The sequence below is a fragment of the Centrocercus urophasianus genome, unplaced genomic scaffold (assembly GCF_019232065.1).
Source record: "Centrocercus urophasianus isolate 14NV4802_14NV808 unplaced genomic scaffold, USGS_Curo_1.0 seq_14, whole genome shotgun sequence".
Taxonomy (NCBI): Eukaryota; Metazoa; Chordata; class Aves; order Galliformes; family Phasianidae; genus Centrocercus; species Centrocercus urophasianus.
Window position 1 is genome coordinate 39,456,545 of NW_024884586.1, and position 62,696 is coordinate 39,519,240.

The 62,696-nt window shown below is 39.4% G+C and overlaps 1 protein-coding gene across 1 annotated transcript; it reads left to right on the forward strand.

The window, feature by feature from the left end:
* The first annotated feature begins 15,564 nt into the window (after positions 1-15,564).
* CUNH14orf132 (chromosome unknown C14orf132 homolog) lies at positions 15,565-53,061 on the forward strand. The gene is made up of 2 exons (XM_042813676.1): positions 15,565-15,640; positions 45,076-53,061. Exons 1-2 carry the CDS (start codon positions 15,614-15,616, stop codon positions 45,298-45,300), a joined length of 252 nt encoding a protein of 83 aa, XP_042669610.1. The 5' UTR covers positions 15,565-15,613; the 3' UTR covers positions 45,301-53,061.
* Positions 53,062-62,696: the final 9,635 nt, after the last annotated feature.

The following is a 62,696-nucleotide window of genomic DNA, read 5'->3' on the forward strand; positions in this document are numbered from 1 at the left end:
AGTCTTTTAATACCCAGATGTACACTATTTGTGTATTGTGATTGTAGTCATCTAAAGAGCACTTCGAGGAAAGATAGCAAATAGAACAGGTTCTGACAGTGTGCACCTACACATCTGCTAAATCATGTGACATTTCCAAATGGCCTTCCCTACAGCAGTATTTGACAACTGATGAAACCTGGGTTGTTAAATCTGACAATATCTCTGTCTGTATCTCCAGGACACTTGTAGTTAGAAGGTCCTCAGCTTTGTGTCTTCCTGAACAGAACTTCTGCAGTAATAACTGCACCAACATGTTGAAGTACACTTGTTTATAATAACTTATTTTTTAGAGGAGTCTTGCATTGAAAGATGTTTTTTTGAGGCACCCAAATAAAGTTGGAGAAAATGTTCCATCCCCTCTATTCTGGAGTTGTGAGATCATCTCTAGATGGACTTGAAGGTCATCCCCAGGCTATTCGGTGTATAAAGAATTGGTTGGATGGTCACAACCACAGGGTTGTTGTCAGTGAATTTATATCCAGGTGGAGGCCAGTAGTGTACCCCAGGGGTCCATCTTGGGGCAAGTGTTCCTCATCATCATTATCAGTGACATAGACATTGGGAATGAATGTACCCTCATCAAATTTGCTGATGACACAAAGTTGAGTGGTGCAGTTGATATAATAGAAGGGAGGGATGCCCTTCTAGAGGGACATGTACAGGCTGGAAAGTTGGCCCACACAAACCAAATGGTTCTGTATGGCAAGTTTAGGGTGTTGAACTTGGGTCAGAGCAATCTCAGATAAACATACAGTCTGAGAGAAGAACTCATTGAGAGTAGCCCTATGGAGAAGGAATTTGGGGTTCTGGTGCGCAAAAAGCTGGACATGAGCCAGCAATGTGCATTTGCAGACTGGAAAGCCAACAGTATCCTGGGGTGCACCAAATGAAGGGTGACCAGCGAGGAGAGGGAGATGATTGTATCTCTCTTCTCATTAGGCCTCATCTGTAGCTTCAGGCCTAGGGCCTGGAAAGATGAGGATGCTGGAAAGAAAGATGAGAAGATGCTGGAGCAGGTTCAGAGAAGAGCCTTGAAGATCAAAAGTTTGTAGCACCTCTTCTGTGGAGAATGGTTGAGCTGATTTAGATCGGAGAAAAGAACACTCTAGGGAGACGTCACTGTGGCCTTCCAGTACTTGAGAGCTTGTAAGTCTGAGTCAGACTGATATTCTATGCAGTCTGGTAGTGAAAGGAAAAGGTGAAATGGTTTTAAACTAAAGAAAGGGAGATTTAGGTTAGATATTAGGCAGAAGTTTTAACTTTTTACTCAGAAGGTAGTGAGGCACTAGCACAGGCTGTCCAGAGAAGCTGTGTGTGCCCCATCCCTGGGGCAGATTGGATGGGGCTCTGAGCAGCCTGATCTGGGGAGTGGAAACCAACCCACAGTGGGAGGTAGAACTAGACGATCTTTAAGGTATCTTCCATCTTAGGCCCTTCTATGATCTCTGAAGTTCTGCATTCAAAATAGGGCTTCGTAGTGCTAGAGACATGGATGCAATGAAGCAGAACAAGATCAACAAAGAGCTTCAGTGTGTTTTGAGATCATACAGTCATCAAGGTTGGAAAAGACTTCTAGGATCATCTAGTCCAACCACCCACCTACCACTAATGTTGCCTCATTGTATTTGGATATATGAGGACAGGCTGAGAGACCCAGGGTTGTTCAGCTTGGAGAAGGCAGGCTGACAACAACTACGTATGGGAAAACAATGCCTTTCTTCTCAATCACCATCTTCCATCTCCAGACCTGCCTGGATGCTTACCTATGCAACCTGGTATATGGAACCTGCTTTGGCAGGGGGGTTGGACTCGATGATCTCTGGATGTCCCTTCCGACCCCTACAATTCTGTGATTCTGTGATCTTTCTTACGGGTGATATTTTCAAATGGAATGAAAAGCTCTTATCACTATGCACCAATGTAAATAAGTTTTGCTTAAGATTATAGCAAAATACTAAATCTTGCAACAGGACAGCAAAGAAATTTAGTCCCTCATGGAGGTATCTTAAAACTCATTCAGTGTCTGATTTGATAGGCTATTTCTTTCGCTACACAGTCAGGGCATCTGATTTGATTAGGTCATGGTTTATTTGACATGATAGGTGCTATGTATTGGTCCATAAAAGATGCATCAGTTATGACAGGTGAGGTCTATGAAAAACATTGATACTTCCACGAGCTGTTCACATTTCACTTGGCAATGTACAGTTCAGGACAGCTTGTTAATGGGCCAAGCTCTTTAATAAAGAAAAGATGTATTTGCAGTATTTAACCAAACATACTTTTGCCTAAATACTGATTATGAAGTCTCAAAACATTTTCCTTCTTTTTTTCTTTTCTTTTTTTTTTTTTTTGTTTTGGTCAGTAGAGGAATACATAACATCCAGCAACAATGTCTGTTCTGTGTTGCTATTTTGCTTTTTAAAAACTTTCCTAATCCTGTTTGTTGTGGAAGTCATTCTGCCATTTATTTGTAAGCTCAGTAGGAGAAACCTTCAATCACTTAATGCTGAGCAGGCTCAGATGACATATTCTCTTTTTGGATTTAAAAAAAAACAAAAAACTTCATTACCTTAAGGGTTAAAATAAAGTTTAGTACTTGTAAGTCTGTAATTGAGGTATAATATCCCATTTTAATCCTCATTATCACAAGCGATGCAGACTAATTAGAGGAAGTACAAAGTAGAGGAACAAGAAGTCAAGAAAATCTCATATGGCCTAGAGAGCATGAGGTGGGTAGAAAGATTGAAGTATCTGGGGTTTAGCTGCAGGAAGAGGAGAAATGAAAGCAAAATTATAGTAGTCTTTATATTTCTGAATGTTTGCATTTGAAAAAGAAGGCACTGAACTGTTTTCCATGTCAACTGAGAATGAGAGAAAGGGTTTTAGCAGTACAAGGAGAGATTGTAGTAGTTAGTAGGGGAGTTAGCAGTTCTCTACCATGTGACCTCTTTACTGGATGTTTATAGGAGCCAATAATAGATTCCGCTTCAATGTGGGAAAATGGGCTTCATGGCCTCTTCAGGTCCTATTTAGTCTTATTTTCTGTGACTCTGTATTAATTCAAAAACAGCCACAGGAGATATTTTTGAGACTCCTGGTGCATTGTAGCTTGTTGCTGCCACAGTGGCTGAGCTGGCACAAAAGTGAGCTAGAAATGATTTCTTCTTTCTCTGAAGGGTGAAGAACTAATTAGTGATATCTGTGAGTGTTTTGCATCTCAAAGCAAAGAGTGCTGTACGTTTTCAATTATTCTTTTTAATTATATGACTAACAGAGTTAGAGGCAGACTGAGCTATCCACAGATTTTCAAAACCATGGGAAATCAGACCAAACAGATTGGTGTAGGAATACATCCTATGGGTTAGTGCTCCATCTATCAGGTCTTTAAGATTTTCCTTGTTTCTCTTCTCTGCTGCAAGCTTCAGTTTAGTTCTAAGATGTATAATTTTAAGACAGAGCCTCTCCTTCCCACAGAAAACAGAAGAACCTGGGATGCTCTTGGCATAATCAAAGTTAAAAGGAGCACTACTTTGAACATAGAGCCCTGAAAACTGAGTATGGTCAAAAGACGCCTGACCACATTCTCTGCTGTTGGCTCCTTGCTCAATAAATTCATCTTCAGTGTGTATATCAAATACTACTGCTTTAACAGTGATTAATGTTAATAGTTATGACCGTTCTGCTTTAATTCTGTTGCAACTAGAGAGACAGCTTCATTTTCATAGATGTTTGTCAAGACTGGATTTATCACAGCACTTCTTAATAATTGGTGGATACGTACTCCTGATAAGAGGGCGTGCAGTAGAGAGACTCCAACTTAGTTTCCAGCATGGGATCATGTTTGTTAGCAGCAAAATTGCAAACATAAATTACTGTAAAAGAAAATTTAAAAACACATTTCTTTATGTTCAGAGTATAACTATATGAGATTTCAACTTGTTTGTCACCATTGTGCTCTTTTTTTCTTTTCCTTGACAAATAAAAAATTTCTGCAGATGTACAAGAAAGGAAAGGGCACTTATCAGTGGTCACATCAGTGGTTTACATGCTATTCTGTGATGAATGAATACTTCACAAGTAGCATGGAAACAATCCAAGATCATCATTTATGTGCGCATGCACCTTAGGAGCTGTTGTTATGGTGTAATAGCAATTCCATATGTGTTTAAAAAGTCTGAGCAGATGGCCATATAGTGTTCCTGTAAACAGGCAAGGATGTGAAGAATAGAGAGCACCAGAGTCCAGGGTTTTGTGCTGGTGGGGCCTCACCTGGATTACTGCATCCAGATGTGGAATCCTCAGTCCAGGAGAGACATAGAACTGTTGGAGCGTATCCAGGAAAGGGCCACAGAAATGATCCGTGGAATGGAACAGCTCTCCTACTAGTACAGGTTGAGAGAGCTGGGGCTCTTCAGCCTGGAGAAGAGAAGGCTGTGAGGTGACCTGATAACTGCCTTTCAGTATCTATAGGGGAGCTACAGGAAAGAAGGGGACAACCCACTCTAGCAGAGTCGGTGATGATAGGACAAGAGGAAAAGATTTCAAGCTCAAAGTGGGTAGATTTAGGTCAGAAACAAGGAAAACTTCTTTTGCAGTAAGGGTGGTGAGGCATTGGAACAGCTCACCCAGAGATGTGGTGTATGCCCTGCCCATCCCTGGAAAATTTCGAGGCAAGGCTGGATCAGGCCCTGGGTAACCTGATCTAACTATGGATGTCCCTGTTCATTGCAGAGGAATTGGACTAGCTGACCTTTAAAGGTCCCTTCCGGCTCTAAGGATTCTAAGATTCTATAAAGTAAATGGTAAGAGGTAATATCACAGTGAGCTCTGGACAGTAAACCTCCTTAGTTACCTAAGTCTTGAGAAAACAGAATCTCTACCATGAGCAAAAATGTAATAATAGTTTTATTGATAGTTTTTAATAGAGCAGAAAATGCATTTTAAGATACTAAACAGCATGAACGATTATTGCCATACTTATTAAAACAGGCACAGACTAGAAAAATAAGAACTATGGGCTATGCTGTAATTATGTCTCCGAATGACAGTTATAGAATGTGACACTCATGCAATATTTTAGATTCAGAAGATACTTGTAATGAGCCAGGGCACTTCTTGTAACACCAGTCAAAATCTAATTGTTCACATTAAATCCATCACATTATTAAAGAAAAAACACAGCAAGAAAAAAAAAAAAAAGATAAAATATATTAAAATCTTTTATAAAACAGAAAACTCTGAGATATGCCATCAGAAAGGGATTTGCCTCTGTTGTTCTCCATCTGGTAACATCTATGCTCTATCTCACTATGTCTTTGAAATTGTAGGAGTGGCACAGCTCAGGCTCAGAACATTTGCTATTGATTGCTGTCCCCAAAACCACGTGTCAGTATATAGCCTATCTCTTCGTACAGATGGGATGAGGGACAACTCATCCAGAAGCAGACATGGCCTCTGCTTGTGTTCTGCAGTTGACCGCAGCCAGAAAAGCGCCACTCTGGTCCATTTGTTTTGGTCGGTGTCTTCAGAATGATTTGGCTTTTTCACATTCATCCCTGTCAACTCTTCCATGTTGTAAGGAAGATATTTGTTGCACTGCTGCAGAAATGTATTGCCAGTGTTTCTAGCTGGTTAGCATTAATTTTGTCATATCCAAGAGAACAGAGAAAGGGGAACCCATTAACAAATTCTCCTATTCATCAAACAAAGTATAATCCTTATCATATTAGTAGCTTTCCTCATCAGCAAGGAAGAGAAAATCTTGACACCCACTCTAGAAGCATCTGTTGTGGATTCCACTATAGGATCCTGCAGGTCGCTTGCATTTCCCTATATTGCTTTTGCAGTCCTTTAATTAAAATAAATGAAGTTGGACAAAAGCACTGACAGTTGGGAAGGAGGAAAAAGTGATGTCTGCTTTGAGAGCAGGTTACTTTGTATTACTTAGACGTAATAGTACTGAAGTGTCTCACTCATAAAATGCAGTGGGAGGTATTGACCTGTCAGGAATACTAATTGGATCTTCAGTAAAAGAGGCATTTGTCACATTTTACACATGAGAAGGTCTCATTTTCTTTATTTTCCTTTTAAAACAAGGAAAAAAAGTGACTAACATTTCTGTTTCTAAAACTCCTACAGTGCTGAGACCCTTTCAGCATTACTGTGGCAGAGCTTTCCCTATCTCTCAATCTTGTCTGGCACCTTAGCTGTGGTCCATCAAAGCCTCTGCATGGAGACATCAGGTTGTTATTTTGCTTTGCATTATTATTTCTGATGTAGAGTGGCCATGACAGTCAGATGACTTCTTTCTGATATAATTTTTATTTTGTGGAATGTTTTAAGATAAGGAGAAGACAAAAAAATGCAGAATCCGCAGAAATGTAATAAACACCTCACAGTATCTAGACAAAAATAAATCAGAGATATAAAATAAATTACACATGAATTTGGACCTCCAGGTGTCTTCTTTTACCCATGTTTTTTATCCTCATTATCATACTAACTAAAGATAAAAGGAGCAGATTTTTTGAAGCAGCTTTTTTTTGTCATTCAGTGTTTGGCAAGGTGAAACTTCCTTATTTTCTAATGTAAGAGTCACAGAACCTGTAAATAATTTACAATCCTGAAGTTTCTTTATCAGCTTTACTTCTGCAATATACATACATAAATCAAAAGCAAGATCTTCTTGTGATAGCCTTTGATTGTAGAGAATGTAGATCATGCCAGAGTGGAATGCACAGTGAATGTTTCAGTAGTAGCAGTAGTGCACCATGCTAATGTCCACTTAGTAATGTTCTCTCCTGCATTTAAAAGCTCCTTGCAAATTTTAAAGAGAGAAATTTGATTTTTCAGGTGCTGTCACATTAAACACACGGTACGTTACTTGGGAAGACATCTTCATTTGCTTTGACTCACTAATAAGCAAAGTTAAATGGTTGCTGATCACCCAAATTCAGCTCAGTTCTGAGTATCAGGGACTACCTGGTGCATTAGAAAACTACCAGGTGACAGAAACAGTGAAATTCAATTTGAGTGTTTCATCAGTGTGTTCTTTCAAGTAACGAGAGACAGTGGGGTTGCTCTGTATGAGATGAATGAGTAGCTTTTTTCTATTTCTCTACAAGCCTTCCCAAGATGAAGTTGTCAGAAGGCAGACTGTACCTCTTAGCTGCTGGTTTTTGATTCCTGCCTCTGTGGCAATCATTTGCAGTCCTGCCATGAGTCTGCCTTGGCACTGGCTCCAGCATTTCCCCAAGGAAATGTTGTAAGTAAGAGCAAGAGAAAAAAAACAGCAAATTAGGCAGGGCTTATTGCCAGCTAATATTTCCCACTCCAAAGCCATCAAATTGTGTGGTTATTGTTTTGGTTGCTTTTTGGTGTTGTTTTTTTTTTCCTGATCCAGTGACAGAGGCTGAATTCCACCCCACCATGGGAGAGATTGATGTATCAGCTAACAAGATAAGCATGGCTGCATCGAGACTTGCACACTAAGCCTTTGAAATGTGGATAAGTTTACATAGACCACCCCAAAAGATGCTTGTCTAACCCATATACAAAAACCTTTCAAGAGGCCAATCCTACATCCTCTCTGTTTAATTTGTCAGTATAGCCTTACTGGGCAGTTAGAAAGCTGATCCTAATTTCTGTTGCTATGTGTTCAAACTTTGATTGCCTTCTTCAGTTTTTTTATGTATCTTACCACTTTCTACCACTGCCTGAGAAGAGACTGTGGCAAAGTGAGATCACCTCCTTCTCCCTGATAACAATGGTAGGATGAGAGGTGGCCTCTATTTGCACCACGGGAGGTTCAGGTTGGATATTAGGAAAAATTTTGTCTTAGAAAGAGCAGTGTTTTTCAAACAGGTTGCCCAGGGAGATGGTGGAATCACCCTTCCTGGAAGTGTTCAAGAATAGAGTAGATGTGGCACTGGGGGATTTTTGCCACTTTGTCTTCTTCTGGATCTTGAATTATCATCTAAAATGAAAGCTGATAGGTTAACAGGTTCAGAGGAGTATCTCTTTTGCAAGCTATTCCCTACAGAGTCTGGCTACAACCAAGAAATTCTTGTTCTCAAGGCCATATACCCCCTTCCAACACTTTTACCAGTATCCTAGTATTATGTCAACAAATTTGCAGTCAGTAGGTTTTTCAGGAAGGTGATTGTGGTTCTCTATATGTGCTTACTTTTCATGCTCAGAACAGAATTCACGTTATGATAATTCTCTTTGTAAGCTTTTAATAATGCACAAGTATGTATCATTTTCTTGTTTTTCCTTCTTCTTAAATTACTGCCAGATCCGTAACAAATGACTTTGTTCTCTAACATGAAATAAATTAATTTTTAGCCATTACCTGAACAGAAAATCTCTAAGAAAAATGATTCCACACCAAAATACTGTAATTAGGAAGAGAGGCTACATTATCTCTCCTGTGTTCTAACCTACCCATTAGTACAACAAATAGTCAGAGCTGGGGCTGTAAGAGAGAGATTTGAATCCCTTAAAATATGTGTATCTCCATTGAGGCTAAGTAACTCCCCCTCCCCCTACCAATTGATTTCCCACTTCTTCCTCCCAGCTCTTCTATCTATTTCTTTCAAGGTTGAGAGTGCCTTCTGCCAACGATGCTGCTCCATCCTTCTTATGGGAGGTCACACATGAGACTCAGGGGAGAGAATAGATGGATAAAGATGGTATGACCAGTTGGATTTCTTAGTTTCTTAGTTAGATTTCTTAGCTGCTTCAGTTGCATTTTCAGATCACATAAATGAGACAACAAGAGAACTGTCAATACCTTTAAGACTTACATTAGCCAAGGGTATAGCAGGGATTCCTTGGGAGTGCTGATTCCTGCAGGGCTGAGAGCCTGTTTGTCCCACAGTGGAGACCAGGAGCTAGAATGTAATTGAAGGCTTTCTTTTTTGTTTTCTCTCTCTACATTCAGTTTCCTCTGCATTGCTCCCCTGTGCCATCATGATGTGGACTGTTAGCTTGTAATGCTGCAACACCAGCAGTACAAGAGCAAATCTCTTAGATCTTAGGAGTATTCTTGCCCATTAGAGCTAAATTTTACATGAAGCTTGAATTGTTGAGAATTTGAGCACTATTACAGCTCATATCTCTGTTAATGGTACTGTTTTCAGGAGTGTTTTAAATCTAAAACTCTTTTGGGAGGAATATTGTGCCCACAAGTAATTTGAGAGTAACAGCTGACTATTATTATTCTTGAGTGGGCAACTGTTGGGATTTGGGACTCACACACAAAGTTACAATTTTTTTGTTAAATTATTTGACTGTAATTTATTTCATCAGACAATTAAGTATGAGTAAGGCCTTCAGTATATAACAGCTAAAGTGGAAATTCAGATGCACAAAAAGGGGCGCATCCCACACCAAATATAATGGGCAATGTTGCCTATACTCTTATGATTACTGAGATACTTTGAGAAATTACAGGGGTTGCTTCAGCCTTAAAAAAATAAAGATATTAAAAATAAATACGTGGTTTTTTTATTTGTCAGGTCAGACATCTTGCCAGTAGGATCTGGGACTCTGCTTTTCTCGCATAGGATTGACTTAAACATTGATCTACAAGAAGATTCTAAGTTCTTTCTTCCTCACTCATCGATTTACACATCCTTCTGCAGAGATAACTGCCTTTAGGCTGGTTTGAAGAGCAGGTCTTCTCCCTGCTCACAGGCTAGAATACATTACTCTAGCAAACACGGCCTGTTTGGTCCATCTTGGTCTTGGTAAGTTCACTTGATAGTTAGTTTCCCTCTCCTGTCTTTATCCTTCATCCTATTATTTTAAATAGGGAACTTCTTCCAGCAGATTATAAAATGGACCAGTACTCACACATTATCTTCATGAAAGAAAAGTTGTGGTTATCCTCTCTAGTCACAGGCAACTGGATGTGGAGACAGAGGATCTGCAACATGGATTCATGGCCTTGTGTTTTAGAAAGAAGTATTTCTTTAAGCACATAATCTGTGCTTACTCTTTATTAATGGCCAGTTCTAACCAGCTTTATGCTTAGTTTGACATTTTGAAGAGTATTACTGTCTTCCAGCAGTTCTCTATAGACCTGGGAAGGTTCTTGGGTTCCACTCAGGGAAAGTAGCAGCTTGAAAGACAAGGGCTGCGTGGTGTTAATTTACAGTTGATGCTGTTGGTGGTGGTGGTTGTTGTTGAAGGACATAACACTGTTAGAAAAATTAATCTATTTTCTGATTAATCATTTGATTTCTGAATGAACAGAGAGAAATAAGTCAAATGGTTCTGGAGGGATTTCAAGCAGCCTATGTATGAAAAATTCAGCATCCTTGGCCTCCTTTATGTTAACTTGAACAGCTGGGGTCTGCCAGAGATAATGTGCGCTGTCTCCAGATGGGATACCACGTGTCACTGGCTGACTCTTCATTAAGAGAATTAATTGCCTTGTGTGACTGTAACCTGCTGCAATAAGGCAGCAGTAGGTTAATATTGTAGTTCAGTAAAAATAGCATTTATGTACACTGAAAATTCACCAAGAAGCCAACATAATACTCTTTCCCATAGTGGAAGTTAATCCTCTCTATATACATTTCAGATTTAAATAATATAAACCTAAAAATTGGTATTGTGTTGTCTTAGGTAGCGAAATACAACATATGGTAAATAGGGTTGTACAGATACAAATCTTTAAAACCCTCTTCAGCTGCAAGATTCAATTGTCATGTTTTGTTAAGTTTGTTTTGCGAAGCAAAGGCAGAGCTTATGCACACATTCAGAGCAACAGAGGATTTCCTACTATGCCCCAGGAAAACTGAAAAACCAAGCTATTCTCTAATGGAGTCATGTTCTGCTGTAATGAAAATGTGGTCTTTTTAGAAAACAGCTTTAAAGCTAATTAAATAGGATATCAGGCAACCTTAGCTTGTTTTTAAGAGTAATGTTATACAACTGTATTTGCAGTTTTAGCTGTCAGCTACTGTGTTTGTCCACAACAACAGCAAATCATGACATAATCTATTTAATTGATCTAGATAGCTTTAACGGGAAAGCTGTAACAAAAGGTTGACAACACAGCTGCCAGATCTCAATTTAAATTCTCCATCAGCACTACTGGAAGAGAGATGGTCTAAAATACTTGCTTTATAGAAGAACTTACTAGTGGCATCTAGATGAATCCAGCATTGGACATTATGGATGCTCATGGTTAGATCACAAGCAGAGCAGCTGATGTATGCAGTAAGCCTTAGCATGACTTTATTATCTGTCACTTTAACTGAAGTCTTTGGGTGCTTCACAGATATCATCGCCTTCTATATATATTATCAATAAAAGTATAAAGAAATGATGATGGGTACCACTTTCCAGTGTTGCTGTATAATAAATGCCTCTTTCTCTAACCTAATAGGAATTTCTCTGTATCCACAACAACCAGAGATTTTCCATATTCATAGAATCATAGAATCACCAAGGTTGGAAAAGACCTAAAAGATCACCCAGTCCAACCGTTCACCTATTCCCAATAGCTCCCACTAAACCATGTCCCTCAACACAACATCCAGTCTTTCCTTGAACACCCCCAGGCTCGGTGATTCCACCACCTCCCTGGGCAGTCCGTTCCAGTGCCTGACCACCCTTTCTGAAAAGTAATACTTCCTAATGTCCAGCCTGAATCTCCCCTGCCGTAGCTTGAAGCCATTCCCCCTGGTCCTATCACTAATGACACGAGAGAAGAGGCCGACCCCCAGCTCACTACAACCTCCCTTCAGGAAGTTATAGAGAGCAATGAGGTCTCCCCTGAGCCTCCTCTTCTCCAGGCTGAACATTCCCAGCTCCTTCAGCCTCTCCTCATATGGCCTGTGTTCCAGACCCCTCACCAGCTTTGTTGCCCTCCTTTGAACACGTTCCAGGGCCTCAATATCTTTCTTGCAGTGAGGGGCCCAAAACTGGACACAGTACTCGAGGTGCGGCCTCACCAGTGCTGAATACAAGGGAACAATCACCTCTCTGCTCCTGCTTGCAACACTGTTTCTGATGCAAGCCAGGATGCCATTGGCCTTCTTGGCCACCTGGGCACACTGTCGGCTCATGTTCAGCCGAGCATCAATCAATACCCCCAGGTCCATTTCCTCTATGCAGTCCTCCAGCCACACCGCCCCAAGCCTGTAGCGTCGCCTGGGGTTGTTGTGGCCGAAGTGCAGGACCCGGCATTTGGCCTTGTTGAAACTCATCCCATTGGCTTCAGCCCAGCTCTCCAGCCTGTCCAGATCCCTCTGTAGGGCCTCGCTACCCCCAGGCAGATCCACACTTCCAGCCAATTTGGTGTCATCTGCAAACTTACTGAGGGTGCACTCGATGCCCTCATCGAGGTCATCAATAAAGATATTGAAGAGGACAGGCCCCAGCACCGACCCCTGGGGAACACCACTCACAACCGGTCGCCAGCTGGATTTGACTCCATTTACCACCACTCTCTGTGCCCGGCCCTCCAACCAGCTCCTTACCCAGCCAAGAGTGTATCCATCCAAGCCTCTGGATGCCAGCTTCTGCAGGAGAATGCTGTGGGAGACAGTGTCAAAGGCTTTGCTGAAGTCTAGGTAGACCACATCAACAGCCTTTCCCTCATCCACCAGATGGGTCACTAGATCATAGAAGGAGATCAGGTTGGTCAAGCAGGACCTGCCCTTCATGAACCCATGCTGGCTAGGCCTGATCCCCCGGTCACCCCGCACATGCCACATGATCTCCCTCAAGACGATCTGCTCCATAACCTTCCCTGGCACCGAGGTCAGGCTAACAGGCCTGTAGTTCCCCGGATCCTCCTTACGACCTTTCTTATAAATGGGAGTCACATTGGCAAGCCTCCAGTCATCTGGGACCTCACCGGTCAACAAGGAGCGTTGACAGATGATGGAAAGCTTACTATGTAAGCTTGTGCCATAGAAACTGAAATCAGCTGTTTGCTCTCCTCTGTTTGATCCTTGCTTTCGCTAACTCCATTTTTTTACAGATTTTTTTCCCCAAAGAAGTCAGCATGGAAATTAAAACTTAAAACATGAAAAATTCACATTTATTTTCCTCCACTGATCTCTCTGTAATGTGTTCCTGAAGTAAGCAACTACATGAGACAAGGAAGAGGAAATCGATATTTGAAATACCAAGACTAAAAAGATAATTGTACAGAAGCATATTAATAGATTACTGTAAGCGTGGGTCGTTTTCCCAACGGAAAGGCAAAATTATTGAAAAACTGATGCCAAGAAATCTAAAGCAATGATGAGCCATCACCCACTAAAAGGCCAGCTATGGGCAAGAATCTTTTGTTGTTACGTACTTAGGAACCTCTTGGGGATGACTTAGTTGTCTGAACCTGTTGAACATCACAGTAAAATACTTGAAAATCTGACTGAACAATCTTCTTGCCACCAGCAATCCTCATTAAGTGTTTTTAGGAGATGGACAAGACATCATAATATCAGACAAAGACAGATACAGTGCTCATCAATAGCCTCAGAAGGCAAGCAGTTGTCCCAGAGAAAATACTCCTCTCTGTGTCACAGGTAGACACAGCCTTAGGAAATGGCCAGTGGAGTAAGGCTGTGTGTTGCCTGGCAGAGAATGAAGTTTTTTTCACAGGATGCTTTCAAGAAGAGATTTTCTTGTTTGGAGGACCACAGATATAACTGGTTATATTTTAAGCAAGTGCATGGACTAGACTAAGCTCCTTCCCAGATTTGTCTGTTTTATTCCCCCAAAAAATAACCAAATGTAGAAGCATTTGGAACTTTAAAGCCTCGATTATTTTGTTTTTCTAATGGAATGATACTAAAACTGGTGCTGCAAATGCAGGCAGCCTTGGCTGCTTTCATCGTGCAGAGACACATCACATGTAAAATTTATGTGGATGATAAGGACTAAAATGATTTTGGATTTACTTTATGGCTTCTGGTGCATATACCAACATTCTTTCAAAATTTTGGAGAAAATCCACAAATAGATGATTTCATTATTTACAGAACTGAGTTTAAAAATTCATAAAGTGGCACTGTCTCTTTTGGATTTTACTCGTTAGAGTTAATGGGCCTCTTGACATAAAAGCATTCTTGGCAGGTGCTCTAGCAGTCAATCAAGTAAAGCACTGATGTAAAGCAGCTGAGCTTCCTTTCACCACCACCTGCTGCAACAGCCCAACGTTATACCAACCCAAGAGCACACAGTTCACAGTACAGATGCATGTGCTATTTTATTCCTCTATGTTTTAAAGTCCCACAGCAAAGCTGAGCCTCCAATTAGCTCCTTTATTGACGTTACACTCATACTCCCTTCAGGTCCCTGTATTCAGCTGCAGTAAAGATAACTCAAAATGGTTTAGTCTTGGAGATGAAACCAGCACAAAACAGAAAGATAATAAAAAAATCTCAGAACAAAAAAAAAATTCAGCACATAAGAATTTCCATTTTTTTTTTATTCTTCTGTTCTAGTTAGCGTCAAAGGTTTTTCAAAGCCACCCAATGTATGAGTTCACTGAATTTTTACTCAAAATGGCAGTATCTGAAATACAGGAGAAAATACAAAAAAAAGGCATAAAATTTATTTGCGATGAATTGTTGAATGGTAAATTTTGGACTGAGGAGTAGAGAAGTTAACAGATGAAGTTGTAGCAGCTAAGTCATGAAAACATCTGAGAATGATAATACGTCTCTGAAAGAGTGGTCAGGCAGTGGAATGGGCTGCCAAGGGGGGTGGTAGAGTAACCGACCTGGAGGTGTTCAAGGAATATTTGGATGTTGTGTTGAGGGACATGTGTAGTGAGAGCTATTGATGATGGGTGGTAGTTGGACTGGATGATCTTGTGGGTCTTTTCCAACTTTGGAGATTCTATGATTCTATAAAGTGTCACAAGTTCTTTTCAGCAGTGGTGTTGAATATATATTAAAAAAAGAAAAAAATATATTAAAGAAAAAAAAGATGGATTTGCTAGCTAGGCAAGAAAAGCCAAGCATATAGTAGTCAGTGTATCTCATGGGGTTTGTATCATGCAAAGGATCAGCAGATGCGGAGAGAGCCGTGCTGCACCTGCTCCCTAGCGCGTTTCTCCGGCATTGCCCAGCACCGGCCGTGCCTCCGACCCGTCCTCTCTATCTCGGCATCCACTGGGGTGCACAAGCTGCAGGGCAATTCCACCTAAGCTCCTGAGAAAAGAACAAGACGCTACAGAGCAGGGGTGTTCCCCACTCACCCTGACCCGAGAACAGCGGTGGTCCACGCGGGTGCTCCACGCGGACGCTGCCCGCGGCCGCCCCCCGCCCTATGTGGGCGGGACAGCCCAGCCCACGCAGGGTCTGGCCGCCTCTTGGAGCCGGAGCAGCGTGCCTTGCCGCATCGTGCTGTGTCGAACCGGGAACCACCGGAGCTGGAACTGGTCCCGGTGTCGGTCCCGCGGCCGCGCCCGCCGCTGCTGGGGGAGGCGGCGCCCGCTCCGTGCCCCCGCGCCCCGCCCGCCCCCGGCAGCAGCGGCGGCAGCAGCCTCAGCACCTCTGGCAGCTCGGGCAGCAGCTCTAGCGGCAGCAGCAGCATGGACCTCTCCTTCATGGCCGCGCAGGTAGGCGCAGTCCCGCTCCTGCTCCCTTTGCCAGGGGTGTCGGCGTAGCGAGAGCGTAGGGAGGCGAGGGATGAGTCGCTGCGCCGCGTCGGGAAGGGGGAAAGTGGCAGAGGGGGAAAAAAAAACAAAACGAAGAAGAAAGGAGGGGGAAATCGGGGAGAGGAGGCTCTGAAGTTGCTGGGTGCAGCAGGTGTCAGCGCCCAGCGGTAGGACCGCTCCTCGCCCGGCCCTGGAGCGCATCACCCGGGCCGCTCCTCTGCCGTCACGCTGGGGAGGGAGGCGAACGCAGTGTCGTCCCTGCCTCCTGCTGTGGGCTATAAATAGAAAGCGGAGATCTGATTTTTCGGTTCTTTTCCTCGCTTCCACGTTTGTGCACACATCTGTGTTTGTACAAGTTGTCTTTGCTGCACGGATTCTGGCCTGTTGTATGCAGAGATGCTCCTGTCTGTGTGGCCAAGTTGTTTCAAGTCATGACTAAGTTTGGGCTCCAGCTCAAGGGTTGTTTGTGAATATTGGCGGTCAATGTAAGAGAAGCGCCTCAGCTCTATAGAGCACCCAAAGACAAAGAGCATCTTGTGAATCCAAATGAATTAGATTTTTAAACAGACAAACAGTACAGACAGCATCATGCATATTGAGCATCCATTTCATGTTTTATCATAATGATTTTTTTCTATCTACAGTAGAATAATTCCACTGGAAGAGACCTTTAACTATCATCAAGTTCATCTGCCGGACCTCTTTAGGGTTAACCAAAAGTTAGGGCATATTATTGAGGGTACTGCCCAGAAGCAAGAGCACTGGCAGCCATGGGCCATCAGCCACTTCTCTAAGAAGTGTGTGCCAGAGTTAGACCACTCTTATAGCAAATATGCATTTTCTTAATGTCATGTTGGAACCTCTCCTGGTGTAGTTTTGTTGCTGTTCCCATTCTGTTGTTGATTATCAGTGTGTGACTATAAATACAAAATTGTACGTATAAATAACTCTATGTATGGATGAAATTGTTTTCAAGGATTATTTGGATCTAAGTTTGAATTTTTTGCCAAAAGATGTCCTCCATTGTTAAAAGGTGAGATAGGAGCCCACCAGGCTTATTGGTACTGCTGCTAGCTGAGCTCCCTGTATCTGACTTCTGGTCCTCAAGACCCTGTGTCCCCATTCTGTAAGTGGAGGTGAAGTATGCAGCAGCTTGTTCCAGTGATGGGAGTGCACTGTGCCAAAACTGGGACTGGTACCACCCTTTGGAGCCTCTGCTTTACTCTTGTTGTCATGTTTCATGCATCTTTTACCCCAGTTCTGTACGTTCCACTGGTCTGTGCTTCATCCTCACAGGGTGAGTTCCCTGTATAAATACACCTTGCCCTTACAGAGACTGCTACTGCAACAGTATCTATCCAATTGTGTCCATGTCTTCCCGATTCTGTGAAGCTGGTTGGTTGTTGTTTGATCAACAAGTGGCGAAGAATAATCCATTCACAGTTATTATGGTGAACATGGGGGCTTTCTCAGACAGGACAGCTGTGGGCTCTCCCAGCTGGTGCCTGGGCTGAGGTCTAGAGGCATATCCCCAAGGGGTTTTTGTGTAGCTGTCTTGGAATTATAGGAGAGGTTTTCTTGGACACTACTAAGGAAAATGTTTTTTAGGTTGCTGCATGATGTAGATGCTGCTCTTACCCCTATGCTGTTCCCCTCTGTTAGGCCTTTTGCACCTCTTTCTGACCCACGCAGTGCTCCACATCTGTGATCACAGAGGCACTCACCCACAGTGTCACTTCTAGAAGTGATGTACCACTCTATTTCAACTTTCTTTTCTCTGCTGTATCTTTTCCTCCTTTTTTTGGAGTGCTTTTTGTGGCTTTCCTGGTGAAATGGTCCACTGAGATGACCCTTGGTGTGGAGGATGTATGAGAGCAGAGGAGAAGGCTGATCATTCCTAAAGATTCTCTGCTGTTACTCATTAGGGTCCTGGTGGTATTCAGCAGGGCTGGCATTTTACCTGGTGAATGTCAGGTTAATACTTCACGACAAAATAGGCATTTCCTAAACTGAGATCCTTAATGACAAGAAAGCGCTGCTTGCTTCCCAAGTGAATAATAGGACACTTTAGGCTACGTTCCTGTAAGTTGCTTTTGTGCCTTGGATGCCCTGAAACTATTTCTTATGCTAGCAGAAAGATTAATGTAGTGCCCTCTGAATGATGTATTACATGCCATAGAAAGGATAATATTTTGCTATTAAAAATTGCTGTGGAATATTGGAGATTGTCAGAGCAGCAATGCTAACAAATGTGTGCACTGTAGGTACAGCACAAAGGTTAGGCTGCACAGCTCAGGCAGGCACTCATGTCAACAGCTCAGCTGTACATTTATTAGTGTGTAATGAAGAACAGCTTTTGACTCTGACAAATCCCTCGTTAAAACAAGCCCTTTCACATCTGTGTGCTCAGCAGCACTGGGCTGTGGAGGCTTCAGTGTTCCCTGCTCTGCAGGTGCTCTAATTGATTTCTGTCAGGTCACTTGTGCTAATAGGGAAAGCCTATTAGTTAAGATTTTTTTTTTTCATTTTGAATCCAGATTTTAATTAAAGTAATCCTATGTGCCTCAAAATACCATCAAAGATGTTCAGCTGCTGCTGAGCTGTATGACTGGTGTGTGTGTGGCTTGTTTCAAGTGATTTCAGAGTGCTCTTGTAGTCTAGGCAACCTGAGAAGTAGCCTCTTATAGGTAGGGCCTTCAGCTTCCAGCATTGAAGCCTGATTTGGGGGACTTGAGCACTGTGTCCAGGCTAAGAGCACTCAGTGCTTTTCAGAGGTGGCTGCACATTGCTTCTGCTGTTGAAATGTTCAGCAGCAAAGCAGGGGTCTGGGTTTTGCTATCAGATGTTTGGTGGCAGCTTGTTCCCCTCCCTCATCTTATGCCTAAGAACAGGCTAAAGCATTTCCACTGGGGAAGCTAATAGTAAAAATTGTATCAGAGTTAATAACATTGTGAGCAGGGCTAGAACATCTATTCAACATGAAAAATAGAGGCATGCAGTGGGAAGCTACAGAGGAAAAAATGATGTCATAGTCCTCAGTACGATACAAATCGATATTAGCTGAACAGCACCTGCAGTCATAATAGCAGTTATCTGTTCTTCAGGATTTGTGTTTGCAATTTACCTTTCCCTTAAATGACCTCTGTGTTTTTTGTTTCATACTGAGAATGCAAGATAGACTTCAACTTGCAATATCTTTATAGTTGGGTATATGTACATGTAGTAAAAATACTGCTGTAGTTATCATATAAATGATCTTTTCTTTTACATACGGAACAGAGAAAAACAAGAGCTTTGAGAACATGCTCAATTCTGTGAAATTGTTTTTGTCTTACATGCAGTTTGTGTATTTATGTATGTGTTCAGGAGCTCTTTTAAAACTGGGGATCTGAAATATGGTAAATAGAACTCTGTGTTTAATTTCAGTGAAGAAAAGTGAGTTTTTTTGTTTTTTTTTTTTTTTTTATCTTGAATTCCTATTATGGTGTTGAGGATTTTTTTTTTACCATAGACAATTTTAGAAAGCATGACTCTGATCTATTTAAGGAGCTAGAGAAACATGAACAAACTTGGTACAGAAAACAAGGCCATGTAATAAAGAGAACTTAGACTTCATTGGTTTTGTGTTCTGTATCACTCTCCTGCTATTTCAGGTCTGATCAGTTCCAGTCACTGTGTCTCTTTCCTTGTTTTGGCAGTAATTCAGGTCTGCTGTTTTCTCCAAAACAGGGCAGTGGGTCTTGGTGTACCTTGAAGAAGCACTGTTGCTGCCTATGCCCTTATCAGCATGAGAAGTCTGAGGCTGTCATGCCTGTATATTAAAAGTATGTTGTTATGAGCTGTGTAACTTCTGGAAAGCACTGGAATACCCATAGTAAACTGAGTTTAAGATGAGTTTTATTTACTATTCATATTTTCCCAAAGATACAGACTGCTCATGTCTATGCTGCAAAATTGGTGTATGTGTGTGGAGGGTTTGCTTGGTATTTTGGGAAATCTAATCATCTGGGTGAACAGAGCTGCTGCATCTCCAGACATCTGAGACATAACTGCTGCTCCCCTTAATTCCTTTCTAATGAGATTTCTGGATGCAAGAAGAAGCACAATTAGGACTTGCTGTAGTCTGCTGTACAGAATAGAGGATCCAGAGCCCAGAATAATTCCACATCTGTTTTCCAACTTCTCTCTTAATGTATTTTCTGTCTCAAGGGTCAAGGCATTCAAAGATTTTATTAGCTGTGTGCTCTCAGCAAAATATTCTGAAGATATTAAACCCAAAAGAACTTAGATTTGTGGGTTTGGTAGGTTATTTCCACTGCCTTAAAACAGATCCCAGGCTAGCTGCTCAACAAAAGCCTCTGTGTGTGTGCCTGTGTACACATTTATTTTCTGTGAAAGCTAACTGCAGAGACCATCAGACCTTTGGGTTGTGTTTGTGCTTTGAAAATCTGTGCCGATTTGGAAGCTTTAACACCACTGATGCAAGCTTAGGCAGACACACTGGTTTTATTTTACTTTTTTCTTTAAAAATTGTGCTTGCCAAAAAAAATCCCACAAAACTCTAAGGCAAATCATGTGGCAAATTGTGATTTAACCTTTCCTTGTCAAAAGCAGAACTAAGATTATAATCAAGTCTGTGAGACAAAAACTCCTTGACCTGTAGAATCAAACGCTAATTATGCTAGCTAGGAATATGTGGGCATTCTTTTACAATTCAGTGGTTGCTTATATACTGAATAGTAGGGTACTAACTGTTACTCTACCAGCTCTGCTTCGTTCCAGAGGTTAAGGGGAATTTCTTTGTCGCTCTAATTCCTCCAGATTGTCTTGCCTTATTGTAAATAGAAATCAGACATTAGAAAGCTGAAAGAGCAAATCAGAGTTTAACTGAAGGTGTCTCAGGTGCTTGAAGTTAAACTTCAGTGCCTTGCTGTGGTATGGTACCCACATGGAGAACAGCTGAATAATCCAGATGTTGCAAAATGTTATTCTATGTATGAAAATCAATACTGTCCTCATCCAGGATGTCATTAGCAGTTGAGATGAGAAACGTTTTCTGGAGAAGTCTTTCTGCAAACTGCTTGGTGCACCCACATTAGATCATTTTTGGGAGGACTGGGGACTGAGGAATCCCTGCATATTTCTTATCACTCCAGTGACAGTGCACACTCCATTTAAAAGTCTTCTGTAGCAGAAAATTCTGTGCCAACAAAGCTTTTGAAAGTTCTGAAGAGATTTGGGCTAACTGATTTGGTCAAGCGTGGATACTGTGCTCTGGGAGAGGCCGCTGTTTCAGGCTTTAATTGCTGTCAGAGATGCTAAAACCAGTGATTCCAATCCAACAAAACACTTAAGCACTTATTGCACTCGGAGCACGTGTATGCTGTTCCAGTAATGTCAGCAGAAATGTCCACTTACTTAAAAGGTCAAATCCCAAAGTCTGGCACTGACAGGGTGAGAATGCTTTGCATTTCATAGGAACAGCTCTTTGAAGAGCAAGAGGAGACCTTTTGGTGTTTGTTTTTTTTTTTTTTTTTTTTTTTTTTAATTCAGAAACAGCTATGTTTTGGTTTGACTGTAATTCCATTGATTTTCCAGTTTCTCTTAGGAGATGTGGCAGGAAAAATGGCAGGGAAGGGAAAGGAGGAAACTGCTTGTGTTTTTGTTTATACAGTCTATGTACATGCTTTATAAGGAGGGTTGAGGAGAGACTGAAAATAATGTGTTTCATGTGCTGATTAACTGTGAGACTAATTCTATAAAGTGTTTTTAATTTTAGTTTTGTTTGTTTGTATCAATTGACTCAATTTTCAGTGGATATGGGCTAAATGATTCACAAAGGGTGCAAGTCTCAGACTTCCATCTGTGCTGAGTGCAAAAAGCAGACTTGTAAGATGACTGCAAATGAACACATTCGCATGCATTATAAATCTGAACCAGCATCAACAACATAGTTGACTGCAGCAGCAGCTGGGGTCCTATTGTACACAGCAAATAGCTGCAGATGGCAGGTAAGAGAAATTAGGGCTGAAGCAGTGCTACATTCATGTCAGACATCTTGCTTGTTTAGGTGTCTGGTATTTCTTTAGCAGAAAGGATGCAACTCTGGTACACTGAGCAGCAGTGCTCTTGGCAGACTTGGTGAGAGCTGAAAAGTGGGTAGCACAGTGGTGTTGGGCCCATAGACTGGAAAATCTAGACTGGAGATACATAAATATATATATTATAAATTGAATTTATGAATTTGTTAATGACCTGCAAATGAGGGGAAGCTTCTGTTTTACATTTTGTTGGAAATGGCATGGATGGTGGCCATTAAGTTTCACCATTTAACTTTAATCTTGTTCTGCTAACAGGCAGAAGCTAAGTCCAAAAATCTCCAAATGAGTCAAAGGGTTGCATGGGATTTAGTAGAGCAGCCTGATGCATTGGTGAGAAAATATTAGTGTTTTCAAATGAAAGGCATTGATGTGGATAGCAGAAAATTTGAACAATAACCCAAATAAATTCAACAGTGACCAGCTCCATTAGCTTGCTGCATCTATCTGCTGGGACTTGCTTTCCTTTATGTATTTTCTGTCATGAATTGCATCATCTCCCTATGCTAGTGAGGTCTATTGGAGTCCTGTCTGTTGTTTTGGTAGGCTCCTTGGCTTGATGAGTGTGTCATATCCTAACCTGGATGAGTTTTAACCTTTTCCACTCTTCACAGGGGTGATGGTTTTTAAAGGTTTGTTTAGAAATAGTGATGGCTCTCTGCTATTCTGAGCTTTTTTTTTTTTCCCCAGCAAATACTCAAATGTTAAAGGAAGGTCAGTGAAAACTGGTGTGAACTGAAGGCAGTCATCACTCATCAGTGGCTTCATCTGCTTCTTGTGCCTGGGGATGAGTCAGGAGTTGCTCTGTTACAGTGGAGCAGCAGCAGTTTCAGCGTGGTGGAAGCCACTGGCAAACACACTGCTGACACTGCACATATAAACTGTTAGTACTAGGATAAAAAAAGGGTCAGAACAAAGTATCAGACCTCCTTGCCATGTATTTTGACGGAATGGAATGTGCTGTCCAGGCTGTGCTCTCCTGTACTCTCTAGTACAGGAGTGAGCACTATTTGTCTCTACACTGAGCGTTTAAACAGGAAAATACTCCATGATGCCAAGAACCATGAACATTTACTGAATAAATGCTTACAGCTTTGAAAGAATTAAGCAAGACATCACCAGATCCAAGGTAACTCTCTACAAACACATTCAGGTTGTGTGTATGGGGCAGCCAGAGCTGGTCCTAGCTGTGGTCACTGGCCACCCTTTCTCTTGCAGGCTTGCACGTTCACATCGCACTTTCAAGTTTTTGCAGCAGCTTGTACTCTTAGGCTGAATCTTTAGTCTTTCTATTCTAAGAGCTCAATTCCACACACCTGGAAGCTGCCAGAACCAAAACCTGCCAAGTGGCAGCTAATTAGAAACCATTATTGTTACAGTCGCTTCTGAGATGCTCAACACCTCTTTGCAGAAGGCTTTGGGAGACAGACTTGGGTATGAGGCCAATTCTTCTTGTTTCACAGATTATCTCTAGCGTGGAAGTGATTTTTAAAATAAATTTTAAAAAATTAAGCTTTTAACCTCAACTAGTTCTGTTTGCTGCCGTTTTGCTTATAAACCTTTCAAGCATTAGGTGACAGGGAACAGTCTAGGGATAAACCGTGCATAGTTAAAACAGGAAAAAAAAAATTCTATCACCAGCTTCCACTATGTTTTTTTTGTTTTTTTTTTCCTGTCAAATCAACTGGATGAGCATTTTTCAAAAGATGGGAAATTGTGCTGAGACTTCATGAGATGTGCTGGGACTAATTAAAAGCTCCCAAATCCATGGAACTACTGCATGGAAGCAGAAGAGACAGCCATGTCCATTCAGCTGATGTTGTGTGTTTGTATTGAGGTGCGTGCAGAGAGAGGAAAAATAACAGCTGAACAAAGAAGGAACAAAATGTATCAAAATACATAATTTTGAAGAATTTCTGAAAATGCAGTTGAACACAAGGACTTGAAGCAGTAGATCACACAAATTCTCTCAGCATTCATTTAAGTGTATACTTAAAGTATGTGAGTAATCCTCTGATCTACACTTTTATTAAAAGAAGCATATAATTAAATGCTTCGATGATGTGCAGTAACTGCCAGAGCATTCGGAGGTATCATAACAGCTTTTCTTTGAAGGTGAGCGACTCTGAAAATAGATCAGGTTGTTCCTTTCCATTCTCTCTTTCTTCCCCTGCTCGACACACCATGTAGTTTTATTTATTTATTTGGATTTGGATATTCTCACACCTTTTCTTTCATAAGAATTTCCATCCAAATCGTCTTCTGTCTTTCTTGAGTATCTTCTTTCTGCACCTCCCCTATCCCCTATGCCTGCCTTTTATAAATGATCTCGGCTGCTGTAGTAGCACCAACTGAAGTCCAAATCCTTCAATGATATAAACGTTTGTTTAAAAAAATCAGCACAAAAAAAATTTCCCTTGTGTAGGGGCATGTTATCATACCTTAACAAGGATTTGTGTGGCTCTAAAAGATAGCGAGCATTTACACAGGATTGGATATATCCAATTTCATCCTGTGTTTCTAGAGCTCTTTGAATTGACAAGAAAAAAAAAAAAACACCAAGCAAACAAACACAAAAAAAAATTGTCTACAGAACGATAGAGGAAACAGTTTAAATTTGAGCAGAACTAATTCCACTATATGTGTAGAGTAATGAGCTCTAGATGTCAAAATCTGTTGTCCTAACAATAGTATTTGTTCAGCGTGTGATTCTGGATAAACCTCATACTCCTGTTTCTGTACTCCATATTAGCAGGTACTTGCAGATCTGGAGATTGATCAGCCTAGTAAATTGGTATAGAAAAGATGTGTGTTTATAATATGTTGCTCATCAAAGGTGAAAGTGGAACTGAGTTGGGCCATCATGGAAGGCCACTTAGGTTGGTCAGGAAGGAATTGCACTCAGTGTTGCCATGCTGGTTGTCTCCTATCACCTCCCTCTTTTTTGTATGCCTTAACATAGCTTCCAGGAGGATTTGCTCCATGATCTTAGCTGGCACAGAGGTGAGGCTGACAGATCAGCAGTTCCATGGAAGTGCAGTTCCTTTCTACCCTTCTTGAGTAGAAATGAGTGTGACACTGTCTTTATTCCACTCATCAGAGACTTCAGGTGGCCACCATGATTTCTCAAATATCATTGAGGGTGGCTTGACAACTATGTCAACCAATTCACTCAGGTCTCTGGGATGCATCTCATTAGAACTCATAGACTTAAGGATGTTCAGGTTCCACAGGCAGTCATGAACCAGCAGGAGGGGTGTTTCGCCCCTCCCCACCCCGATCCCACCTTCATCCACTCAAGGGTTCTGTGTAGAGCAGTCACTAGTGAAGACTGAGGCAAAAATGTTTTTGGGTGCTTCAGTCTTCTCCTTATCTGTGGTAACCAGTCTGCCTACATTGTGCACGAGTGGTACACCTTCCTTTTCCAGTTGATGTACCTATAGAAACATTTATTGTTCTTTGCACCTCTTGACCCTACCCTGGACCCTGGCTTTCCCAACCTCATCCCTACACAGTTTAGCAGCATCCCTACACTCCCTTCAGGTTACTTGTCTCTGCTTGCCAGTGCATTTTTTTCTTGCTCTCCAGTTTCACCAGCATTTCGAAGTGCAGTGCTGCTCTGTAGTAGGATTCATGCTGTGAAATGCTTCCTTTGTTGCTGGTCTTTGAAATATCTGACTGAGCATACTGTGCAGATGGGCCAGGCAGGGAGGTCCTGAACCAAGTCATTGTCAAGGTGGCAGATGTTCAAGAGTCATCAGGGAATAAAACACATGAAATGGAAGCAGCAGAAACTGAATTGCTGTGCTTGCTTTCACTTGTTCTCCAATGTTGTTTTGCAACTCATTTCTCCTGTAATCTTATCAAGTGTGAGAAAACTCCTGACTTCTCTTACAACTGTGCTTTGTACTTTCACAGGTAATCTTTACCCAAGCAGCTATAATTTTCAGCATGGCTGGTTTTCATAGTGCATCTCTTGCTCAAAGTACGTAATACTCTTAACACTGTTTTAAAAATTAGCATTTGGATGATAAAATAAACAGTCCTACCTCAAAAATATTTGTCTCATGACCTCTGGTCTGCACAGTACAGAAAAGGCAGAGGAGAGCACAGGCAAGGCAGAAGGCAACATGCTGATATAAGCCACAGTACCAGTAATCTGTTGCTGTTCCACAAAACCTTCAGGTACCACTGTATGGCACAGAGAATACTGAACTAAAGGGAAATAGGAGATAGCCAGCAAAGGTATCCTGGGCCTAATTCTGGTCTTCATCTTGAGCATGCAGCATGGTATTATTTGAATTGATGCAGAGAATGCTAGCCAGTCTGTGAGAGCCAGTTTGTATTTCTGAAAGTTCTGGCTTAAGAAATGATACCTACATTATTAAAAAGCTTAAATTCACCTCTAGAGAATAAATAGGTGTCAGTGAAAGCTGTTTTGTCTCAGCTGTTTGATGTTTGCTATTAGAAAACCAATTACATGTTTTTACATTTGGGTTCATTTTGTTCAAGCAATAATATCATTTTATCTATACAAATACTTTTTTTTATTAGTTGGTTTGCTTGTTTTTTTTTTTTTAATTGCTACAAAAGATGTGGAATTTGTTTTCCACATATACTATGTTGGATTCAACTGGACTCCACATCCATGATGTTGGATTTTTCTGTTTGTTTTAAAAGAGACATGTAACATCTAGGGTATGGGTGCATTATTCTAGAGATCTCTGTAGCTCTATTATATAAGTGATGATTTGGTAAGCAACTTTAGTTTGGGTGAGGCATGACTGGAAACAGACTGCTGTGATACCATGAAGGAAATAAAAATCTTCATCAGTGCAGATTCACAAATTGGGGCTTTCTCAACAAGGAAGCTTAAACTCTCTGTGAGTGACAGGCAAAAGAAGCAGTTTCTTCTTTAGCCAGATCTGCAGTCAGGTGGCCCCGCAAATAAAACTCAGCGCATCCCTGGAGTTCTCAGTTTGGATGAAGTTTGCAGCCTTGCCTAACTAGACTTCTGACTCCCAAACTGTGATTTTCTTGTGTTTTAATTATGGTGTTGTGTCCTTCAAAGTGAATCTAGCAGGTGATTTTAAGGTTGGAAACCTCAGCTTGTCAGCCTGCACTATTTCAGCAAAGGCCTGTCCAGCTGCAGAATAGGGTATTCTCTTCCCCATTTAAACAAGCAGCATCTCTGAGTGCTCATTTTGACAGATGTTTAAGAGTAATACAGCTTGTGTATAGCTCTTTGCCTGAGGATCGTACTACACTGCTGTCAGCCCTGGTAGTCATCCCGTTCCCTGCCTGTCTCACAGGAGGAGCAGAGCAGTGACAACAGAGGAGATGCTGCAGCTGTCACACCTTTTTACAGCTCCTTGCTCACTGACATGAGGATAAACAAACTTGGTTTGTTTGTGCAGTTGCATGATTAGCAATTTGTTTTGAAAGTTGGTCATTTGAAAAATACAAAAACGCAAGGAAAATAGCTCTGACAGCACTTCCTGTGCAATTTACAACCTAGTGCTTGACCTAAGGCCTGTATTTTCTCTCTATTAACTTAAGAGTCGACATAAAGGCTGCATCCCTATGCAGTGAAAGCACGTTTCTCCTCTGTGAGGGTTTGGCTCTCCAAATACAGGTATTTCTTGTTCACTGCTGCCTTTTTATTCCCTGGTTTTATTACCAGTTCTGAAGTGATGATTACCTCACACGTGGACTAGTGGTATTTCCTGCAAAAGGGCTGAGTGAATTCATATTTGGGTGGATGTCTAAAGAAATAACAATTGGAGATTACTTTCCTCTTTTGCTTGAAAACACTGGGGGGAGAGGGGAAGGGGAGAAAAACAACATTTGAAAACATAAATGTTTTCTATTGGATAACCATGAAACAAATACTCAAACTCATATCATTCAGCATTGCATCCCCATAAATGCTGGCATGAAGCAGAATATAATCGCATGTTTAGTTGCTAGATATTATCTAATCCAGAACAGTGGCTGCTACAAGAGTTTTTGTATGCAGGCTGACCTGTAGTCAATGTTCAATACTGGGACTTGCTGGTCCCTTACAATTTATCTATTTCTGAAGTGTGTGGGAAATGATGTGGTTATAATCTCAGCACCCGGTGGGTGCTAGTACACAGACAGTGCTTTTGGGGATGTGACCTTAGAGCTGCAGAGGAACATCTTATGCTTCTTGGTTTCCTCTTACTCTGGGAGGTTGCATCCCTGCTGCTACAGCTGCCTGTTGTTAATGTGCTGATGCAGATTTGCACCCAACACCTGGGTGATGACACAGCATGTGGCAGTGCTTGAGTACTTCAGCTGCCATTTGACCTTCTTGTGCCCAGCCCTTGCTGTGGCTCTGTGTGATGCTACTCCTCCTTTCCTCATCAGTTAGTACCAAAGATGCTTGTCTCTCACAACCAATAAGGGATAAACTTATTCAGTAACTGCAAAGCATCACCCTCCATAGATTTGATATCTCCTGATATAGAAGCTGGTTCATGATCAGGAAAGCTCTGCATTTCTCTAGAGACGCTAAACTATATCTTCCAAAATGTACCAGTCTGCATGTTTTTTTCTTTTGTCTTTTTTTTTTCCCTCTTTTTTAGTAATCATAAAGCAAGCTTGCCTTCATGAGTTCAGGACTGCAGGAACCTGCACTTCAAGCAGCACAACTTCCATTCATCTTACAAACATTCTGCTGTTGCTGCTATAGGAGCGTTTCATTTTTACATTTCATTTTTATGTAGGTTATGTTTATTTTTGTGGGTCCAAATTCAACTGTGGACTACACTGCTGAAACTGAGCCCTGGATTTTTGTGGTGAGAACTGTCAGAAAAGCCATCATTTTTTATTTTTTAAATCTGCTTCACATGAGTCACTAAATAGCCTCAAAATCAGTTCTTTGGAAAATGTGATAACATTGCAAAGAAACTGATTGATGGGAACAATTGACATTGAAAGGCTGGAAGCAAAGTAGAGGTAAGGGAATATGTGCACTTACATCACATAAACTAGATGCCTACCATTGTGGGTCTGTGCATGCTCTCCTTGCTGCCTGAGAAAGCCCATAAGCCTCTTGGCTTTATGGGTGCTTAAGGACAGGGCTAGCCCAGATTTCATCATCAAAATGCAGGAGCAGACAGCTGCAGGTTCATATATCCTAGGCAGAGCAGAGGCCCTTAACTGAGTGGAAGGTCCAACTGTTCTTCTGCTCTCCATCTGCTGCTGCCACCAGCACAACTGTCCTCATCTTTCAGAGAGAGAGGGAAGTACCTTTATCCAAGGAACAGAAAGAGAGCCCAGGAGAAGGGGTATTTCCCTTACGCCCACTGTCTCATATTGCTCAAGGGACTTCTCAGATCTGCATCTCTGTGTGAGCACATTGAGTGCTCCTGTCAGCCGTAAATCATCAATGGGAATAAATACATCTTGTCTGAGTTAAGCCCACTGCCTTGGGGAGCCTGTTCCATGTTCACAGCTCTCTGGTGAAGAACCTTTTCCTCACACCCACTTTGAACCTTCCCTGTTCTTTTCTGTCAGTAGGGATTTTTTTTATTTTTAACTGAGATTAAAAAAAAAAAAAAAATCTCATGCTACTGTTTATGCATCTATTCTCAGATCTGGATTTCAAAGGCATGTGTTTAGATACAGTTTTTATGCATCAGTTCATCATTCTACTTGCATAGTCCATTTCAGGTTGTGAGTCTTTGTTTATCTTTTTCACCCTGTCGCTGTAATTGCAGTTGTCTTCATGCGTGTATGTCAAGGTGGGATAAATATTGTACTCTTTCCAGAACTTCTCTGCTCAAGTTATACTTGTTTGTGGCTGCTCTGAACCTCTTCACTCTGCTGTCTTAAAACAAGTCTTCCAAACAAGCAGAGAGTTCAAGATAAGCTGTGGAATTTTTGGTTGGTTGGTGAAAACTGGGTTTATCTAGCATATTTTCAACAGATGTGTCAGTCCTGGGGACAGGGTCTGTGCTGACTCCTATAAATGTGGGATGTGATTGAGGGTGTCTCAGAAGAGATGGCTTTTACCTTGAATGTAATTCAGTACCTCTGTGTTGGATGTCAAATATGCATGGAATAGTTTGACCCCAGGTAACATTGTTCTGGTTTTGATTCATTTATTTTCACTCTATGACAAAAAGATGCAGATTTAATTCTTCTGAAATCATGATGCAAATTATTAGCTCTTTTTTTTTTTTTAATTAAAATCATATTTAGCCTTGCTAGGAGCTTCTTTTCTTTCACATACTTCTTATTTGACTGAATGACATGGCCAACAGATACAAAGGATATTACAGAATCACACAGAATCACAGAATCACCCGGGTTGGAAGGGACCTCAAGGATCATGTAGTTCCAACCCCCCTGCCTAGCAGGGCCACCAAACATTCAGATCAGGTTGCCCAGGACCCCGTCCAACCTGGCCTTGAACACGTCCAAGGACGGGGCATCCACAACCTCCCTGGGCAGCCCGTTCCAGGGCCTAACCACTCTCCTTGTAAAGAACTTCCCCCTAACATCCAACCTAAATCTTCCCTCCTTGTATTACCTGGAAGACACTCTTAAATTTTGGTTTTCATTCTTAGGTGTTCAGGCTTCCTGCCATGGCAAGTATTCCTTACCTTATTACAGTACTTTGTATAATTTTTTTAATTTTTTTTCACTGAAATATATTGTTAATAGGAAGTGAAACATTTATCTTAGTAACGTATCTCTTAATCAACAAAATATCACAATCACCTTTTGAGTATGTCAGTATTTCCACAATTCACATGCACAAAGTATCTCATTTGCATTTCTGCAAAGGGGAAAAAAAGACACATAATCTAAATGATATTAAGTAATGATTAAAATATTAATGGAGGCCTAAAATCAAAACAACATATTTTAATAAAGTATAATGATAAAGTTATATTTCTATAAAATACTTCTATTATTTTTTTTTTTTTTAAAGTTTGTTAACACATACTGGGGTCATCATGCTCTCTTTATAAATGCCCAAGTACTATTAGGAGATGTTGCTGCCTTATCTTGCTTTTTCTACTGTCAAAACTGTAGAGCAACAGGGAATCAGCTGCACACTTTTCATCTCTGGAATAGAGAGTTTTTGATCAAAATCATGCATGGGTTTTGTTGAGACAGATCAAAGGCAGAAGACCAGGTTGCAAGTACTGGAATCAGAGTGATAAGAGAAGTAGAAGCAGGGGGAATAATTGGAGAGTAATGGAAGCAGGGAAGGAGAGATCTATGAGATGGGAGAAAGGATGCAATGTGAGACTGAAATGTAAATAATCTTTGCTCTGACTCCTCAGTTTGATTTTTTTTTCACCACACCCAACCTGAATAACTTAGCTAAAAAAACTTAGCAAAAGTCCTTTGGCAGAATGGGCATTTCCTTTTTTTTTTTTTTTTTTTTTTTTTTTACCCCTCAAGCTTAACCCCAATAAAAGATGATGCTACAGAGAACTTATATGAGGCAATTACCTTTGGTAATCAGGGCCTTTCCTCTGCTATAGTCCATTCTTGATGTTTTCTGCAAACTGGGCATACTGCTGTTCTCTGAGCAGATTCTTGCTGAAAACCAATCTCATTTGGAGCCTTTGTAGGTCCTGATCAATTGGCAGCCAAGGTTTTGTGCTGAGTAATAAGTAAAAATTTTCTTGGCACGAGATGGAATGACCTGGCGTCTTTCAGTACAAAGGCAGATATGACCCAATTATATGTCCTAAATAATGAGTCATACACTTCAATGCTTTCTAGAAATTCTTTGTTCCTCTCTTTTTATTTTTCTCTATGAGGCCAGCAGGACTAGAATGAATTGTTAATATCCCATTGTTATTTTTCCTTTTGGTACAATTGTAAGTAGCTTGAAACAGAAGAGATGTGTGGTGATCAGATTCACAGGGGACGTGGTTGTCTGTGGAGAGTGGTACTGTGGTATTTTCCAAAAAGGGCATTTTCAATTTGTGGAAACTTGAATGGTGCCTGCACAGCAGGACTTCAGGGGAAAATGGCTCCTAATGGAAGGAGAAGCAGGAAAGCTAACCCTTCTAATATGGCTTGGTCAGGTTACTGAACAACCCTACTGTGTCTGGGTCTAACATGTAAAATTCAGGCTCTGCATTCACTTCAGAGATGATGTCACTGTTTTTAACAGTACTGCAGTGATGTACTGCCTCGTGGAAGGGAAAGTGCCACCACTGCCAGAGCTGCGATACACAGCTTGCTTAATATCTGAAGAAAATGTTTAACACCAGTGATGGCCCTTACATGTATGTGGATATTGTTAGTCCCTTTTTTCATGCTAAGGCTTTGTCCGCCCTTAGAAGTGAAGGAGGGAGACAAAAGATTTAAAACATTGTTTCCTCTTCTTTCCATACTTGAGTGTTGTTCTTGGTAAAATTGGGTGAAACAAGGTTCATGAAAGCAGTTCTACATAACTCAAAATCCTTTTCTGTTTCCAGACTTGAGTTCCACTTGATGCAACCTTATCTGAGCTTGTAAGATACAAATTTTAGAAACGTGGTCTCAGAGTAGAGAATGAGTATTCTCATTCTTTCTAGATCTTGCAGAAAAAAAACCCTGAAGTTTTCCAAGGTCCGTAATAAAATATTATGAAGCTTATATGTGAAGCTTATAATTAGAAAAACTTAAATTGGAGAAGATTATTCTGGGCCAAAGTTAAGTACGTACAGTGTACATAGCTTTCCAACAGATTGTCTTCCCTTGCACATATTTCTGACATACTTCTTCCTCATGTCCCCTTGCCTATCTTTGTTTCTCTGCCTTAGTAACTACCTCCTGTTATCTTTACGTGATGATCCAGAAAAGTAGACCTAGGAGCATCAAGGAGGACAACACCATGACTTTCCATGCCACGCTAAGGAAGGTCATTTTTTTATTCACAGAATCTGTAACAGGCACCAGTGCAACTTGATGATTATTCCTGTCCCTGTTAGAATTACTGAAACTGCATGGCACAGTCTGGTTCTCTTATCTTGATTGCACTGTTTAAATGTCCCTGTTGAACTAAGCAGGGTATTGGATTCTGTGAATATTCTTTAGCTGTGTCTTGTCAGTTTTGCCTGCAAGCGTATAAACCCTGCAGCCCTTTGAAATCGGTGACATGATTGTGTATGACAGTCATTAGTGGTTGAAACAGAAATCTGTCTGCAAGCATCTGCTTTGAGAAAGCCAAATAGAATTAAAGTTTAACCATGCTGCATTTGCTCTTTTATTTACTGGGACAGCCACATTTCATACTGTCCCTCCTGAGGAGGTTTGACTTGCTGCCTTTTTGTGTTTTGTGTAAGTGTGTTTCATATCACAGGTTTCGTTAGAGACTTGCTTCAAGATACTGAAACTCTACCTTTTTGAGGGTCTTCAAGATTTTTCCAAGGGGAATCCTCCTTGGTTTTGGGCAATTCTGAAGGTGCAAACTTTTTTACTGTTGCTTCTCACTCAAGTGTTTCGTAGCATAAATGAGATGGAAAAAAGGATGGGTTAATTTTCTGCTTGTTATTCCTTCAAAATGATGGAGTGTAATAAATACCAGTAAAAGTCTAACAGAAAGAGAACAGGGTTCAGTGAATCCAGTGGCTTGATTTTCAGGTACGTATAGCAGGTATGGATATACCATGCACTGATAAAGTGTATTCAACAGCAGATGGTTGCTTACACTTGGCGTAAAGAGTCTCTGGTAATTGCAATTACTAGTTATAGTAGCAAATGAATACTGCTGTAGTGAAAGTGTCCAGAGAAGACTGGGACATCAGTGTATTTACACATCCGTGTAAACTAAAACTACACAAAGCTGCAGTGAAGCTCAACCATTTCTCAAAAAATAACCTTCAATTTATACGAAGAATTTAGAACATCAAAAATAGATAAAAGAAGGACAGTTTCCAAAGGTACTGGCATGGTAATAACAAGGATGCATATAAAACTTCTTCGTGAGCACTGTCCTGCTTGCCTTTGGCACCCACTGTATCTCAAACCATTCTTTTTCAATTGGGTGGCTGCCTACGGCCAGTAGTGTTTCTGCTTTGAAGCCTGTAGAGCTTTTCGACTGGCATCTTTAAGCCCTGTACGTTGTATTAAATAGAATCTGGTTTGGAATTGGCCTTAAACCACATCACATTTATCTTTTAAATTTGATGTGTTTGTTTTGCTGACTTAATTTGAATCCATATTAGCAATATAGAAACAAAAGAGTTTAGAATTACTTGCGAGTTTTACATCCCAATCTGTGTATTTTTGCTTGTTTATGTTTGTTTTAATTTCCCACATCTCGAGGTCACTGGTCATTGAACTGAGCTGGAACTTATTTTTATTAGCTTATTTTTAGCTGGTTGTAAATTTTTAAGGTGGACAGTCCTCTTGCAACAATGTATTGCATTTTAACAGTGATATTTCCATCATACTTTTTTTAGCAACAGGATTAAATGTGATTTTATTCTGTAATTATTTCAGTGTACTTGCCAATAGATAAATAATGCCTTTCCTTATCTTAGAGGAAATTCAATTAGTGGTAAACTATGGATGAAAGGCATTATGTCCTCTTTTAAGAATGCATTGCAGAGGTCAATTTTGTACAGTCTCTCCGATCAGGGTGTGTATTATGTGATATTGCACCATGATTTACAATTTATCTTCAAGGAAGAACTGGGACAGGTAATGAATGTGCTAGGAGGAAAGCACTCTGGGTATATTTGTGCTTTTATGGAGTTCTAAGAGATCTCATAGTATATAAAAGATTGTCATGTGTACAGGGCTATCAATAAATATGTAGAAAACTGAATTTTATTTGGGAATGTTTTAAACCATCTAATTGACCTCATTTTAAGTCAGGTAAACATGCTCATCTATTTGTTATGGTCATACATTGGTTAACTTACCTTTTTCCCTTTGAGTATATGTTCAGAGTGCAAACATTCATATTGCAGTAGGATTTATGACTTTCAAGGCACTTTCAAAATAAGAAAAAAAAATCCTTCTCTTCTCTTCTACCTTTTAATCTTTTATCTCCTTTGTAATTTCACGAAAAGATCTGTCAGTATGATCCTAGTGCTAGGGGATTTCATGGAGCAGATCACCTGGAGTGCCATCACTCAAGAACCCAGTTATGCTGGGATCTGCACTGTGTTGCGCACGCTGAAGTCTCTTAGAGCAAGGTGCTTTACTTCAGCCAGGCATTTTTTTCAGCTGTTCTTATAGGATTTGTACAAAGGATTTAATAAAGCAGGCTTTAATAAAGCAGGCTTTTGGATTTTGGTGCAGTTTGCTTACTTTGTTTTCAGCTGTTAAAGCTCATTCTCACTCTTGGGCTGCTTTTGACTAAATTGGTTATTTTCAATTTGCACGTGTAGATGCAAGATGCCACCGTGTTACTGCATGCTTGATTGCATGTGCAAGTGAGTTCAGTACAAGGATATGTGTATTCACTTGTCTTGCTGTGAATCCTGTCCCCTAAAGCACCAAGGCATCCCTTAACTATCTTGTTCTCTTGCTTTACCATCTGAAGTTCAAAGGGTTCTGAAGTTCAGGTTTGAAGAAAAGTCTGCATTTTTTACTTTGACTGTCAGGCTTTGGAGAAACTCTTAGTGAACTTGGAACCAGCTCATTTCCTATGATCATTTTTTGACACCCTTTATGGGAAAGACTTCATCTGTTGCATTGTCCTGTTTGTAGTTTTTTTTTTTTTTCTATAATTGAGTTGTGTGAGACTCAGGCACACGGTTGGACTTGATGATCTTTAAGGTCTTTTCCAACCTGAGCAATATTATGATTCTATGAATCTCAAGGACAAAAACATTTCTGTTTATTTTAAGTGGAAACTTGTGTCTTCTATAAAGTTTGGGAGGCCACCACACTGCACTAGCTCCTAGAACCGTTTTAGTCCTCCAGACCAATCGTGATTCTATAGCTCAGATTACACTAAATAAAATGAAGAAAAAGAATGCACAGACAATGTATTTTCCCTCCTTTTCTCTGTTTTCTGCCCTCCCTTCCATAATGCAGAAATAACTGAAGAAGTTTTATTGAAGTCATTTTTGTGTATACTCAGACCCAAGAAAAACTGTTACATATTCATGTCTTTTAATTATCCTGTGCAGCCCTGCCAACTGTAACAGTTCAAAGTACAAACATCGAACTGCAAATAGAAGTATAATAAATTATACATTGATTTGAGCCCATCCTGTGTATATGTATATAAACAGTCACTAAGAAGTGCTACTTTGTGCATAAATATATAGACTCACGCTTATCTAGAGAGATAACATCAATGTATAATTTATTATATTATTCTCTAATATTCTTTGAACTGTTTGAACAGTTTTAAACACAACACAGATGGTTTGGCTGTTCTGTTTTGTTTGGCGTGATAAAGATGTCATCAGCTGCTGTCTAGTTCAGCCACGCTTAATCATCCCTTTATTGTCTTAATATATGAGCAAAACCTGGATATGAAAATCTGGGTTTGTGAAAACATATGGAATGTTTGGCTCTGAGGAAGGCTGTTCTCACACTTTGATGAGGCCTGCTGCCCTCAAAAGGGCTAGTGAATGTCCCATATGTGTGCTTCTCTTCTACTTCAAAACTAAGTGATCCAGGCTTATTTTAAGACTTTTGTGAAATATATTTAAGCAATGCCTGTTGATTTTGCACCAAAGTGGATGAGAAACATGTTAATTCTTTTCCTTGACCTCTGCTGTGGGAACAGCATATCCTAGAAGAAGGCTGGAACAGTTGTCTGGTGGCACTTGTCTGGTTCTTAAGCACTCACGATGTAGAGGTGACGAAGCTTTTAGCCTCCTCTTGATATTCAACCTTTGGAAGGCAGCTTTCTATGAGTTTCTTCTCAAATTCTAAAAGTTAAGAAGCTTTCAACATTTTTTCACATTCTAATTTCTATTTTCTTGTATATGGTACGATTAGCTCACTCCTGTGGCCAAAATACAAGATAAAATGATTAATTTTCAGACACGTTAATATGGTTTCTTCTTCAGGTATAAACCACTTCTTAAGCATTAAAGAATAAGTTGAGGGGGATGTGCAGTCTGTAGGTTGTTCAAGCCATATGTTATGCCTGGTATGCCTGATGGAATCAAGAGGCATGACAGTCTGCCAGATGTTGGTATTCTATCAAGTGAAGTGTATGCAATAGGAATAACATTTGGCAGTCCTCTTATCTTCCTAGAAGCTGCACTGTATGTTTTACTTGACCTTCATGCATGCTGCTGCTCATATGGTCAAGAGATGGTCAACAAGAAGGGGGTTAACACTGTGTCAGCTTTTTCTACCTTTTTTTTTTTTTTCCATTCCAAGTGTAAAAAATCTTTTTTTTTTTTTTTTTTTTTTTTTTTTCTGACTCTTGTGTGTCTTGAACTACATGCCAAGTAGGTAAGCAAAAGTATTTATAAAAATAGGCTTAATACTTGAGAGAAATATATCTCAGATTCTTTATCAGCATAACTCAGCCCTCCTTTTTTTTTTTTTTTTTTTTTTTTTTTTTTTTGAAAATGCAGTGCAACATGAAAATGATAATAAACTGGTATGAATTGTTGGATGAAAATGACACATAGCCCAAATAAAATTGCTTTCATTGTTATCAGGTTTCTCTTTCCTGTGTTTTTTTGTGAGAGCCCGATAGCTTATGTAAACTTCAGGAAAATAATCATTACGGTTTCAGTTGAGACTGTTAAATTGTTTTTATTTCCATTTTAAGGCTTTCTGTTGAATGCCCAGAAGTATTTTGCATGGGTAAATGATTTTCTGGAAGTCATCACAGAATGATTCTTTCCCAGTGGATTTGCATTATGATGAAGGTACTGGCCTCTTCTGTTATCACATTTGAGGATAGATTCCACGTGGTTGTTTCCAAGGTGCTGAAAATGAGGCATTTATTCCCTACCATTTGGTACAGCAGAGCTGCAGTGGTAGTGATTACTTCCTTTAATAGGCAGGTGTATCCTAGCCTTTTGTAGTGCAGCCATCTTTGTGTAAAACATCAAATGTATAGTTTGAAAGCTTTTGAGTCTTCATGGAATAGTAAATAATTTCTCTGATGAAATAGAGCTAAGTGATATCATGCCTGTTGCTGTGGTATAGCTAAATCTCAACCAATTAATTTTTCATGGGCTGTGTAACAGGGACTGGAGCTAGCACACAAGATTTTTCTTCCTACTTGGTTTAAGTTTGAACATAAACAGTGTATGCAACACAGAGGAAATTGTTTGCAATTGTATTTTTGTCTAGAGGAATAAGGTGTCCAAAATATCTTTCTAGGTCTATATCCCTGAACACCAGCCCCTTGAAATTCTTTTAATTTTTGTGAGAAGCATCCTGATTATTGAATACTGAAAGATGCAGTAATTTACACACTCGCTGTTTTTGCCCATTTCTCAAGTCTGATGATTTTTCATCTGAAAAACTGGAACTAGTTTTAGTTTTGGAATTGTATTGTTGCTTCTATTGCCATGAATGGTTACTAATTTCCATCTTTTTCCCATGGCTACGTCACTGCCTCCTTCCATGAAACAGCCTAAGCATTGTGTTAGGCTAAAGGAGATGGAGGAGAAAGAAAATTCTAAAAACTACAGTCATCAGCCCTACAGCTGATGCTCCCTATCAGCCCGGTTTCTTTGCTACTAAGACATCTTGGCAAAAATAATGAATTGGTTATGGGACATTGGTACTTTGTCACAAATAGGATGACTTCAAAGACCATAATGGAGGATGGGCTTGTGCAGATCTTTTCCAAATTGAGAAATGGGATTAGGCTTCATTTAGTTATTCCTACATGCCTGCTCTTGAGTTCTGCTCTTTGGTTTTCTGTTTAAACTTCATCATTTGACTTGCTATTTTTGGTGGGAATATTTTTTATTCTTGAAGATATGGAACATCATTACAATCAGCTTGTGTTACACTTCTTTTCTCTCCAGCACTCAATAACCACTTACTCTCTGTAAGAACAACTGAAACTACCACTGTATAGCACGTGGCTGTGCACTTGCTTCCAGCCAGCAATATCTCCATCCTGTAAGCCATTATGCTGCATGCAGTGTTCTTTCTTTGTTCCTCCTTATTGTTTGTTCTTTTTTCTTTTTTTTCCTTTTTCCCCTCAATAGGGAAAGTTACACTTGAAACCAGACAGTAATTGCCAGGCTTTATCAAAGCAGGAGATTGTACAAGTCCAGTTAAATCTATTAGTTTGGCTTTGAAGTGGCCAATGCCAAAACTAACAGATGGTGCAAGAAATCCTACAAAAGGTGGGGTGTTCAACGATTCTTCCTTATCCTCTAGGAATATATAGGAAAAATTAAACTTGGAAGCTTGGTGCTTGACATCCTTCTAGAATTATGTTTAGGATTAAACTGACACATTTCTGCAAGTTGCTCTTATCTCTAAAGGAATTCTTATTTCCTCTGTGGTCTCCAGTGTGGCTACAAAAGGTGTAAGAGGGTCCTCCATTCTGCCGGTCTTCAAAACTGTGAAAAATTTGAATTGCTCTTCTTATGATAACATTGATGGTTGGTTTCATTTTTCTGTATTGATAGATGTTTACCTCCCTGGTATTCTCTGTTCATATTTTTTTCTTCCACGTGTATGTACATTTCTGGAAGCAGGAAACCTAGATGCAGCTGCTTCTCTAGCATAATGTCCCCAGTAGGATGCTAGCTGCTATTATATTACAGTATTGATGCTTGAATGATTTTCCTGACTCATGCATGACTCAAGCTCAAAGCATGTCATGGTTGACTACCCGGCACACTTTTGTGATATTCACCACCACCTCCGGTATATACATACTCATAATTTAAATTAATTAATAAAACTTAGACTTGAAGGTTCTTTGTACAGTTGTTGTTTTTTTTTTTTTTTTGGTTTTTTTTTTTTTTCTGTTCTGTTTCTGAAGCTTTGAGCAAAGCTTCCCCTTTTTCTTGATGCAGTATTGCTTATACTGGCTGGAAGGGGAGGAGGAACTCTTGAGACTTTTACTTGCTCCTAGTCTTTCACACTTAGAAGATGAGATCCAAGAGCAGTTAACTGACACTGATAGTAGTCAATTTGAAAGCAGTAGGGTTGTTTTTTTTGTTGGTTTTTTTTTTTTTTTAATAATAATAAGAGCTATTACAAGAAAGAATTTGGGAAATCTAGATTGTGCGGAATGGAACCTGATGTCTTTATCACTAAGGTAACTTGTGTGCCACTAATGCAGAAATATAAGAGTTGGAAAAAAAAATTAGGAAACGCCTTCTCACCAATTACTGTTTCTTTTAATTGATTCAGCAGAATAACTTTGCGCAGAGAGGTGCTTTGGTCTGCACAGGGCATGTTCTCTTACAAGGTACTTGCGATATGGCCATGTTTAGAGGGATAAAGATCTAGCTGAGCTCCATCCGCAAGTGAATTTCCTTAGTTAAGACAAAGAGTTTCTACAACTAAGAGCAAACTCAGAAGTGAAGTGTCTGCGCAGCTCTGGTCATTTTTGAATGTTCCTACCTGAATATCTAGTCACCTGTTGGGCATGACTTGATTTAGCAGAGAGTTATTATTATGGTAGTATGGTTAGATTCCAGTTGGACTTGATGATCTTTAAGTTCTTTTCCAACCTGAGCAATTCTATGATTCTATGACATCTCTTAGTGTGGTCAACAGCAAGGCTGAAACTTGCTCTTCTAGCATCTGCAATACTGCTGATAAGGAACAGCTGTGAACATCAGTTTCATCTAAAAGGACATAAACTTACATTGCCTATCACAAGTAGGAAAGCAGTGAAGGAAATAATACACAGGTCCTAGGAATATGATGAAATGAAAGAAAACCAGAGATTGATTGGAATAAGATAGAGAATTTCTAGTGGGATTAAAAATAAAGTATGAAATCTTTATGCTTTCAAATTAGAGAGGAAATTTTCCATTGCCACTGGTAGGGGAATTATTTTGACAACTATATTTTAAAAATAAATAGCTGTTTTTCTTAAGCTTGTCAACAAGAGACTATGATTTTAAGGTGAAGCAAGGATCTGAATTAAATGAAGTGAGAATTTGAAGTGATCTGCAGAATGCATTTGCATGGATCTTCCCCCTTCAGAATTAGATCTATTTACTTACATTAAATAAGATTGCCTTAGGTGCTCTTTAATTCCAGTTGTGTGGGCATTTAAAGCATTTTAACTAATCTTGTAGTGAACACCAACTAACAGTCCTGGTTGTCACTGTGTAGCCAGCCCTTGTGTGGTAAATAATAGGATGATGTTCTGGTAAATGGTGGTTGGAAGTAATTGGCTCTCCAGATGTTACCAGTAAATAAGTAACAGAAAGAACTTCTTTATTTCCATAACAGTACATGCCCTACAGTAGGTGAGTTACATATATGCATGATTCTGTGAGAAGCAAGAGAGTGTGAGGAAAATATTGGTTATGTGGGATATCTTTTTAATGCAAAACATTTATTTAAATTTATTTAAATATTATTTAATATATTATATCATTACATATATTATATTAATATAATATAACATATTAAAATTATTTAAATTAAATAAAGAATTTGTGATTGTAGCTAGGTTTTCAGACCCATTGCAGCAATCACATGCTGCTAGGCTAGAAGGAAATACTCATTTCACTTTAAGTGTTCAGAATCTATCATGGAACCTGAAAGAAACAGAACTTCTAGATATTCTGAAGTAACAACAGCAATTTTACAAGACAGCATTAGAGCTGCGGTGACATTTCACCTATCAGTATCTCATTTCCAGAGAAGTCTGCATCCAAGGCCAAGGTCCAGCACGTCTGTTGAAGATGTTGCTGAGGTTTTCTAGTCTCTTGAAAACAGCTACTTGGAAGATTTAGCTGCTCTTTCAAATCTCTCTGCTGAGCGTAGGTTCCCTCTAACATAGCAGGAATTGAATGTTGTACTTGTCTAGCTTGCTGTAAAAGATGTTCCCTGAATCTCAGAGAAATGGAACAATGTTACTGATAAATGATGGATTTTATGTGATGTTACTTAAGAAAGCCATCATTTTTAGACTGTTGGTGACTGGGACCTGCCATGTTTCTTTCCTTCATGTGAATCATTTAAGTTATAAAACAAGATTTTTTTTTTTTTTTTTTTTTTTTTTTTGCTAACAGGCAAATATATCATTTAACTGTTCAAGAGGCTTGTTCTTCTCTCCTTGACCCTTTGCCATCCTCTTGGATGGCAGCAGAAGGCATTCAGCACAGTGGGGGTTCTCATTACCTCTTGATGTTTTGTTTGGTTTTCTGCCTGTTGTTATTTAATGGTTCAAATCCTTTCTTTGCTGCTCTGGGAAGCTATTTAGCAAGAGATGTACTTTGCATTGTTGACTCAGAAAAGAGTTTCATTTCAGAGCTGTGGCATACTCCTTCACCATTCCCTCCTGCTGTGTCCCTCACTGGCGCATTTCCCAACTAAGCCTTTGACCTGGTCTTCTCAAACAGGAATTTTGGGGAGTGTGACACAGGTGCTGCACTGCTTTGCTCCAACTATAAAACTCTGTTTTTTTAATAGGATATATATATGCATATATATGATGCCTGTGTAACATCAATGATGTGGATTAAGTCCTTGGCTAAAATTAATTGGTGTATTTTTGCAAAGGCAGAGATAGGTAAGTGGAGCAAGAACAGGAAGTACTGCATCCAGAGTAATAGTATTGAGTTTACAAACAGATGTTAAGAAGTAGGATCGGATATACTCATCCAGTTGTGCTTTTACTCTTTCCTGAGCGTTTAGGGCCATTGATGATGCTTGAAGACAGTCACAGCCTTGAAAATCAACTTTGTCAGATACTTTATGGCCATTCCTGTGTCCTTACATGAACCTGTTTTATCAGTGGGAAGGGAGAATGAAAATTAAGTAAGGATCAATTTTTTCAAATGGGACATCAGCAGTGAGGTTTATTTCCAGATCTATGATGAAAGTGCCACTGACGTACACACAGGAAAACTGAAAGTCAATTTTACAGAAAGAGCCTCTGCCAGGTGCTGAACATCAGATTTTTATGTCAGGTCACTGCAAGCCTTTTGGAAACTCAGATGAGCTGTTTCACCATGTGTTCCCCTCAGATGGTGAAAACAGCTTGTTTGCACGGAATGAGCAAGTTCAGATCTGACATCACTTGCAGCATGGTGTGTAGCTGTGCTGTTACGTGCGTGCTTCCTGCCCCTGTGACAGCACCATGTGGACTAGCACAGTGCAAGCTTGTCAGCTGAAATAATTCAAAGAAGGTAGAGAATATATGGCCCAAAAAACAGATATTGCTTATTGGAACAGTGCTCACAACTTCCCACAGTCTTGGGCACATACACATTTACAGGAAACCCTGTGTCTTCCATGAACAATCACCAAGAATGGTTGCTCTGGTTGAAAGGCTTTGTAGATTTGATCCATGTAAATGTTAAAAAGAGAATTATCTTGGACTGAGTATTTTGCTGCTGCTGTGGTAAATATATGTCTGTTGTTTGCTGCTTTAACTAGTATCTCCACAGCTGCTGAATGGCAGCACTTCTGCATGAATGCTCTTGTTGTGTCTGCTATAAAAGCCAATTCTGACTTCAATCCCTGCATGAAAAGGAATTGTGGTTAAACAATTTTCCCTATCGAATCCCAAGATGTAAAAGATACTGGTGCTGTTGGATTATGAGGTTCAATCTGGGCTTGTTGCAAAACTGAAGCTCTCTGTAAAGCACAGTGTTGAAAGTAGGAGCAAAAAGTCTTTGGTGCAGGGGCAATGCTCCAGACCTGACTTCTGCAATTTCCAATTTGGTTTCTTGCAAAATGCTTTCATCCAATCATACCATTTATTTGCTCTCAAAGATAATTTTATTTAATGTGGATTGGGAAATATGACATAACCCTTGCTATCTGTATTTCATTTTCAGTGTGACGTGATATTTTCAAGTACAAACAAAATCTGTTCAGCAGCCAGTTTTTGAAAGAGACTGCTTTGTAGAATGTTCTGAATATCAAGGGAAAAAAAAAAAAACTGCTGTACTGTCACAGTTACTTAGCAAATTCTTTGCTCTAATATTAGATTACAGCCACCACTGTGGGTGGAGAGAGGTGGCTTATCCTTGAGTCCTCTCTTGTTTCGCATCCTCCATAGCACAGCTGCAGGCAGACAGATGGGGTGTAGCTTAGTATCAACAGGAGAATCAGTGTGTTGCAGGATTTAAGGATAAAGTTGAAAGACACTAATTTTCCAGCACAGTGAGTACTGGGCATGGTAATTTAGCACTCATGGTTATACCAGCCTTCTGTGATGTGTCTAAAGGAATGGAAGGTTGATTCCTCCATTATTCATAAGCCATGATGACTTCAACAATATTGTGCTGCTGCTAGCTGTAATAGTACTATTACAAGTACTGAAGAAGAGAGGATTCTTATTTTGTTGTTACTGGGCCAGAGACTCTGGTTTCAGATGTAGGGAAGAGCCTGTTGGGATAGGTGAAGAGTGATGATGTCAAAACCTCAAAAACATTTTTAAGTGCAGAACTAAGAACTTTTTGTGGTACCACTGACAGGGCCACTAACAACACCCAATAGGTGGTAGTGATGTTGGAAATCTGTCACTAATTTAATTGCTATGAAGCCTATCATAACTGAAGTTTTCCACTCTGTAGATTAATAATTCTTTGGATTTACAGAATTATCAGAATTCATAGAATAACACATTGCAGATATGTTTTTGCAAGTGAAGTTAGTGCACTTGGTGTGCTTCATCTTCTTTACTGTAACAACTTCTGTAATTCATGTTTTTGTTTGCATTTATAAATTTTGTTTACTTCTAAGCCATACACAAAAGTGGAACAAATTCCCCGCTTACATCCACACTGTGCTTATTTGGTGTGTTCCTTGCTGGTAGCCTTAAAACAGATATGGTGCTGTGCTTCGGTACGTGAGTGCTTTGTGGATTATTATTTCTTTATCATTTCAAATCATCATTTTCATTTTCTCTATCATTTGTCATTTCTTCTCAATTTTATATTATTGTGTAGCTTTACTTGGAGCCTGTAGGCTAGCTCTGATGTATGATGGTACATGCAATATACATAGGTTTCTTCCAGTAACAACAATCCTAACAAAAATGGAAGAAATAGTGTACAGTGTGTATATGGTAGTCCTGACTGCTTAGCACCACAAACATAGAACTTCAGTGAGTTGGGAGATTGGCTACTGGTTATTCTTTCGTAATGACTTAGCAAATAAATGCATGCATTGGCTTTCAATCTAATTATGCCATGTTCTTCTTCACAGCTTCCTGTTATGGGGGGAGCCTTTATGGACTCACCAAATGAGGACTTCAGTACAGAGTACTCTTTGTTTAACTCATCAGCCAACGTCCATGCAGCTTCTTCCATGCAGAATCCACCAGAAGAAACATCCCGGTCTTCAAACGATGCCATATTGTTATGGATTGCAATCATAGCAACAATTGGAAATATTGTGGTTGTGGGAGTGGTGTATGCCTTCACCTTCTAGGATGCCTGTCACTCCAAACACTGGAAGAGAGAATAACTGCAGCAGTATTTGTCATGTGTTTGTATGTATGTGTGTATATATACATGTATATCTATATAAATACATATAGGTAGGGACTTTGAGTAAGTACTGCCACAATCACAGAAAAGAAATGCAAGCTAATCATTATGAATCTTGATTGCTGAAAGTTTATGTTATGGCAAACTATATGGAGGTGAGAGCTCTAAGGGAGAACAGCGCCAACACAAGATTTGTACGGAAATATAATGAAAGGCAGACCATTGTACTTATAGTGCATACAAAAAGGAAGTGAGATTTATACAGGAAGTGCTTATTTTCTACTGTTGAGAATTTTCTAGACGCTTTTCTGGGTTTTGTCAGATTTTTGTGCATTTTTTTTACTGTGGTATAACATTGTCTGTAATTGTTCTATGTCATAGTAGCTAAACATGTTAGGTTTCCAGGTGGCATAGGCTCAGTTCTGATACAGTACAAGTTCATTGTGTGTGCATTCTAGCACTTGCATAAGCTAAGCTGTGTTCAAAATCATGAGACTTAACACTATGAGAGGCAGATGCATGCTACTTATACTTGCCTTCCAGTATCAATGACTGGATATGATAATCTAGGAATTGATGCTCCACCTGTCTGCTGGTTGCAGGAGGCACAAAGTGTGTGTGGAATAGAGCAGCACAAGCCCCTGTTTCGATGTAGAGTTACTGGATTGCAGTGACAACAGCAGTTTGTAGATGTTTCATCCAGGAACCAAAGGACAAATATCACGCTTTCAAGCTTCATTATTTCATCATAATCCAGGTTTTCCACAGAGCACATTCTTTCATAAGCATATAGTTGTAGCAAATGAACGTGGGGGAACTGGGAAGCCTAATTAACAGTGAGTAATGTCTGATGAACAAAGTTGGGTTGAAAGAAATATGAAATACTTCTGTGCTCACAAGGGAGTGAGTACAGGAGTCTGAAATAACACAGAGAGGTAAGAGGTGGCTAGTAAACAAGTACCTCAGTCTTAGTAAGTCTCTGGGTTCTGACTCCTAGAAGTGGCTTTTATAGAGCCTACTGTAAGTAACAGCTCTGATCGCTGAATTTTTTTTCTACTGGGGAACATTTTCATTGTATTATTTCCATAAGCACTTCCTTTTCAAAACAAGTTGCAGCTGTTCTTGTTTCAGAGATTACAAAAATCCTGAGGGGAGAGGAAAAAAACAAAATCACCTTTGTTGAAAATCTCCTTCTTCCTACAAAAAGAATAAACCACAAAAAATAAAAACCCCAAAATATTTGAACTTTGAGGCAGTGAAAGAGAAATTCTAGCTCCAAATCTATATGTACTGCCTCATGCAACTACTGTGCTAATTCCAGAAAGCCTTGTCTGAAGGCACAGAGCCTATTTTTGACACTTTCCTGCTACTGAGCCTGAGGCTGGACTAAGAGATTGCAAATCCATTGAGAAGTTTAAATTTTCCTTCTTTTCTCTTTAAACTCATTTCCCTTCAGGGCTGGTGGAGAGTTACTTGAATCAAAGCAGCATGCCCCAAATTGGTGATTAGAATTAGCACTGTGTATACTTTTTCCTGTCTTTGTGAACTTGCTTTTAAAGATGTAAACATGCAAACAGCTAGCAAGAGAGAAAAATAGAAAAAGTTATCCTAAGGATGAAAAATCCAATGACAACTCAATTGAGAAACTGAGCATCTGTGTGTTTAACTATTTTCCAATTTGGAGCAATTCTGTAAAGATGGTGGAGGACAGAAGAGATCTGTTCTAAGAAAAATCTTGAGAATTAGTGTTATGGAAGCTTAGCCACACAGAAAAAAAAAAAAAAAAAAATAATAATAATAATAATAAAACACCTATAGTCCTAAGAAAAAACTGCAAAATCTGTGCTATTCACTGTCCTAAAGTAGCTGTTTGCCCCTTTGTAGGTCAAAAATAATGAAGTTTTAAAAATGGGTAAGCTGTATAAATTGTGTACCTGTCCTGTTCTTCAATTCTTCTTTATCCTTTCTGAGCCAAAAACAAACTGTTAAGTGAGGCTGGAAGGCTGCAGAGGGGTTTTGAACAGGGAACTGAGCATGACGGGATCATGTTCACAGACACACAGGACCCATGGAACCATCACGTGAAGTACAATTTTCTGATATTCTCTTGCTTTTGTAGTTAGATCAATTACTTACATGCTTTCTTTCAGAATTTCAGTAGGCTCTTTAGTTACACGAAAACCTGGAAGCACATGAACAGCAAAACATTTTTCACCATGATTAAAACTAATTTGACAATAAGGTACTAGCCTAGTGAGGTTATTCTACTGCCAAGTAACTTTGTTTACATTTCCTAGAATATTAATCTAAGTGGGATTAGCAATGTTTGCAGTATTTTTTCCTCAAAGTGCTGTACTAAATTCTTTACCCATGAAGAGATGCATTGAAGAGGGAAGAACAGAGAACCACCACTCTGCTAATGAACCCAAGTGACACTTCTGTGTTGTTTTTCCCAAAGAAAGTGCCCTACTTTCATGTGAAATTAATAATAGTAATCGCAGGAGTGAATGAACTCTGACTCTCTAACCCAGATCATTCTCATACATACTTTCATCATTACAGGCTGAGTTGTCAAAAAGGGCCAGACAGAACTTTAATTAAAGTAATTGGCTTGACAGTGTGATAGGAAAACAGAGTGCAGGCAGCAAGCACAAGCAATTGCTATCTTGTAGTTAAAGATGTTAATTGTACTGTCAGTTTCCTGCTGCAAAAAAAACAAAATATCTCTAACATTCAGGTGCAATGATATTGCACACAGGAGTATACACAGAATACTGTCAGATATATAAAAAGATCCCTATATTAATGCAGGAAGGCTGGTTCAGATTCTGGTAAGTTTTGACAGCAGTAACATACTGTGAATGTTTCTGGATTCTGTTTTCTGGCTGGATCCATTACAGTCAATCTCCTAGAAGAATCAGGAAGGTTAAAATTGAAGCATTAAAAAAGGAGTGTCATCCAGCATTAAGTGCAGCTAAACCACAGAGGGGAATGGGGAAGAAATGGTGGCAGTTTCATAGATATGATTCCTTTGAAATGTGCTATTACTGCCTCTTTATGTGCGCGTGTAAGTTATACCCTGAACTGTCAGCAAGCTTGACTTGGAATGCTATAGCTTCTCCTTTCCTTGGAGCCCAGCAGCTGGAGAAATGGTATCTGTCACTGAGGGACAACAAGTAAGCCCGAAGACACTCCCCAGAGTCATACTGTAAAAAAATTGAGGAGGCTTCTGTGCTTTGCTGAGTGTGTTGTGTATCAGCTTCAGAGCAGGATTCCACCTGTAGAAGATCTATGCTTTTATTTAAAGCATTTAGCACAGATAACAGTTAGAAGAGCCTGATCAGAGTTTGTTTTGTAGCAGATGAAGCAGAACTACCTGCAGTAGTAGACTCCTAATTATGCTGTAAGCACAAAAGCAATACTTTGATTTGCAGTGTTATTGATGATCCCCAGGAAGCAGGGAAACAAACTGGATACCCTTTGTGCTTTTTCTAGTCATGGCCTCTAGGGATCTGTGACAACATATCAAATAATCAAACTGTCACTTACAAATTTTATTTTGGTCTAAGCATCCAGCAGATTGATGCAGCTGCTGTGCAGCTACTGCAGCAAGGAGATGGAAGGCTGAGCACGCGCGGAGGTAGATAAAAGGGGACATTAGATAGGATTGGGTGAGGAAATGCATGCAGCTATTCCTGTTACAGTTACAGTTATTCCTGTTACAGCCAGCCAGGGCTGGCTATCTGTGATTTTCCACAGCATTAATATCCCCCAAAATAAAATAAGGGAGCAAAATATATTTTCATGTCAATGCATTTGCAAAATTGAGCAACAGACTTTGAAGCTGATGCAGCAGCAATAGCAGAGGGACTCATCTGCTATGATTAATGTATTTAGCAATTTAAACGAAAAAGTGAGCTTACAGTTACCTTGAAATTAAAGAGGTCCCCTCTCCAAAATCCTTGTTTGCAAATGGACTTGAGGGTTGTCAGCATCCCATCAAACTGCTGAGCAGTCTGTAATAAGAAAGCTCCAGTGAATAGAATAATAAAATTCAGCAAGGTTGGAAAAGTCATTCAATCCAACCATTCACCTATCACCAGTGTTTCCCCCTAAAACACATTCCCCAGTACAAAATGCAAACATTTCTTGAACACCTTTAGAGACAGTGACTCTACCACCTCCCCGGGCAAAATAGAAGCAGCCAGACATTTTACTGCAGCCCTGTACATTTCTTTGGAGTTAAAAAGGAAAATCCTTTTATCTGGGACCAAACTAAAATACGAGTCTTTGGTCTGTAGGTTGTTATGCATTTTGTCTATTATTAGAAGCTTTCTTGTTGCAGTTCTCAAAATTATTCCAGTTCTTAATATCCTCTTCACATTGCTCTGCAGGCTGCTGAGAGCTATTAATTTCATGTAGCTCTGTTCATTTACACAATGTAATTTTACTGGGTTCCTGTTGCTAATCACAGAGCAGAATCTAGAAAATTATTCATTCCAAGGCAGTGTTCCATTATAGAGAAAAATAGGCTGAAAATCAGAATTGTAGATCAAAATGCTTCTGTGTTTTTGGAGCACACAGAGCTCTGGTAACTGGATTTCAACTGGCTAATGTTCAGAAAGAAAAAGGGCAATCAGGTCTCTGATGATAATGTCAGACATCAGGGTTCTGACAAGCAAAGCTTAGTGCTTCATTAACTTCTCATCTGCCCCTCTGAGTCCCGCTGCTTTCCTGCACACACAGTGTGAGCTGAGTTTCAGTGAGCTAACCATAAGATACAGCATGTCCTTCCTGTCTTACAGCTTGCTCATCCTCAGGGAAACAAGATAATTTATTCTTTTAGCAGAAGAGCAGAGATCAATATTCTGTTAGGAATGTTGTTACCTGGTACATTGGTCAGTCATCATAAGATCAAGGTCAGGATGGTTTAACAAGCAGTAAGCCCTTTGCTGCTGATCTGGGAACACCCTAAAGAACTCAAAACATCTTGAGGTCTTAAAGTTTTCTAATGCCTTCGATCTGATTTTTGTCTTTCCTCATACAGGTCCTCTTTTTGCCTTTTACCTTGTCCTCCCAACTCAAGATAGTAAAATTGAAGTAAACTCTTTGCTTGTATATGGACATATAGGGAAATCCTAGCAGGTTGGAACCAAGCATGTCCCACTGTGGATTTGGCACTTCTAGCACAAAGTTGAAGAAAAGATTCCAGTAGTCTCTCCAGAACTCTCTAGGGAAGTGTGTCCTCACATGGTATGGCAATTTTGTGTCATTCTGGCCTGTTAGTACCAAGGTAAAAGTTCTTTCATGCAAGCACAGCCACTGGTTCCATCTTTTTGTACAATTTGGGATGATTATGCTATCCACTCTTACCTTTCCAGTGCAAGCTGCCAGTGAAGAAATTTTCATTTGCAGAAAATGCATAGAAAGCTTCCCATTTTGCAAGAATCATCTTCTAAAGTGCTGCTTAGTCTCCTGCAAAACAAACAAACAAAAATATCCAGGTTTGTTACACAAGGAATGTTCATGAGTCAAATATTATTTGTACAGTAGCAGCACCTCAATTTACTACTTTAATCTACAGCTTCATGCCAGTAAATCTTAAAGGCAATCTCATTATTACTGATAATTAACAGAAGTGGAAAAACAGAGACAAATCATTTTTCAGGAATGTCTCAGACATCACTTTATTCCTCTTACCTTCCCAAAGTAGCCTGATGTGAACTCTCATCCATCACTTCAAAATCACTTATCACCATGCATCTTCATGCCTTCGTTTTATTTCTCCCTTCTTATCTTCCTTCCATTCTCTGGCATCAGAGCATGAGCGTTTGGATGTCAGCAACGTTCCTCAGCCGTTCTTACCAACCTCTGGTGACCTTCACCGTAGCATTATACAAAAATTAAAATAATCTCCCTTCCAGTAGATAGATCTTAGTCATTATCTACTTCAGCAAACTGCAGTGTATTTCCCCAAAGCAGAATAGGAGAATGCAACCATTAAGCTTTCCAATTGTAACATCCGGTATCTCTTATAGCACAAAGGTACCTTTTTGATTTTTTTCCCCCCACAATTACTACTGCATCATTCTGTTTTCTCCAGCCCCAAGTCCTTTGTTTTTCTTTGCAAATCAGTGTAATTGGCAAAGTACTTAGGATAAAGTGAAAGGTACTAAAAGCACTCACTAAAAAATACACAGAAGAAGAGGAAAGCTCTGTATGATTTACTGTAGGGCCAAGCCCTGAACCAAAGGTGATTCAGTAAAGAAAAAAAAGCACAGTGTGCTGAGATGCTGAGCCATTTCACATCTAAGTGGCACTTGTACTCAGATGTGTGGTAAAGTGGTAAAGCTGCTATAATCAGCTTCAGCATTTCTAAATCTTATTTTTAAAACACAGTGTAGTCCTTAGGACTGAAAAGCACTGAACAACCTTCCCTCAGTCCATGCTTGTTCTGGTATTGATTTGGGAGTTTCCTGAGTTCCAGTCACCAAGCTATGTTGCGTTTCCTGAGGAGTTCAGCTCCATTTATGAGGGAGATTAAAGTATTTACAATTATAGATCTAAAATATATTTCAGTTGCTGTCTTCACAAGGAAGCTGATGGTCTTAAGCATGCAAGCTGCTCTTTGTAGAGGGATCTTTGCCTCCACCTGGAGTCAACTGGATTAATAACACTTTGTCACTTCTGAAATCTGCTTCAGTGGATCAACTTACATGACTAGCTCTGGGTTGCTGGCATTCCTTTTTTTTTTTTTTTTTTTATAATTTTAAACACATCTAAAGATGCTCGTACTTCCATACTCACAAGAAAACAAGAAGAGCACTGTATTTTTTTAAATGAGAATAAAAGACAAGTCTGAATATTTTGATAGATTTGCTGGAAAGGTATATAACATAGCAAACTGTTGCACTATTTTTTCTATTGTCTGAGCACCGAACCTGAAAAGTGTTTTGTTATTTCTCTAATCCTCTAACTTCTCTTTCAGTTATGAAGCTATAAAAGTTTAGAAGGAAGGGAATGCAAAGCCTGAATGAAATTTTGAGCTAATGTAAATAAATCCAGTAGCTAGCTTTATGAGGTAGCCTTGAGGTAGCCTATACCATTTACTTTTCAGTTAAACAAATAGGCAATATTTGAGATACAGTTTGTTTTTCAAAATAAACTTATTAGTGGCACTTCCAAAAAAGCATCTGTACTTCACATAAAATGGAAGCGTTTGGAAATGACATCCTCCTTCAGCTCACATGAAAAAAGTTTACAGGAGCCACTTAAAATGCACTGTCATTTTTCTTAATAATAGTGGACAGTTTAATCTCTTGTTCTTTGTCTCTGCTATCTTGTTTTGCACACGAACGGGTTTGCTGGATTTCTTTGTATGTTTTTTGTAGTATATGGGTTGCTTTAAACAATAACATTTACTCTTGTAATAATCGTTCTTGAAATGTGGATCTCTGTCTGTAAAGAGAAAAACAACTTAAAGAATACCCTCTGTTTTCTCTAAGTTTACTGTAATAAGCAAGTTTAGCTAACAGAACTGCATTCTTTTCAGCTCCTGTTATATTCTTATCCAGTTATTGACTGCTTTCACTGTGTGTGTACTTGGTACTGATTCAATCTTTTACTATGATGAAAATGACAAATTTTGTTAACATCAGGTAGAAACCGTGTTTTTGGATAAAGTTCTTCAAATTGGTGGCAACGTGTAATTTTTCATTTTAGTCTGTTTATGTGTCTGTTTTTAGAAGTCTGTAAATGTATCTATTTAATTATTATTTCCTCCAGTGGCATACAGACACCAACAAGTTGTTAAAATTTACAAATCTGCATGATTTGTCAGCCTTTGGTAACTGTCTCCATTTCATGCATGGTACAAACAAAACACTAGGCTTTCTCTACAGAAATGTGTTAATCTTCTGCCAAAGAATCTCAGCCTACCTCAGAGCCAAAAAAAGAAGACTCAGCTTCCTCAATCTTCAGCTCAGAAGTCCTTATAGCCTGAACCCTTGTGGAAGTTGGTGCTCTCTCTCAGCTCACTCCTCAATCTAGAACAAGCCTACTTTCAGACTTTCAGTGCAGCACAGGCATTATTTTTTTTTTTTATTGTTCCCCAAAAACTCCTGTGCTAGGGCAGACATGTGGAAGATTTTGTTTTTAGGAATTCAAGGAGGAGCTTCAGATCTCACTGTAGGATGTTCAGCAATTTTCATAAAAGTAAATGGTGGCGAGAGGAAGAAAGGAAAACGTTTGTCTGTGCTAATGCAATAACTACATGAAGATCACCATCTGCCTTGTAATTCCCCCAAAACAGAACCAATGAGCCAAGTATGTTCAGAACCACTAAGGAAATGACAAAAGGATGTACTGATTATCCTCTCATGCACAGTTTTAAATAAAAATTAGACTTACCTTTCCATGAATCAAACTCAGAACATCACAAAGCTGCTATGCCAATCCTGATGGCAAATCTGACAAAAACACAGAAAGACATTTTTTTCTGCTTCCAATTTATAGCAATCTAGCAACATAACATTAAAGATTACCCATTGGAATATGAGAGTGCAATTATTACACTACAGTGATGTCCAATAAGAAGTCACTTTCTGTTGCAACTGTGAATATCTGGCTGCATCAGAATCACACAAATCTTAATACAGATTGTTTTCAAATTCTACAAAATAATTCTAAATTATTTCTAAGTAGAAAGGAATATTCTTTTGAGCAGTTAAGGAAGAAAATACCAGCCACATACAGCTATAACTATATGTGTTCATACTAATAAAACCATTTCAAATTTTTGGAAATATTTTCTCACACAGCATTACCTACATTAAAATAAATTCATAACCAGTTTGTTTATGTAAATTCTTCCATAAAAAGACTAAGAAAGAATATCTTTTTTTTTTTTTTAGCCCAACAGAGCCTGTCCACAATAGGGTTTCAACCACCACGTTTTGCATTGTCTAGTGCTACATTAGAGCTTTATTTAGGCTGAAGAATAACTCAAACTCTAAACTGGAGTGGCTGTACAACTTCACTACAGCATATGTACCTCCACTAGCATTGAAGAAGCACTGTAAACAGCCTGCTTTCCATTTCATCACCTGCCATGATAAAAGAAGCAAACAGGAGTTTGTGCTTTGCTTTGAATTCCTATGAGATGTCACAGTATTTTCAAAAGGCAGCAGGCTGAGAGCACAGCACGATGAAGTTGCCAGCCCATGTACAGCACAGGATTTGGCACGGGGACATATTCCTTTATACACTCAAATAATCCATGCATGCTAGAGGCAAGAAAGATGCTCCTTTTATGAAAAGTTTGTCTTACAGTTCTTGTTTTAGCTTACAAAGATTTTGTTCTTGCAAACACTAGTTGAGTACACAAGCAACTGTATGTTCTTCCATAGCAATTAAAGTATGGGTAAAATTTTATAGTCCCTGTGCCTCCAGTGCAGCAACAGGATTTTAAATGCAACTGTTCTGTTTTCTCAGCAGGTCAGCTCGTGTATCAAGTGCTGCAGCATTTTATTTTTAATTTTCATTTTTTGTAATCTTTCTCCTCTTTCATTTCCAACCCTGTGCTAATACTCTAGTTCTTCTAATCTCAGGCATTATTTATCATTTGAAAAGAAAAGACTAAGGGTAAATATTCTTCAAAGTGATGACAGCTAATGCAAATAATGTATGTAATTATTTCCCTTACTTTCTGGTAAGTACCCATTGATTAGTTTGAAAGTCTCATGGTTTTGTTCGTGATTTATGTGACCATACACATTTCCTTTAGCCTTTCAAGTTTCCATCTTAGCAACCTTCCCAAGTAATTTCTGCTGACTGCTTACTGGTTTCACATCACTAAAGATCAGTCCCAATCTTATAAAGTACAGTTTGATTGGAGTCTGACTCAAGCCAGACTCAAGCTTTGACTGTATAAGAATTGCTCTTACCCTCTTAATTCCTTGGAAGAGGAATACGTCCGAGCTCATTCTCAAGACTGTTGTGCTTGTTGCTTCATTTCTGCTTGCAGGATACTCTGGATGAAACCTGGATATTTCTGTCTTCCAACTGCAATTTAGAATTCTTCAAGTGATTTTGGAAAAACAAATCCACTCTAAATGAGAAAGAAAATAACCCACAAAACAAGCAAGCATAAAGCCCATGATATTTTGTCTTATTTCAAAATGTTTTAGCATAGCTTCAATTTTATCGTGAGATGCTTTAAGATTTGACAGAAGTCAGAGCATTTTTGTACAATACAATGTGACAGTGTAGCTGTAAATAATCATTGATTTTTTTATATTCTAAAACTTGTTGTATAATCTTTTCATTGGGGCCCCCATCACAAGAAAGACATCAAGCTCTTGGAGCAGGTCCAGAGGAGGGCCATGAAGATGCTTAAAAGGCTGAAACACTTCTCTTATGAAGGTACCTGAGCTTGTTGACTCTGGAGAAGGACCTGCGGAGACCTCATTGCAGCCATCCTTCAAGGCACCCAGAGTCATCTTGGTGAGCTGGTGAGGGGCAACCTGCTACTGCAATGTGTTAGAACTAGGTGAGCTTTAAGGTCCATTCCTACACATGACATTCTCTGATTTTATGATTGAATAATCAACCTTTAAATATATCAAGAAGTAAAAAGCACACTGCACAAAAATTACAGTGAAATTTTTCATAATCTCTCTTCTGCAAGAAAATTAGTTCATCAGATATTTTAACACATTCAAGTGCTGGCATTATGGATGCCTCCCCCACTGAGGCTGATTTCTGTCAGACAGGAGCCACCCTTACTTTATCACCCAACAAACAGCCCTGCTTCGTTCAGCAGTTGCATCATACTGCGTTTGTTCACATTGCATGTGTAAGAGCCGAGCTGTGCTGAGAACAGATGACTTTAGAGCCTAAAAAGCTCTTCTTCAAACCAACTGATTAATTGAACACCACAGGAAGGCATCACAGATGCTGCCAAAAACCACATATTGTTCTATTGAGAAACTTCTGCTGGGATTGAGTACAGCGCTGGGCTGGGACCAAGGATGGTAAATGGGGCAATATCCTTCAAAGCAAGGCACACAGCTGGCCTGGAAATTACTGCAGAGTAACCACTGCTTGTGGGTTAACCCAGCTTTTCTTTGTGAATGAGCCCTATGACTCATCCCAGAGATAAAGGAAGTATCTCCTTCAAACCTGTGTAGACAACTTCATTGTAACACATCCACTTCAACCAGAAAGCACCTTCAGAAGAAAATAAATGTTAAATCAAGAGGTAAAGTACTGTTCTAAATCACCAAAAAAAAAAAAAAAAAAAAAAAAAAAAGGCAGATTACGTTTAGCGTAGAGGTGAGCATAGTGTCCTTCTTAAAACACTCCAGTATTTCCTCTCTGGCATAATAAAAGCTAGGGAAAATGCTACCATGCTAGATTAGTAAAAATCCTGAGTGCAAAAGCATTCAAGAACAGGAAATAAATAAAACCCTAACATCTTCTATTTTTCCTTCTGTATATCTCAACGGCCTATTTCATGTACGCCTCACACACAGAAGAGTAGTGCAACAGCAAGATTTAAAAACAAAAGCAGTTTCTATAGTACCATTTTAAGGTTTCTCTTTTCCTGATCAACTTGAGAAAAAGTCACTTTTGCCCTAGATACCTGAAGTGAGTAATTGTTTTCATGCAAAAAGAAGTATCTCACTCTGTCTTGGTTTTGAATCTCACTTCAGCTCAATGCAGGCATCCACAAGTTAGCATCAAATCCACATCTCTTACTGCTAGAGGAAAAATTGGCTAGAAGTCATGATATCTCTGAATTTCTTTAGATGCATATTAGTCTGCTAGAAATCTGTATAGTATTTACTAAGAAGCTTTTAACAAGTTCAGTGGCTTTGTTAACCTGCGCCTGGATATTTGTGCTTTTCTCATGCCTTTGTAAAGTAGAAAATCGCTGAGTGGAGAAGCAGTGATTGACTCGGCTTCTCTTTTCCCTGCTGAGTGTCCTAACTGCTAAGCCACTTACATTCAATGTCTCTCATGCACTTAATGTTTTATTAGAGTCTGAATGCTAAAATGGGAGCATGGCAAATAGCATTCCTCAGTTCAGTAAGTGCATCTGTCACCTTAGAAATGAAAGTTCATGTCCCCACAGCAGAGCTGGATCCTGAGCTGCTCTCCACCACATTTAGGTAAGTGCTCTGACCAACAAACACGGAACATTGAAGGGAAGGAGGAGAAAGAAAATGACTTTAGTATCTTGTCATTAATTAGTTCTGTCCAGTGGTGCACTGGATCTCACAAATGAACTTCACTGTTCATACATCATGCTCTTCCTGCTTGGGACCGGTATAAAAATCTTTTGTTCTTGGTTGTTTTTTTTTTTGTTTGTTTGTTTTGTTTTATTTTGTTTGTTTGTTAGTTTTTGTCTATGTCCCAAAATTCAAATTTTAATTGGTTCAGTGCAATCTGACAGGCTATCAGAAGACAGCATCATGGCTTTTGTTGATCTTTTTTTGTTTGTTCGTTTGAGTACTTCCTCTGAAGGAACTAAAGAAGTTTCTGAACAAAAGCTGCTCCAAATAGTAGAATTTTGTTCTAATAAGAAATAAGTCATCCTTCTGACTTCATTTAACAGTCTTTTACAAAATGCCAGCCCATGTAAATATTGCACAGTCTCTGTGCATCAGTTGAGCTCCTTTAAGTGTTACGATAAACATTTAACTGGGATTTTAAGACATTGATACATATTATGAGGTGTTCTACTCCATATGAAATCAGTAGCAGAAACCTCATCTGCTTGGATGGTACAACAGTCTCTAAGCCTCTACAACTTAAGAGTCCAGCCATGAGAATCTTCTTGCTCTTTTTGTGCTTGATCTATTAAGTGATACAATACTTAAGAATTGCTTTTATTCTATACTGATTTTTTTCCTTTCCTTTTCTCTCCTACATTCCTTAAATGATGCCAGTGTACACACTACAGGCAACTTCCATTCTTCAGACTACTTGATACTGGAAAAATACATAGGCTTCCTTGGACTGCTGTAAAGTTTAGCCAGGAGAAAAACTATGAATAGTTTTCATCATGAATAATACTACAAATCTTGCACAACAGCCTAAAGTGATATTTCTCCCATCTTGTTTTGGAAATAAGTAGCTCTGCTATAATCAGAACTGCAGTATTTTCCTTCATTTTCCATCAGTACTGAATACTGTTTAATGTAACTTTATAGCCCTAAGATAGAATTAGAGCTCTCTACTGGAATGCCATTTTGTCTACTATGAATTATTAATTATATCACAATTACAGTGAATGATGAATCTGTTTCTTAATAGGATACAAAACCAAAACGATTTATGTTACATTTGTCCAGTAGTATATGAGAAATTCAAAGCAGGCACCCCACCCATCACCCTGTTACTGCTTGTTTTTTCCTAAGTCACAAAAGATACAATCACATTAGTTGCATAGGGATGAATCACAAACTTAAAATAGACATTGAAACAAAAATGTATCTAATTTCTTGTCCTAGATATGACTTACCACATAGTGTAGATTTAAAATATATATATATTCCTTCTCACTATGTGGTATTCAGTTACAGAAAAGATTCATGAAATCTAAGTGGTGAGAAAGCATTGTTTGAAAATATGTGGTCTATTTATACAGAAATTCAAGTTAAAAAACAAAAGCATCTTTTCTCTTTAGAAATCTTCTAAGAATTCCCATTAAATATTTGTAAATATCTGTAACATTACACAACTTTCATACTTTTCTATCTTTCTACAGCTTAAAAATATGTAAAAATGTATTTACAAGACCTTCAACATGTTTTCAGACAAGCTGCTGAGAATGTTTGGAAGCAAAGACACTAAAATTCCAATTCCGTTACTTGGAAAAAAAAAAAACAAAACACCATAATATATCAACTTGACTAAATTGAGCAATATCTTCAGCTGATGTCTAACAGATAATCTAACTTCTCTATTTCATACACATTTTAAATGACTCCCCCTAATATAATACTGGCTCCAGTAAAGATTTAGCAGTAAATTTAGTCAGAGCATTTGTTTAATATATGACCCAGAAAATGACCAGCAGGGTGATGACTAAGTGCAGGCCTGGGAAAAGAGCAAAGCAACTTCATCTAGCCACCCAAGTTGTCATGCTTTAAAGAACTCACAGGAGTTTGAAAATCCTCATCCCTAGAACTGCCAAGACTGTCAATATTTCCACATGCAGAACGATGACTAGATTTTCTCTTTTAGAATCAGCACATTAAGAGAGTGCATCCATTACTCAAGTTCTTCTAGTACTTTTCCTCCTTTGCTGTGTAAACCTGTATCCCTGAAGTCAATGAGGAGAAGTTCTTGCACAAGGATATTAGAACTGCTGCTTAGCTAACATACAAATGCTTATTTGCCCTTCATGCTCTGGATTTTTAAAAGCCATGCATACCACAGCAGAGGACCTTGAAAGGAATTGCTGATTTTATATTTCCTGTTACCACTCTTGGGCATTACTTTGTCAGTTTTTTCACGAGTGCTATTCTGTCTCACTTAGATACAACCTGAACAAATTCTATGATTCTATGCATCAACAATAAAATATTCTCACTTTCTTCTGTTTCACTTCAAAAGAAATGGTACCTAAGTATTCAATCGCTGTTCATTAGAGATGAATTCATAACCTTCTATTCTTTCAATCTCTAACCTATTTTTTCTTGCCCTTTTTATTTTGCCTCTTAACTGTACGCAGTGCATTTTCTATCTTCCTTTAAAGTGCTAATTTTCAATTCATTTTCCTTATAACAAGCAAAACAGAAAAATACAGCTAGTTTTATGTATTTATACTTGAAGAAATATATAATGGATGTTTGCCAATCATACATAATTTGTCACAATTTGTCCCTTCTACATACAAACATCTTGTTCCCTTATCTGAACACAATACGCTGAAACTGGGAAAAGTTCAGCAAAGGGCAACAGCGGAGGACAGAGATAAAGAAAATGTGCCTCTTAAGAAAATCTGACAACTTACATTTGATAGAGATCTACAAAATTAGGACCAACATTGAGTGAATTGGCAAGGATGAGGTGGTCACCATTTCTTCTAACACAAAAACTAGAGGCAAAAAGTGAACCTAGCAGGAAACAGGTTTCAAACAAAGAGACAAAGAAGGTGGTCAGCTTGATAATCTGTGCAAATTCCTAGTATATAGCCGGCTGTTTGAAGTACACTTTGATAAAGCTAGATATCAAGTTGAACATCAACAATTCTTATAGACATCAGACATTGGTACAACTTAGCCCACAGATGGACCAGATCTCTCAGATTAGAGAAAATCATGTGTGCTTATTTGACTACGAGGAGCAAGACAGCAGACCACCCTGAGGCTGTTACCCATTCACTTTTGGAGTGGAATATTAGTAAATAACACAAATGTGAAGGTTAATGGAGCTACAGCTCCATTTTGAGAATATCTCAAAATGCCCAGCATCTGAAGTATTTATGCAATCCAGTATTAATAGAAGACTAATACTTGGAAGAAGTAAAATGATTAAAGTCAGGAACACAGCAGTTAATAATAATATTCCAAACAGTGCAAAAAATACATTTATACATATATTTTTTAATCTTTACATATAACATCTTCTAAAACAAGTGACTACAATCTCCCCATCATGACCCTAAGAATTTTAAACAATGAGATGAAACTAATAAAAAAAACAACAACAAATAAATAACCAAATCCCACAAAAGACTGTGATTTCTACACTCACATGCCACATATTCTTAATTGTGACACAAGTGGAATGGAAGGCAAGCTCCTTCAGATAGACATTGACTGTAAGGAACTTGACTAAGCGGAAACGTCTGAGTAAATGATTGTGAAACAGACAAAAAGTGTAAGGACGACAAAGCCACATGCGGCAGCTCAGAATTAACTAAAAATAAACTGAGTCCACAGCACAACAATTTATCAGAAAGACAGACGGCCAAGAAGAGGAAAGCCATAACTGTTTCCTCTGAGGCCATATATCTGAAAGTAAACACTCAGTCTAGTCCTGACCTTGTAATGGAAAATGGAATTGAATAGCATGGAGGAAACCCAGGAAAATTATACAATCATGTATTGCACTGTTTAAAACCTTAGCCATATTAGGAAAGGGACCAGTGATGACAATTGTTCTTCAAATCAGAGACGAAAGCAGACTGAGAGGAAACTTTGTCTGCCAGAGGCAGCAATCTGGGTACTGGGAGACCTCTGTTCTCATCCTGGCCTCCCCCCACTGGCTCCCCTGAACTAGACATTGTCTGCCTTTATTTATACAGTGCTTCCAAAGTGATATGTCTGTCTGGAGGGAGATATATTCAAGGGAATCATCACCTGAACCAAAACAGAGCTAATGAAACACTTTTCCAAATATTATCAAAATACATCAACATGGTGATGCAGTAGCCTGCTTCAAGAGGATGCTTTACAGTAATGGTACAGACATGTGCAATCAGAAAACATGGTATACCTGTCAGTTTAATTTTTAAATACACCAAACAAAAATTAACTGCATAATTTCACTCAAGTCTTGACACTTGGGGGGCGGGGGGCGGGCGCCCCCAATGTTTTTCAGGAAATCTCTGCTTAAGTTCCTCATGTTTGGACAGTTGACCTTTGCCAAGTTCAGTGAGGGTCTGCCCAAATTCAGAGAACATTTTCTTGGCATGGATGAGAACACTGTCCTGAGAAAGGCTCCAGCTCAAGCAATTCTGAGCATGACTAATTACATGGATGGGACTGCTCAAATTATTTGTTAGGTCCCACTCCAATTTGGAGAAGCTTGTAGGCCTTGCCAGTGAGAAACCAATTCATCTACAAAAGTTGACACACAAATGCCTTTTCTCACTACACACAGCTTAAAAGTGGATGCATCTGTAATACTTTGATGAGAGGAGGAGCTAGGCTAAAAGCCTGCTACAATATCCAAACTCAGGCTGTTATTTCTCCATTGTATTGAAACATTGTTGAATTGTTGTATTGAAACATTGTTGGAAACTCCATGTTTCCAATGAAAGTACTGCTGCTAATAAAATCTATTTGACTTTTCTGAACAGTCTCCTATGTCCTTAATAAATTGCTTGCCAGAAGAAAGAATTTGGCCAGAGTACCAGTTCATTAAAGTGGCCAACTCTGTCTCACATCCTCAGACAAATTCTTACGCTGTAAATAGCTCATAAGCAGCCATATGCCATGGCATGACCTCATCTTATCATCTGTGCCATAGCTGGGCAAGGAACAAGCAAGGGGTTACTTCAACTGCATATTATCCAAAAGGCAAGGGACAAGCAAGGCG

Coding starts and splice junctions, on each gene's coding strand:
- CUNH14orf132 (XM_042813676.1), top strand. CDS start 15,614: ATGGACCTCTCCTTCATGGCCGCGCAG. Junction 15,641..45,075: donor TCTCCTTCATGGCCGCGCAG/GTAGGCGCAGTC, acceptor TCTTCTTCACAG/CTTCCTGTTATGGGGGGAGC.